At 49.0% G+C, this 64,671-nt stretch overlaps 1 protein-coding gene and 1 long non-coding RNA gene across 3 annotated transcripts; one reads left to right on the top strand and one right to left on the bottom strand.

Moving 5' to 3' along the window:
- Positions 1–27,291: 27,291 nt before the first annotated feature.
- On the top strand, positions 27,292–37,814 carry LOC142467631 (uncharacterized). The gene is made up of 2 exons (XR_012788445.1): positions 27,292–28,251; positions 37,118–37,814. It is a non-coding gene; the product is annotated as an uncharacterized LOC142467631 (long non-coding RNA).
- An 885-nt stretch (positions 37,815–38,699) lies between these two features.
- VSIG4 (V-set and immunoglobulin domain containing 4) lies at positions 38,700–60,268 on the bottom strand. Of its 2 annotated transcripts, XM_075573565.1 has the most exons (8): positions 60,104–60,265; positions 52,568–52,927; positions 51,604–51,666; positions 49,900–49,965; positions 48,735–48,905; positions 45,903–46,007; positions 44,621–44,642; positions 38,700–42,122 (listed from the first exon to the last, which is right to left on the bottom strand). In XM_075573565.1, exons 1-8 carry the CDS (start codon positions 60,156–60,158, stop codon positions 41,726–41,728), a joined length of 1,239 nt encoding a protein of 412 aa, XP_075429680.1. In that variant the 5' UTR covers positions 60,159–60,265; the 3' UTR covers positions 38,700–41,725. The 2 variants fall into 2 exon arrangements, with proteins under 2 accessions (XP_075429680.1, XP_075429681.1); XM_075573566.1 differs by lacking the exon at positions 49,900–49,965 and having other exon boundaries at positions 60,104–60,268.
- Positions 60,269–64,671: the final 4,403 nt, after the last annotated feature.

Genomic DNA, 64,671 nt, shown 5'->3' on the forward strand with positions numbered 1-64,671 from the left:
CAGAGCACCTCTGTAACCGCTCGGGGGTTTCGTCTCGAGTCCGGAGCTGGGGCCCCCGAGAAGTGCCTGGGTGGTAGTTACTCCACTGGAGCCCCACCTTATCCTACAATGAGCAGCCACGTTTGTAGAGGGAGAAAGGGGGTGGCCCGGTATTAAAGGGGTTGCACCCCATATGGCCATCCCCTGACCTCACCAGAGAGACAAGGGGTTAACTGGACTGCGGTCCAGGGATGAGGTTTGCACCTTGTTGTACCTTGAAAATGTATGTTCCCCTGTTCCCATGTTTCATTATAAGCATGTATTTTAATGTTTTAAAGTGCATTTCTGTATCTCCAGTTCTGGAGGTCGCAGAGAGTTCATATTTGGCCAATATGTGGAGGCACTGTAGGCATTAAAAACTGGCAAAGGTCGACCCACTGAGCCCACCAGAATGGAACTTATTAATATGTGTAGATATTAAAGTGTATATGTATTTTATTTTGGATCTGTTCTGAAAATGCAGACGCCATTTGCTAGGCTAATAAGTCATGAAGGGCAGACGGCTGAGTAGCTTAAGCACGGTGATCAAAAAGTAACTGCCTTGATTGTTACCCAATGTCTAGGGATTAAGTATTAGTCAATCAACAAACTCTGCCAGTCTAATTGTTACCTGAGGGCATGGGTTAGTCTGTTAGTCTGTGTCTCCACATTAGAGAGTGAATACAGATAATTGTTCACCAATAGGCTGTGTTCAATGTTAAGAATAGGGTTGCACAGGTGTATAAACTGTGTCAACCCTACAGTTTTTAGTTGTGCTGGATTGCTGGAGTTGTGCTTCTGATTCCATCTTGAATGTCACTGGACTGCTGGAGAATTGCTATTGGATACTTCTCCATCCCCCAACCCTAAGTAAGTGTTATCTTCTTGCCTGTTAATTGTACTATATTGCTGTGTTCACCTTATTTAAGGAATAAATTACATTTTATTATATCTAAGTCTCGTTCAGTTCAACCCAGATATTTGGTGTTTATTATATCTTGTCATAAGCTACCATGACAACGTTACCTTCTTTTTCAACATTGTCCCTCATTACCTCTAGAGTGTAAGCTCTCAGGACCAGGACCCTCATTACCTCTCTGTACCTGTTTGTACATGTCTGTCCTCCCCTGTATGTAACTGTTTATGCAATATACATTACTATAATCCATTATATACCCGAGGAAGTGACACAATCACAAAACGCGTAGGGTCAGAGGTCATAGCTGATCAAGAGAGACGCATGCGCAGCTCTTCAGATACTGTGAGAATAACCTCGCAGCTCTGAATGGATTCCTCCCCTGACGTCTGCTCCGGCACCTGAGCTCGGTCCATGGCGCACACAGACAGCACCGGATCGCCCACACAGACGTTCCCCTGCAGCGGAGGAGCCACCAGCAGTCACCTGCCACTAGATGTGCCTTTTAAACGCCTAATTGTTGTGAGTAGGATTCTGTTTTTTGTTAAACGGATCAGCAGCGTGACGCAGCTTAGTTTCTAGACTGACATTGTCTTTTTTTATAATAAATTAGCTTTCTTGATCTTTCCAGCAGTGTTTTGATTGTTTATTGTTTGCTGGTGTGTTGTCTTGTCCTGTCTCAGTTGTTTGTTATGTTATTTATGTAGCAGCACACACTGTGATTGTCCCTTGTTTTTTATTCCACATGTTCTGAGGATACCTCTCCGTGGACTATTCAAGTGGACCCGGATGTTCCAGATTGGACTTCTAATATAAGGTTTTCTATTACCTTGTAAGAGCATTTATTGGACTTTATTGGGTCACAGATCCTAGATCTGACACATGGATCTGTCGCCCTCGTGTGGTTACATTGTGACACTGAATCCCTCCTACTCCATAAACTTCTAGGACTTTGTACTTTTATGTTTAGTTAGAAATAGGTCTGCAATAAAAGAAAAATAAATTCTATTAGTGACAATTGGATTCACACCCTAAATCTGGTGCTGTTTCCCATCACAAATGTAAGTAAAACAATAAGCAAGGTGGCACACTCCTAAAATGGTCAAACGTAACAAGAAAGCGAAGAATGACTGAAAGATGCAATTTCCTAAAGTGATGTTCCAACTATATGAAGTTGGAGGTGTATGTTTATATGTTGCTGTGAACCCGGATTTAAATCCGATTATAAGGGACGATGTCTATGAAGGGACTGATGAAAATGTAGAGACTTTGTGGATAGAAATTAGCAGTGGAGGTAAAAGTATAAAGAAAATGTTTGTGGGAATATGCTATAAACCACCAAATATCTGTGAGATTGAGGACGCTAAAATACTTTTGCAAATGGAGAAGGCATCAAAACTGGGTCATGTTTGCATAATGGGGGATTTTAATAATCCAGACATAGACTGGGATGGGGTAACAAACTCTAGTCCTCAAACCATTGATTGAGCCACCTGTGCTGAAGCAGGGATATCCTGAGAACCTGACCTGTTAGTAGCCCTTGAGGACTGGAGTTGCCCGCCTCTGGACTGGGGCAATGAGATTACCATTACAACTAAAGGAACATGTTTGTAGGGTGAAAGACAATTACATTGCCCAAATTACTGAGGAACAAGCCAGGAGAGGGGCAGTACTGGATTTGGTCATATCAAACAATGTAGAAGTAATAAGAAATATTCAAGTCCTGGAACATTTGGGTAACAGTGATCATAACATGGTCTCATGTGAAATAATATTACATAGGTTCAACAAAGGCGTTACATTTTAGGAAGGCGGATTTTAATGAACTAATCTACAAGTAATACACTGGGATTATATTTTTGCAGGGAAAATGTAGAAGATAAACGGGCAGCCTTTAAAACTTTGTTAGAAAAGCACACTGATCAGTGTATACCCTTGGGTAATAAGTATACAAGAAACAGGTCTAAACCAATGTGGCAACAGGTAGGGGAGGAAATGGAAAAGAAGAGGCAGGCGTCCAGAGTCTAAAACTAGTATTCCGATAGAGACAGGCTGGGGCGGGTAGGAGGAGAGCGGAGGATGCTGGGAGTGCGCAGAGGATGCTGGGAGTGCGGAGCTGATCAAAGAACAGCTGGAGGGAGGAGGGTTGTCTGGCTGCTTAACCACTTCTGGGCAGCAGGTGGCGCTGCAGAGCTCTCCTTAGCTGCTCCTTCCTACATCTCCTGGTCCTTGTGTATGTTGGTAAGTGTGTGTGTGTGTGTGTGGGTGTGTGTGTGTGTGTGTATGTCTGTGTTGGTAAGTGTGTGTGTGTATGTCTGTGTTGGTAAGTGTATGTGTTTGTGCCTGTGTTGGTAAGTGTATGTGTGTGTGTCTGTGTTGGTAAGTGTATGTGTGTGTGTCTGTGTTGGTAAGTGTATGTGTGTGTGTGTGTGTCTGTGTTGGTAAGTGTGTGTGTCTGTGTTGGTAAGTGTATGTGTGTGTGTGTGTGTGTGTGTGTGTGTCTGTGTTGGTAAGTGTGTGTGTGTGTGTGTGTCTGTGTTGGTAAGTGTATGTGTGTGTGTGTGTGTGTGTGTGTGTGTGTGTGTGTCTGTGTTGGTAAGTGTATGTGTGTGTGTGTGTGTGTGTGTGTATGTGTGTGTGTGTGTGTGTGTCTGTGTTGGTAAGTGTGTGTGTGTGTGTGTGTGTGTGTGTGTGTGTGTGTGTGTGTCTGTGTTAGTAAGTGTGTGTGTGTGTGTGTCTGTGTTGGTAAGTGTATGTGTGTGTGTCTGTGTTGGTAAGTGTATGTCTGTGTCTGTGTTGGTAAGTGTATGTGTGTGTCTGTGTTGGTAAGTGTATGTATGTGTGTGTGTGTGTGTGTGTGTCTGTGTTAGTAAATGTATGTGTGTCTGTGTTGGTAAGTGTATGTGTGTGTCTGTGTTGGTAAGTGTATGTGTGTGTGTGTGTGTTTGTGTGTGTGTGTGTGTGTCTGTGTTGGTAAGTGTGTGTGTGTGTGTGTGTGTGTGTGTGTCTCTGTTGGTAGGTGTGTGTTTGTGTGTCTGTGTTGGTAAATGTGAGTGTGTGTGCTTGTAAGTGTGTGTATTTGTAATGCATGTGTGTGTTTCATGCATTATGTGCATGTATATGAATATAAATGTGTATTTGTATATGGTGTGTGTGTGTTACACTAATGTTACATGTTTGGTATGTGAGTATATGGTGTAGTGTTTGTGTGCATATATGGGAGGGGATGGAGGAGAGAGGATGGGGGGTGGGAGGAGAGAGGATGGGGGAAAAGAGGAGCGGATGGGGGGGAAAGGAGGGCAGGGAGGGGGAAGAGAGGAGAGAGGATGGAGGAAGGGAGGAGAGAGGATTGGGAAGGGGAGAGAGAGGAGGGGAGAGGATGGGGAGGAGAGAGGATGGGGGGGTGAAGATTGGGCAGGAAGGGAGGATAGGGGGAGGGAGAGAGTGAGGATGGGGGGGGAAGAGAGTGAGGATGGGGGGGGAAGAGAGTGAGGATGGGGGAGGGAGAGGGAGGAAAGCAAAAAAAAGGGGGGCGCATGTGTCTGAGTTTTTTACATTTGAAAATCTGATCACCATAAGGAGGGGGAGATCTGATGATGATAAGGAGATGAGATGGGGGAGAGATGAGGGGGATAGCTGAGGATGAGGAGGGGGGGATATGATGATGATGTGGGGGAGAGATGAGGAGATGAGATGGGGAGAGATGAGGAAGAGGATGAGGGGAAAAGAGGAGAGGAGGAGGGGCGAGGTGATGATGGGGAGGAGGGGGCGAGATGATGATGGGGAGGAGGGGGCGAGATGATGATGGGGAGGAAGGGGCGAGAGGATGGTGGGGAGGAAGGGGCAAGATGATGATGGGAAGGAGGGGGCGAGATGATGATGGGGAGGAGGGGGCGAGATGATGATGGGGAGGAGGGGGCGAGATGATGGGGAGGAGGGGGTGAGATGATGAAGAGGAGGGGGAGAGATGATGATGATGAGGAGGGATGGGGAGAGATGAGGAGGGATGATGAGATAGAAGATGGGGGATGGAGAAAAAATTGCAGTCAGCATTAATATTAATGGGGCCCTGAAAGTTTTTTGCCCGGGAGCCTGCACGTCTCGCTGCGCCACTGATATCCGAATTATAAGGAATGTAACAAAAGTTGCAAAAGGGCAATACGATTAATAAAAATTAAAACATTAAAAAGGATTGCAATAGAAAATAAAATCAACCCTAAAAGAAAATATAGGACCCTTTCAGTGTGAGATGGGTAGGCAGATTATTGGAGATAAGGAAAAAGCAGAGGTATTAAATAAATTCTTTGCCTCTGTGTTTACCAGGGAAGAATCAAATTAAATAGTAGTGCCGCAGGAGGAAGCCACAACCTCCATATTAATGACCAATTGGTTTACTGAGGAAGAAATTCATAGACGGCTTGATAAAATGTAAGTAAATAAGGCACCAGGCTCCAATGGCATACATCCAAGAGCTCTCAAGGAGTTAAACTCAGTAATAGCCAAACCATTAAATTTAATATTCAAGAACTCCATTTCCACAGGCTCAGTACCACAAGATTGGCGTAGAGCAGATGTGGTGCCTATATTTAAAAAGGGAGCTAGATCACAACCAGTGGATTACAAACCTGTAAGCCTGACATCAATAGTTGGGAAGCTACTTGAAGGTTTAAAACTGGATAATATTCAGGAATACCTAATAGATAGCAAAAGTATTAGTAATAGTTATCATGGATTTATGAAGGACAGATTGTGCCAAACTAATCTTATTAGTTTCTTAAAGGAGGTAAGTAGGAATTTAGACCAGGGTAATGCTGTTGATGTGGTCAACTTGGATTTTGCAAAGGCTTTTGATATGTTTCCACGTGAGGGTAGTGGACAAAATAAAGCAACATAAACATATTTGCAACTGGATTGAAAACTGGCCGAAGGACAGACAACAGAGGCCTGTCATAAACTGAACTTTCAGGTTGGGCTAAAGTCGTGAGTGGAGTACCTCAGGGATCGGTACTGGGACCCCTGCTTTTTAACTTGGTTTATTAATAACCTTGAGGTTGGTGTAGAGAGCAAAGTGTCCATCATTTTTGGTGATACTAAATTGTGTAAGGTAATAAAATCAGAACAAGATGTAATTTTTCTCCAGAAGGACTTGAAGAGACTGGATATTTGGGCAGATGAGCTTTAATACAGATAAATGTAAGGTTATGCATTTAATAAACAAGAATAAACAGGCGACTTACAAATTAAATGGGGATAAATTGGGGGAATCCCTGATGGAGAAGAATTTAGGAGTCCTTGTAGACAGCAGGCTTAGCAATAGTGCCCAATGTCATGCGGTAGCTGCAAAGGCAAATAAGATCTTATCTTGCATTAAACGGGCAATGGATGGAAGGGAAGTGAACATAATTATGCCCCTTTATAAAGCATTAGTAAGACCACACCTTGAATATGGAGTACAATTTTGGGCACCACTCCTTAGAAAAGACATTATGGAACTAGAGAGAGTGCAGAGAAGAGCCACCAAATTAATAAAGGGGGTGGACAATCTAACTTATGAGGAGAGGCTAGCTAAATTAGATTTATTTACATTAGAAAAGAGGCGTTTAAGAGGGGATATGATAACTATATACAAATATATTTGGGGTCAATACAAGAAGCTTTCAAAAGAACTATTAATCCCATGGGCAGTACAAAGGACTCGGGGCCATCCCTTAATGGAGCAGTCCAAACGCTGCATTTTTTGTGTGTTTTTAATTAGTTTATAGGATTGAAGCAGGAGTCAATGCGATGCCACCTCATTCTCTGTCATTTTTAAGATTTTACTATACACACTAACAATGTAAATTGCACGTGTAGACATATATTAATTGTGGTAACAATAAATGTTACGTTTTCACAGCCCCGGTGTGCACCACTAGTGGGCTCCTTGTTAGAGATCAGCCGGTTATACCAACTTTATCCCGATTTTGCAAATAGTATATAGGCTGGAAGCAGGGGTCTCCAGAGCTGAACCCCATTAATTTCAGCTCTGAGGACTCCCTGCTTCTCGGGATACTTACCTCCGAAGGGGGTTCTGGGATCTGGGCGCTGTTTAAATATCCCGATCATGCGGCAACAGGAAGTCGCAAGGGATGATGTCACGGCTTCCTATTGGCTCGTATGACGAGGGAGCTTTGAAGCCGCCATTACGACAACCCCAGCTTAATCCAACCGGAGCTGCTACCGGCACCCCCTAGGGAGGTAAGTTTCTCGGAAACCAGGGGGTTCAGCTCCGGAGACGCCCTGCTTCAATCCTAATAAAAAAACCTGGATAGCTTTTAAGTTGGAGGAAAAGAGATTTCATCAGCAATAAAGGAAAGGGTTCTTTACAGTTACATTGTTACATCGTCACATCGTCACACCGTCACACCGTCACACCGTCACACCGTCACACCGTCACACCGTCACACGTCACACCGTCACACCGTCACACCGTCACACCGTCACACCGTCACACCGTCACACCGTCACACCGTCACACGTCACACCGTCACACCGTCACACCGTCACACGTCACACCGTCACACCGTCACACCGTCACACCGCCACACCGTCACACCGTCACATCGTCACACCGTCACACCGTCACATCGTCACACCGTCACACCGTCACACATCACACCGTCACACCGTCACACCGTCACACCGTCACACCGTCACACGTCACACCGTCACACCGTCACACCGTCACATCGTCACACGTCACACCGTCACACCGCCACACCGTCACACCGTCACATCGTCACACCGTCACACATCACACCGTCACACCGTCACACCGTCACACCGTCACACCGTCACATCGTCACACCGTCACACCGTCACACCGTCACACCGTCACACCGTCACACGTCACACCGTCACACCGTCACACCGTCACATCGTCACATCGTCACACCGCCACACCGTCACACCGTCACATCGTCACACCGTCACACTGTCACACATCACACCGTCACACCGTCACACCGTCACACCGTCACACCGTCACACCGTCACACCGTCACACCGTCACACCGTCACACCGTCACACCGTAGATGAGGTTAAAAAAAGACATACGTCCATCGAGTTCAACCTATGCTAAATTAAGACGTCAGATACTTCTCCTATATTTGTTTTGACAGTATATTGATCCAGAGAGAAGCCGACAGGTGAAAGGTTAGGACAGATATGAAACCTGAGCTGGTGCAAAAACTGCCTTTTCTATGAATCACACGTATCACCCCTCATGGGGCTTTTATACTGCCCATTATTTCACCCATTCACTGCCAGATAGGACATTGTTGTGTTGCCGGCACCTCTGGCAGTGAAGAGGTTACAGCAGGGACGGCAACTCCAGTCTTCCAGGGCCACCAACAGCTCAGGTTTTCAGGATACCCCTGCTTCAGCACAGGTGGCTTAATCAGTGGCTCAGTCGAAGACTGAGAGTTATTTATCCCAGTCATAACTATCAAGAAAAGTGTCCTATTTAAAGTAGCGCGATTTCTGTGCTTCCATAAATGTGACGCGGATATTCTGGGACCAGTGACTCAGAGAAATAATTTCCATTTCTGCCATCAAACCTTGTGTCGCCCACGAGCCCCGTCCCACAATCCCACATACACGGCCTGGGAACATTCCTTACCCTGACGCCAGCCCCCTGGGGGAACGTGGTGCTCTGCAGAAACAGAGCAGAGAAGCAGTAAGCACAGACAGGCTATCTATCAGTCTCAAAAACAGCACCAGATTTAGCAGAGAAACCCCCATACTCCCCCCTCCTGCCCCCCTCCCCCCAACCACGGAATTCATAAAAAATGAAATAATTTGGTTCTTTGATAAACACTATGTAACAGCGGTTTTGCATCCCGAAGACTTGGATAAAACCCCAAATAAGTAAATCAGATTATCGCAGCTTCTTGTATGTAACGAGGGTTCCCGGATTCAGGAACTCAGGCAGAATGCAGCGTTACACCTGGCTGCAGGTGTGAAACAGGTCACACCCGGGAGCAGGAGGTAAGAGGCACGGGAATAAGATTGGAAGAAACTTTACTTAGGGGGAGTGTGTGGTCTTCCTTTCCTGTCACAGCATAACAATATTTACTTTATTTAGATATTCAACGTTTCCGTGCATTGCACACCTTGCGTCCCTGTCCGCATATTTAGGGGATCATTTAAGAGAAAGTGCGAGAGGAGGAACATTTTAGAGACCCCGAGATTCTTAGTGTGGGGCATGTACAGTAGATGAGTACATTAAATGTTCCACTTTTACCTTTCTCTTTTTACAGTAACTGCCTTAAATCTTGGTATATTAACTGAAGCTTTTGTTAAGGAAATATTGATTCGGCAACAAACCCAGTCTCCCTTTATCCTATAGATGTGCAGTGTGATAGCGTTTTGCTAGTGAAACCATCTCACTGCAGAGTTTGGAAAAGAGCAGTGTTTTCTGTACAGACAGGAGACTAAGAACTGGTTTAATAAATAATAATATATTTAATAATAATGTAACCCCCGCCCCTTTCTATGGGGTTACTAGGTAGCTGTAGGTTAATAGCAGAATAGCATAGGCTGGGTCCCACCCTGTGTTGCCACGTGGATACTGATGCTCAGCAGAGTATATAGGGTAAGAGGAAGGTTGTGTAAGATAGGTTCCTGGAGGACAAGAGGAGAGGAGTCTCGGGAAGGGTAGATAGGGATTGTGTTCATGATAGAAAAGATCAGCCACCCTTGTTTGATATGTTACAGATAGGGACAGTGCCCTTATAGTGAGGATCCCAATGAGATGGACAACGGAAACACGCGGGTACCACAGAGGGAGAGACAGAAACTCCTCAGCGGGTCACATGCAGAGGGCTCCCGGGTGTCAGCGGATCAGCTCTACAAGCGGAACCACCTACGTATCCTCCTCAATCAGTGGGGAAGTGGCAGTTCCCAATCAGGAATGGAGTATAATCGGTACCTGCTCAGAACCGGCTAGGATCCCAGTAAAGGCTCACAGTAGATGGAGTACAATGGATGTTACTCTGCAGGAGGTCCCAGTCCAATGCGAGTAATCCAACCAGGTACATGCACCTGTCTGTGAGGCTTGAGAGTGGGCCCCTAGCGAAGCCCCGTGTCAATGAGTAACTATGAGTATGCAACCTAACGTACAACGTTGTCACGTTTGTGTGGGATGTGTCCCTGGGCCTGGGGACGGGAATAAAGATCGGGTTGTACTACAAACATTCCTGGTGACCATCATTTTCACCCTTGCTATCTCATCGCCGGAGTCCGGCACCCCGGGTTGAGGTAAACTATACTGAGTGGACAAATTCTTCGCCCAATGTAATCTCCCGAGGCGCCGGGCAGGAAGGGTTATAATAATAATAATATGTTTTATACATTACAAACCTTACCAGTAAGCCAGAGGTCCCCAATCTTTTTAAACCGAGCTCCCTCCGCCCAATAAAAAATATTATTATTAATAATAATAATAATAATAATAAATATGTTGTCTCATGATGACCAAGGCTTGAGCATTGGGCCTGAGAAATCCCATTTAGGAGAATAGAAGAACCCCACATAGTGGGATATATTAATTGGACCTTCTTTTTCAATGTCACCCTCTCCCCACTCTCTCTCTCTCTCTCTCTGTCCCCTCCCTCAGTCATCTTGTCACTCTGTCCCTGTCTTTGTTCTCCCAACGTATACAGTATGTCCCAGTCCTGGGTCTCCCAGGTTGGCCAAACACTGCACTCTGCTCCTACTTCACCTGAAGGACTCAGCGCGGACTCCTGAATATCAGGGATTCCCGGACACTGAGCTCCAGATCTCCTCTGTAATGAGGAACTGAGCATCACTTGGACATTTTCAGCAGCCACCAGGCTGAGCTGTGTGTGCCCACAGTGAGGAAATCTAAAGCAACAACTTGCAGGGGGTTTTGAAACTGATCAGAGCAACTGTTTTCTGGACATTTCCCAGCAACTGCAGGAAACCCCTTCTGCGCTGGAAGGTTTCGCAGTGCATTGACGTATTACTCCTGTTACTATTTCTAATACTACTTGTACCCACACTATACTTCTATAAGCACAAACAAAATAACACCAGATTTATTACATTAAAAAACCAACGAATCCAAATTCCTGTGAGGGGTTTTGGCCTGTGCAGTGAGTGCTAAATGTACCTTTTATTGATGTCCCACTATAACACACCTTAGAATATTTCCCACAGTGAATCTATCGTTAAAGGCTCGCTCAGATTTCATTGATATTTAAAAAGATGGCGGCTGCTGAAAACGATTATATTACATTTGATTATATTAACAAATTACATTATTTTTAATAAAGTAAAACAGAGTTTTGTGATCTCCGGTGTAAAGAGGGGGGAACAATGAGTCCGTTCTATCTTTAGGGGACCAGCTCCCCAAATAAGCTGAGGACCAGTGAGCAGCAAACACTGACACCTACTGGTAAAGTCTCCTGACTGAAAAACAGGAGCCAAACCAGTTTAAAAAACAGCACCAGATTTATCAAAGAAGCAAATTTTGTTGGAAGGAACTGAAGTTTCTGCTTAGATAAATCTAGGGCATCCGTCAGGAAATATAAGACTTTGTACTCTACTGAGTCTGTACAGAAGTGCTACCATCACTGGTTCTGAATGTGTATTAAAAAAGTGAGCAGCAAATAAAATGATATGATAACTATATACAAATGATATTCAGGGACAGTACAAGGAGCATTCAAAAGAACTATTCATTCCAAGGGCAGTACAAAGGACGCGGGCCATCCCTTAAGGTTGAAGGAAAGGAGATTTCAAATTTCTCCAGATCAGGCATTTCCTCCAAACTATCTCCCAGAAATTAGATTTTCCCCCTCTCACAAGTTTTGAGATAATGTGCAGAAACAATGCATGCCAAAAGGGATTAATCACTAAAATATACGCCGGTCTAGAGTCAGCAGGTGATTGACCTGATCACGATTATACACTCAAATGGGCAGCTGATCTAAACCTAAATATAGACAGAGAGGATTGGGGGGATATTTGGGAGTTCGCGGCAAGGACCTCAATATGTACCACTACCAGAGAAAATATTTATAAGATTTTATACCGCTGGTATCTTACCCCGGTACGTCTGAGACAAATCTACCCCCTGGCTTCAGATCTTTGTTGGAGAGAATGTGGACAGAAGGGGGATATGGCCCACATTTGGGGGACATGCCCGGAAATTATGAGGTTCTGGTCCTCCATCGGGGAGCTTATCAGGGAAGTAACAGGTATTACGACCCCCATTGATCCATTAGCCTTCCTCTTAGCAAAACCTATAGAAGATATCGAGCGCCCTACTAGGACATTGATCTGATTTATCCTCACCGCCGGAAGGTGTTCACTCGCGGCTTCATGGAAAAAGATTTCCCCGCCCTTAAAACAAACGGTCGAAAGGCGTATAAACGAGGTTATGCTGATGGAGAATCTCACTGCCTTCCTGAAGCAATCATCTACTGAATTTTATAAAACTTGGGAAATGTGGCTGACCAGAAGGAATGATGTGGCTGACCAGAAGGAATGATGTGGTTGATCAGAAGGAACCCAATGAGAGGGTCAAATGCACATTTTTTAGTTTTATATATTATATATTACCCATAGAGACTATGATGGCAGATACAATAGAAGGTAAAGGTATACAGGGATATACCAAATAAGTAAACTTGGGAAGGATGTTGATCCAGGGAGTAATCCGATTGCCAATATTTGGAGTCAGGAAGGAATTTATTTTCCCCTTATGAGATATCATTGGATAATGTGTCACTGGGGTTGTGCGTTTGCCTTCCTCTGGATCCTTATACTGTAAACACGGATATAGGATAAAGTATCTGTCATTTAAACTTAGCATAGGTTGAACTTGATAGACCCATGTCTTTTTTCAACCTCATCTACTATCTAAGGCCGCGCTTATAGCGACGGTGACGTTGCCCGAAAACAAATGCATTATCGCCACCGTGTGCGCGTACAGTAAGCACGACGGCGACAAAGCGACAGGGCGACGCGATTTTCGGAAGCCGGAAAAATCATGTGACAGCCTCTGAACCAATCAATGCCCTGGTCGCCCACGACGCCGCCGCAAAGCGAAATACAACTTTCACTAGCGGCGATGGCGACGGGTGACGTCAAGCGTCGCGGTCGCGGGCACTATACGCGCGGCCTAACTGTGTAACTTATGAGCACATTCACATCTGCAAACCTGCCTTTCCACATTGTCTCTTCCACGGCAGCTAGGAATTCTGGGTAATGACATGCAAATGAGCACACAGTGTGTTACATTTGGCTTCCTACTCATTTTAACATGGATCCCTATAAGTTTATCCCTGCCGCATTGCACAGCTTTCATAGCACAGCCCGGAAAGTGCAGAGACGGGGAACATTTTCATTTAAAGGATATATTTTGAAAGTAATCTCTATTTTTGATATGGAAACCAGCAAACGTGTCAAATGTATAAAACGTGTCAAATGTATAAAACAAAATACCCAGATAGGTGAGGTTGCGCCTAAAATTAACTTTTCAAAGTCCAAAAATATTTTGGACTTATTTCTATATATTATTTTTGTGTATCTATGTAGGTAAATAATGTTAAAGGTGCAATATCTGACTTAAAAATGACCTTCTCTGCCCCTCCTTACATCTTACCCTAATATCTCATAATACCCTCCTCTGTCACTCCTTACATCTCACCCTAATATCTCATAATACACTCCTCTGTCACTCCTTACATCTCACCCTAATATCTCACTATACACTCCTCTGTCACTCCTTACATCTCACCCTAATATCTCATAATACCCTCCTCTGCCCCTCCTTACATCTCACCCTAATATCTCATAATACCCTCCTCTGTCACTCCTTACATCTCACCCTAATATCTCACTATACCCTCCTCTGCCCATCCTTACATCTCAACATAATATCTCACTATACCTTCTGCCCCTCCTTACATCTCACCCTAATATCTCACTATACACTCCTCTGCCCCTCCTTACATCTCACCCTAATATCTCATAATACCCTCCTCTGCCCCTCCTTACATCTCACCCTAATATCTCACTATACACTCCTCTGCCCCTCCTTACATCTCACCCTAATATCTCATAATACCCTCCTCTGCCCCTCCTTACATCTCACCCTAATATCTCACTATACATTCCTCTGCCCCTCCTTACATCTTACCCAAATATCTCACTATACCCTCCTCTGTCCCTCCTTACATCGCACCCTAATATCTCATAATACCCTCCTCTGCCCCTCCTTACATCTCACCCTAATATCTCACTATACCCTCCTCTGCCCCTCCTTACATCTCACCCTAATATCTCACTATACCCTCCTCTGCCCCTCCTTACATCTTACCCTAATATCTCACTATTCCCTCCTCTGCCCCTCCTTACATCTTACCCTAATATCGCACTATACACTCCTCTGCCCCTCCTTACATCTCACCCTAATATCTCACTATACCCTCCCCTGCCCCTCCTTACATCTCACCCTAATATCTCACTATACCCTCCTCTGCCCCTCCTTACATCTCACCCTAATATCTCACTATACCCTCCTCTGCCCCTCCTTACATCTCACCCTAATATCATATCTCACTATACTCTCATCTGCCCCTCCTTACATCTCACCCTGATATCTCACTATACCCTCTGCCCCTCCTTACATCTCACCCTAATATCTTACTATACAATCCTCTGCCCCTCCTTACATCTCACCCTAATATCTCACTATACACTCCTCTGCCCCTCCTTACATCTCACCCTAATATCTCACTATACACTCCTCTGCCCCTCCTTACATCTCACCCTAATATCTCACTATACTCTTCTCTGCCCCGCCTTGTATCTCACCCTAATATCTCACTATACCCTCCTCTGCCCCTCCTTACATCTCACCATAATATCTCACTATACCCTCTGCCCCTCCTTACATCTCACCCTAATATCTCACTATACCCTCCTCTGCCCCTCCTTACATCACACCCTAATCTCTCACTATACACTCCTCTGACCCTCCTTACATCTCACCCTAATTTCTCGCTATACCCTCCTCTGCTCCTCCTTACATCTCACCCTAATTTCTCGCTATACACCTGCCTGACTCTGCGTTCTGCTCAAGGATGTCTTCTCTCTACCCCCTTTGTATCTAAAGCCCTCTCCCGTCTAAAACCCTTCTCACTGACTGCCCCACACCTCTGGAATGCCCTTCTCCTCTATATCCGACTGGCACCCTCTCTCTCCACCTTTAGGACCCATCTTAAAGCCCTGATCTTTAACGAAACATATGGGTAGCTCCGTGGCTGATACTATACATATTTTATGCACTGACCGTGACCCCTTGCAGACGCACTTACCAGAACACACTCCTCCTGTCTCTGTAAATTCTCCCTATAAACCACTTAGATTGTAAGCTCTTCTGGGCAGGGACTCCTTTTCCTATTGTGTTATGTCTGAAGCGCTTATGTGTTATATTATTATGTCCTGTGTATCACCGCTGTGACACGTTATGTACATGGATGGTGCTATATAAAGATATACATACTGAACTTTCAAAAAAATAGTTTTTTTTTTTTAACTCAGATTTTTATTGATTTTTTACCATCATACAGTAACGTGTATAAGTGTCTTCCACAGAGGTAACAATGATAACTCATACCACTTGCATTGAGCAACGGGGGGGTTGAAATCCATCTGTCCTCCTCTCAGTCCTTTCCTTGTTCCTAAATTGAATAATTTTCAGATCCCGGGGCTCTGGTCTGATTCCTCTACGTGGTCCATATTTCTGTTTCTCACCCTAAATCTTATTCTAAATCTCGTGTTTCCCCTTTCTGTCCCCATTGAGTCAGCGGAGAACGTGCTTCTAATACTATCATAGCAAAATTGAAGTACCATTCACTCCTGGTATGTCCTTTTGTGCTAGCCACATGATCCAGACTTTTAGAAAGTTAGCGCCAGTATCATTAACCAAACTCGTTAATTTTCAAAAAAATAGTTTTAAGTGCAAATGATCTGCGAATCGCCCGATGACTCATTTATCAGTGTGTTCCCCAAAACCTGTTTGCACATTTAGCCTTTCGACCTTCAATGCATTGCGTGAGGATGCAGCTCTGCACTGAGGTGGGGAAACCGCATGTTCGGTTATACGTTGCTACAGACGGCGGCGAGAGCCGATGGAAATTAACTGCCAGTCTTTCACAATGCCCCGAACTTCCACTACTTCTCCATATACATGAAACTGCGATAGCTGTGTCACAACATCACGTGTATGCGTGTGTACATATATATATATATATATATATATATATATATATATATATACATACATACATGTATATATTATCATATATGTGAGTGTACATATATATATAAAAGAAAGACTTGAAAAAGCAAATATTAAAAGAATAAGTTGGGGGGTGAGACGAATGAATAAAGAAACATCTCGAGTTTTCGCCCCTTTCTTGCAGAGAGCGGTCACCTCATAGTGCTCTAACGTTGTGACAGTGGTCAGGGATTAAATGCAGTGACAGCTACTTCTATTTCAATTATCAGTTTGCAGCCTTCAGTAAAAGAACCCCCCTCTCCCCACACGCGCCCCCTCTCCCCACACTCGCACCCCTATCCCCACACTCGCCCCTCTCCCTACACGCGCCCCTCTCCCCACACGCACCCCTTCTCCCTACACGCGCCCCCACTCCCCACACGCGCCCCCACTCCCCACACTCGCCCCCTATCCCCACACTCGCCCCCCTCTCCCCACACGCGCCCCTCTCCCTACATGCGCCCCCACTCCCCACACTCGCCCCCTCTCCCCACACTCGCCCCCTATCCCCACACTCGCCCCCTCTCCCACACTCGCCCCTCTCCCACACTCGCCCCCCTCTCCCCACACTCGCCCCCTCTCCCCACACTCACCCCCTCTCCCTACACACTCGCCCCCCCTCCCCACACTCGCCCCCCCTCCCCACACTCGCCCCCCCTCCCCACACTCGCCCCCTCTCCCCACACTCGCCCCCTCTCCCCACACTCGCCCCCTCTCCCCACACTCGCCCCCTCTCCCACACTCGCCCCCTCTCCCCGCACTCGCCCCCTCTCCCACACTCGTCCCCTCTCCCCGCACTCGCCCCCTCTCCCCGCACTCGCCCCCTCTCCCCGCACTTGCCCCCTCTCCCACACTCGCCTCCTCTCCCCGCCCCCTCTCCCACACTCGCCCCCTCTCCCCACACTCGCCCCTCTCCCCACACTCACCCGATCTCTCCCCACACACTCGCCTCCTCTCCCCACACTCGCCCCTTCTCCCCACACTCGCCCCTTCTCCCACACGCGCCCCCTCCCCCGCACGCGCCCCCTATCCCCGCAAAGCGCCCCCTCTCCCCGCACTCGCCCCCTCTCCCCGCACTCGCCCCCTCTCCCCGCACTCGCCCCCTCTCCCACACTCGTCCCCTCTCCCCGCTCACTGGCCTCCTCTCCCCGCACTCGCCCCCTCTCCCACACTCGCCCCCTCTCCCCACACTCGCCCCCTCTCCCCACACACTCGCCTCCTCTCCCCACACTCGCCCCCTCTCATTACACACTCGCCCCTTCTCCCCACACGCGCCCCCTCCCCCCGCACGCGCCCCCTATCCCAGCAAGCGCCCCCCTCTCCCCGCACTCGCCCCCTCTCCCCGCACTCGCCCCCTCTCCCCGCACTCGCCCCCTCTCCCACACTCGTCCCCTCTCCCCGCACTCGCCTCCTCTCCCCGCACTCGCCCCCTCTCCCACACTCGCCCCCTCTCCCCACACTCGCCCCCTCTCCCCACACACTCGCCTCCTCTCCCCACACTCGCCCCTCTCTCATTACACACTCGCCCCCTCTCCCCACACTCGCCCCCTTCTCCCCACACTCGCCCCCTCTCCCCACACTCACCCCCTCTCCCCACACTCACCCCCTCTCCCCACACTCACCCCCTCCATATAATCACATGGGGCCAGCTACATCCGAACACAGATCTGCCGCACACATGCAGCTAAGACACGTCAGGGTGTCAGGGACACAGACTTTATAGTAACACGGCGCACACGCCCCAACTGCACATATCCAGCACATACACTACATGCTTGTGTGTCCTGTAACGAGTAAGTATAGATATAGGATAAAGTATCTGTTGTCTAAATTTAGCATAGGTTGAACTTGATGGACGTACGTCTCATCTACTATGTAACCAGCTGTACCTATAGACAGTGTATGGTTTGTGGGACACATTTAAAATGGCTGCTTAAATGTTCTTTATCTTCACTCTATCCATCACACAGTGGAATGACTGGTCCAGACTTCCAACTCATGGTTACCGTACTCCATGCACGTCGGAACATGTGGCTGGGTCAAGGAAAATAAAATTAGCAGCAAGGTGACACAGGGACCGGGGTGTGTGAGGGGGACAAGGTGACACAGGGACCGGGAGTGTGAGGGGGACACGTTGACACAGGTACAGGGGTGTGTGAGGGGGACAAGGTGACACAGGGACCGGGGTGTGTGAGGGGGACAAGGTGACACAGGGACCAGGGTGTGTGAGGGGGACAAGGTGACACAGGGACAGGGGTGTGTGAGGGGGACAAGGTGACACAGGGACAGGGGTGTGTGAGGGGGACTAGGTAACACAGGGACCGGGGTGTGTGATGGGGACAAGGTGACACAGGGACCGGGGTGTGTGAGGGGGACACAGTGACACAGGTACAGGGGTGTGTGAGTGGGACAAGGTGACACAGGGACCGGGGTGTGTGAGGGACACGGTGACACAGGGGCTGGGGTGTGTGAGAGGGACACGGTAACATAGGGACAGGGGTGTGTGAGGGGGACACGGTGACACAGGGTCTGGGATGTGTGAGAGGGACACGGTGACACAGGGACAGGGGTGTGTGAGGGGGACAAGGTGACACAGGGACCGGTGGTTGTGTGAGAGGGACACGGTGACACAGAGATTGGGGTGTGTGAGGGGGACAAGGTGACACAGGGACCGGGGTGTGTGAGGGGGACAAGGTGACACAGGGACCGGATGTGTGAGAGGGACAAGGTGACACAGGGACCGGGGTGTGTGAGGGGGACAAGGTGACACAGGGACAGGTGTGTGAGGGGGACAAGGTGACACAGGGACCGGGGTGTGTGAGGGGGACACGGTGACACAGGTACAGGGGTGTGCGAGGGAGACAAAGTGACACAGGGACCGGGTGTGTGAGAGGGACAAGGTGACACAGGGACCAGGGTGTGTGAGGGGGACACGGTGACACAGGTACAGGGGTGTATGAGGGGGACACCGTGACACAGGGACCGGGTGTGTGAGAGGGACAAGGTGACACAGGGACCGGGGGGGTGTGAGGAGGACAAGGTGACAAAGGGACCGGGGTGTGTGAGGGGACACAGTGACACAGGGACCGGGGTGTGTGACAGGGACACGGTGACACAGGGACAGGGGTGTGTGAGGGGGACAAGGTGACACAGGGACCGGGGTGTGTGAGGGGACAAGGTGACACAGGGACAGGTGTGTGTGAGGGGGATAAGGTAACACAGGGACAGGGGTGTGTGAGGGGGACATGGTGACACAGGTACAGGGGTGTGTGAGGGGGACAAGGTGACACAGGGACAGTGGTGTGTGAGAGGGAAACAGTGACACAGGGACCGGGGTGTGTGAGGGGGACAAGGTGACACAGGGGACGGGTGTGTGAGGGAGACAAGGTGACACAGAGACAGGGGTGTGTGAGGGGAACAAGGTGACACAGGGACAGGGGTGTGTGAGGGGGACAAGGTGACACAGGGACCGGGGTGTGTGAGGGGACACAGTGACACAGGGACCGGGGTGTGTGACAGGGACACGGTGACACAGGGACAGGGGTGTGTGAGGGGGACAAGGTGACACAGGGACCGGGGTGTGTGAGGGGACAAGGTGACACAGGGACAGGTGTGTGTGAGGGGGATAAGGTAACACAGGGACAGGGGTGTGTGAGGGGGACATGGTGACACAGGTACAGGGGTGTGTGAGGGGGACAAGGTGACACAGGGACAGTGGTGTGTGAGAGGGAAACAGTGACACAGGGACCGGGGTGTGTGAGGGGGACAAGGTGACACAGGGGACGGGTGTGTGAGGGAGACAAGGTGACACAGAGACAGGGGTGTGTGAGGGGAACAAGGTGACACAGGGACAGGGGTGTGTGAGGGGGACAAGGTAACACAGGGACCGGGGTGTGTGAGGGGGACAAGGTGACACAGGGGACCGGGGTGTGTGAGGGAGACAAGGTGGCACAGGGACCGGGGTGTGTGAGGGGGACAAGGTGACATAGGGACCAGGGTGTGTGAGGGGGACAAGGTGACACAGGGGTGTGTGAAGGGGACAAGGTGACACAGGGACCGGGGTGTGTGAGGGGGACAAGGTGACACAGGGACAGGGGTGTGTGAGGGGGACAAAGTGACACAGGGACAGGGGTGTGTGAGGGGGACAAGGTGACACAGGGACAGGGGTGTGTGAGGGGGACAAGGTGACACAGGGGACAGGTGTGTGAGGGAGACAAGGTGACACAGGGACAGGGGTGTGTGAGGGGGACAAGGTGACACAGGGGACGGGTGTGTGAGGGAGACAAGGTGACACAGAGACAGGGGTGTGTGAGGGGGACAAGGTGACACAGGGACAGGGGTGTGTGAGGGGGACAAAGTGACACAGGGGCAGGGGTGTGTGAGGGGGACAAGGTGACACAGGGACAGGGGTGTGTGAGGGGGACAAGGTGACACTGGGACAGGGGTGTGTGAGGGGGACAAGGTGACACAGGGACCGGGGTGTGTGAGGGGGACAAGGTGACACAGGGACAGGGGTGTGTGAAGGGGACAAGGTGACACAGGGACCGGGGTGTGTGAGGGGGACAAGGTGACACAGGGACAGCGGTGTGTGAGGGGGACAAGGTGACACAGAGACCGGGGTGTGTGAGGGGGACAATGTGACACAGGGACAGGGGTGTTTGAGGGGGACAATGTGACACGGTTGTGTGAGAGGGACAGGGTGACACTAGGATGTGTGAGGGGGACAGGGTGGCACCAGGATGTGTGAGAGGGGCAGGGTGACACTAGGATGTGTGAGGGGGACAAGGTTACACTAGGGTGTGTGAGGCGGCAGTGTGACACTAGGATGTGTGAGGGGACAGTGTGACACTAGGATGTGTGAGGGGGCAGTGTGATACTAGGATGTGTGAGGGGGGCAGTGTGACACTAGGATGTGTGAGGGGGCAGCGTGACACTAGGATGTGTGAGGGGGCAGTGTGACACTAGGATGTGTGAGGGGGCAGTGTGACACTAGGATGTGTGAGTGGGGCAGTGTGACACTAGGATGTGTGAGGGGGCAGTGTGACACTAGGATGTGTGAGGGGGCAGTGTGACACTAGGATGTGTGAGGGGGGCAGTGTGACACTAGGATGTGTGAGGGGGCAGTGTGACACTAGGATGTGTGAGGAGGCAGTGTGACACTAGGATGTGTGAGGGGGCAGTGTGACACTAGGATGTGTGAGGGGGCAGGGTGACACTAGGATGTGTGAGGGGGCAGTGTGACACTAGGATGTGGGAGGGGGCAGTGTGACACTAGGATGTGTGAGGGGACAGTGTGACACTAGGATGTGTGAGGGGGCAGTGTGACACTAGGATGTGTGAGGGGGGCAGTGTGACACTAGGATGTGTGAGGGGGCAGTGTGACACTAGGATGTGTGAGGGGGCAGTGTGACACTAGGATGTGTGAGGGGGGCAGTGTGACACTAGGATGTGTGAGGGGGCAGTGTGACACTAGGATGTGTGAGGGGGGCAGTGTGACTCTAGGATGTGTGAGGGGGCAGGGTGACACTAGGATGTGTGAGGGGGCAGTGTGACACTAGGATGTGTGAGGGGGCAGGGTGACACTAGGATGTGTGAGGGGGGCAGTGTGACACTAGGATGTGTGAGGGGGACAGTGTGACACTAGGATGTGTGAGGGGGCAGTGTGACACTAGGATGTGTGAGGGGGGCAGTGTGACACTAGGATGTGTGAGGGGGGCAGTGTGACTCTAGGATGTGTGAGGGGGCAGTGTGACACTAGGATGTGTGAGGGGGCAGGGTGATACTAGGATGCGTGAGGGGGGCAGGATGACACTAGAATGTGTGAGGGGGGCAGTGTGACACTAGGATGTGTGAGGGGGCAGTGTGACACTAGGATGTGTGAGGGGAGCAGTGTGACACTAGGATGTGTGAGGGGGCAGGGTGACACTAGGATGTGTGAGGGGGCAGTGTGACACTAGGATGTGTGAGGGGGCAGGGTGACACTAGGATGTGTGAGGGGGCAGTGTGACACTAGGATGTGTGAGGGGGCAGGGTGATACTAGGATGCGTGAGGGGGGCAGGATGACACTAGAATGTGTGAGGGGGGCAGTGTGACACTAGGATGTGGGAGGGGGCAGTGTGACACTAGGATGTGTGAGGGGGCAGTTTGACACTAGGATGTGGGAGGGGGCAGTGTGACACTAGGATGTGTGAGGGGGCAGTGTGACACTAGGATGTGGGAGGGGGCAGTGTGACACTAGGATGTGTGAGGGGACAGTGTGACACTAGGATGTGTGAGGGGGCAGTGTGACACTAGGATGTGTGAGGGGGGCAGTGTGACACTAGGATGTGTGAGGGGGCAGTGTGACACTAGGATGTGTGAGGGGGCAGTGTGACTCTAGGATGTGTGAGGGGGCAGGGTGACACTAGGATGTGTGAGGGGGCAGTGTGACACTAGGATGTGGGAGGGGGCAGGGTGACACTAGGATGTGTGAGGGGGGCAGTGTGACACTAGGATGTGTGAGGGGGACAGTGTGACACTAGGATGTGTGAGGGGGCAGTGTGACACTAGGATGTGTGAGGGGGGCAGTGTGACACTAGGATGTGTGAGGGGGGCAGTGTGACTCTAGGATGTGTGAGGGGGCAGTGTGACACTAGGATGTGTGAGGGGGCAGGGTGATACTAGGATGCGTGAGGGGGGCAGGATGACACTAGAATGTGTGAGGGGGGCAGTGTGACTCTAGGATGTGTGAGGGGGCAGTGTGACACTAGGATGTGTGAGGGGGCAGTGTGACACTAGGATGTGTGAGGGGGCAGGGTGACACTAGGATGTGTGAGGGGGCAGTGTGACACTAGGATGTGTGAGGGGGCAGGGTGATACTAGGATGCGTGAGGGGGGCAGGATGACACTAGGATGTGTGAGGGGGCAGGGTAACACTAGGATGTGTGAGGGGGCAGGGTGACACTAGGATGTGTGAGGGGGGCAGTGTGACTCTAGGATGTGTGAGGGGGCAGTGTGACACTAGGATGTGTGAGGGGGCAGTGTGACACTAGGATGTGTGAGGGGGCAGGGTGACACTAGGATGTGTGAGGGGGGCAGTGTGACACTAGGATGTGTGAGGGGGCAGGGTGACACTAGGATGTGTGAGGGGGCAGTGTGACACTAGGATGTGTGAGGGGGCAGTGTGACACTAGGATGTGTGAGGGGGCAGTGTGACACTAGGGTGTGTGAGAGGGCAGGGTGACACTAGGATGTGTGAGGGGGGCAGTGTGACACTAGGATGTGTGAGGGGGCAGGGTGATACTAGGATGCGTGAGGGGGGCAGGATGACACTAGAATGTGTGAGGGGGGCAGGGTGACACTAGGATGTGTGAGGGGGCAGTGTGACACTAGGATGTGTGAGGGGGCAGGGTGACACTAGGATGTGTGAGGGGGCAGTGTGACACTAGGATGTGTGAGGGGGCAGTGTGACACTAGGATGTGTGAGGGGGCAGGGTGATACTAGGATGTGTGAGGGGGGCAGGGTGACACTAGGATGTGTGAGGGGGCAGTGTGACACTAGGATGTGTGAGGGGGCAGGGTGACACTAGGGTGTGTGAGGCGGCAGTGTGACACTAGGATGTGTGAGGGGGACAGTGTGACACTAGGATGTGTGAGGGGGCAGTGTGACACTAGGATGTGTGAGGGGGCAGTGTGACACTAGGATGTGTGAGGGGGCAGTGTGACACTAGGATGTGTGAGGGGGCAGGGTGACACTAGGATGTGTGAGAGGGCAGTGTGACACTAGGATGTGTGAGGGGGCAGGGTGACACTAGGATGTGTGAGGGGGCAGTTTGACACTAGGATGTGTGAGGGGGCAGGGTGACACTAGGATGTGTGAGGGGGGCAGTGTGACACTAGGATGTGTGAGGGGGCAGGGTGATACTAGGATGCGTGAGGGGGGCAGGATGACACTAGAATGTGTGAGGGGGGCAGGGTGACACTAGGATGTGTGAGGGGGCAGTGTGACACTAGGATGTGTGAGGGGGCAGGGTGACACTAGGATGTGTGAGGGGGCAGTGTGACACTAGGATGTGTGAGGGGGCAGTGTGACACTAGGATGTGTGAGGGGGCAGGGTGATACTAGGATGTGTGAGGGGGGCAGGGTGACACTAGGATGTGTGAGGGGGCAGTGTGACACTAGGATGTGTGAGGGGGCAGGGTGACACTAGGGTGTGTGAGGCGGCAGTGTGACACTAGGATGTGTGAGGGGGACAGTGTGACACTAGGATGTGTGAGGGGGCAGTGTGACACTAGGATGTGTGAGGGGGACAGTGTGACACTAGGATGTGTGAGGGGGCAGTGTGACACTAGGATGTGTGAGGGGGCAGGGTGACACTAGGATGTGTGAGAGGGCAGTGTGACACTAGGATGTGTGAGGGGGCAGGGTGACACTAGGATGTGTGATGGGGCAGTTTGACACTAGGATGTGTGAGGGGGCAGGGTGACACTAGGATGTGTGAGGGGGACAGTGTGACACTAGGATGTGTGAGGGGGCAGTGTGACACTAGGATGTGTGAGGGGGCAGGGTGACACTAGGATGTGGGAGGGGGCAGTGTGACACTAGGATGTGTGAGGGGGCAGTGTGACACTAGGATGTGTGAGGGGGCAGGGTGACACTAGGATGTGTGAGGGGGACAGTGTGACACTAGGATGTGGGAGGGGGCAGTGTGACACTAGGATGTGTGAGGGGGCAGTGTGACACTAGGATGTGTGAGGGGGCAGGGTGATACTAGGATGTGTGAGGGGGCAGTGTGACACTAGGATGTGTGAGGGGGCAGGGTGACACTAGGATGTGTGAGGGGGCAGTGTGACACTAGAATGTGTGAGGGGGGCAGGGTGACACTAGGATGTGTGAGGGGGCAGTGTGACACTAGGATGTGTGAGGGGGCAGGGTGACACTAGGATGTGTGAGGGGGCAGGGTGACACTAGGATGTGTGAGGGGGACAGTGTGACACTAGGATGTGTGAGGGGGCAGTGTGACACTAGGATGTGTGAGGGGGCAGGGTGACACTAGGATGTGTGAGGGGGACAGTGTGACACTAGGATGTGTGAGGGGGCAGTGTGACACTAGGATGTGTGAGGGGGCAGTGTGACACTAGGATGTGTGAGGGGGCAGTGTGACACTAGGATGTGTGAGGGGGCAGGGTGACACTAGGATGTGTGAGGGGGACAGTGTGACACTAGGATGTGTGAGGGGGCAGTGTGACACTAGGATGTGTGAGGGGGCAGTGTGACACTAGGATGTGTGAGGGGGCAGTGTGACACTAGGATGTGTGAGGGGGCAGTGTGACACTAGGATGTGTGAGGGGGCAGTGTGACACTAGGATGTGTGAGGGGGCAGTGTGACACTAGGATGTGTGAGGGGGCAGTGTGACACTAGGATGTGTGAGGGGGAAGTATGAAACTAGGATGTGTGAGGGGGCAGTGTGACACTAGGATGTGTGAGGGGGCAGTGTGACACTAGGATGTGTGAGGGGGCAGTGTGACACTAGGATGTGTGAGGGGGCAGTGTGACACTAGGATGTGTGAGGGGGCAGTGTGACACTAGGATGTGTGAGGGGGCAGGGTGACACTAGGATGTGTGAGGGGGCAGTGTGAAACTAGGATATGTTTGGGTGACAAGGTGAAACATTGGTGTTTAAGGGGTATAAGGTGACACAATGGCTTGTGATATTGGTCAGTGACACACGGTGGGATGCGGATGACACGGGTTGTGTGTGGTGGTGCACGCGTGTATTAAATCAGCACATGATCACATTGTTTCTTTCGCAGTGCAGTGCTGGTCACTACATAGGATTTAGCAGTTTCAATAACCCTGCCCCACAGAGCTTACAATCTAATTTCTAGCCCCTGAGGCAGGGGAAGATTGTGGACCATACCTACTAAGCAAAGTGAATGGGCAGTGGGGTGTCTCTTAGATGAACACGGCTTAGTAAATATAGCCTGAAGCAGGAACCTGTGCTGAAGCAGGGATATCCTAAAAACCTGACCTGTTGGGGGGCTTGAGGACTAGAGTTGAGCGCCCTGCTCTATAAGACTGTTTGTACCCAGCACCTCCCTGTATTAACATCTTTAAACGCCTGTTTTCCCCGTTGGGTCTCCTCTCTCCTGTAGGAGTCTCCCCTCTCCTGTAGGAGTCTCCCCTCTCCTGGCGGAGTCTCCTCTCTCCTGGCGGAGTCTCCTCTCTCCTGGCGGAGTCTCCTCTCTCCTGGCGGAGTCTCCTCTCTCCTGGCGGAGTCTCCCCTCTCCTGGCGGAGTCTCTTCTCTCCTGGCGGAGTCTCCTCTCTCCTGGCGGAGTCTCCTCTCTCCTGGCGGAGTCTCCTCTCTCCTGTAGGAGTCTCCCCTCTCCTGGCGGAGTCTCCTCTCTCCTGTAGGAGTCTCCCCTCTCCTGGCGGAGTCTCCCCTCTCCTGGCGGAGTCTCCCCTCTCCTGGCGGAGTCTCCTCTCTCCTGTAGGAGTCTCCCCTCTCCTGGCGGAGTCTCCTCTCTCCTGGCGGAGTCTCCCCTCTCCTGGCGGAGTCTCCTCTCTCCTGTGGGAGTCTGCGGGATCTCTGTGTATTCGGCACCAGAGGTTTCTGCGGATTTGTGCTCCCGCTGCTTTTTATTTATGTTGCATTCTTGGAAAGATTGGAAAACTATCTTTCCTTTTTGGGTTTTTTGAGCGGCATCTTGTCTGCTTATACACTATCATTTATAATGAGTATATTATTTTAGTCATATTTTCACTCGCTTTATTTAAGACCTCATTGGTCTCTTTCACAATATTTTAAGAGCATCTTATTTTTTCTTGTGACCATATACTGTTCTATACTGTACGTGCCTAAACGCGGCCCCTCGATTCGCATAATACGGCTGGTCCCCCGAGAGCTGCTGGTTTGTGCGTTTCACAATTCACTTGCTATTTTGTCACTTCACATCCAGATATTTCCTGCCGGCAAACCTCAAACTTATCTTCCCCATTCTCCGCTTCCTCTTCAAGAGCTGCCGCTCCCTTCTTAATGAGACCGTCCTGTTCCAGACTCACTCATGTCCTGCACGGGGCCGGGCAGCTGCCTCGTGTCATATGCACCTGAGACCTGGATTTACTGCCCCCCGAGCCTGAGACCAGAGTGACCCACACCCGAGCCTGAGACCAGAGTGACCCACACCCGAGCCTGAGACCAGAGTGACCTGCGTCCCGAGCCTGACACCTGAGTGACCCACACCCAAGCCGGACACCTGAGTGACCTGCACCCTGAGCCTGACACCTGAGTGACCCACACCCCGAGCCTGAGACCAGAGTGACCCGCGTCCCGAGCATGACACCTGAGTGACCTGCATTACATGCCTGAGTGACCCTTAAATCGAGCCTGACATCTGCGTGACCCGCTTTCTGAGCCTGAGACCAGAGTGACCCGCGTCCCGAGCATGACACCTGAGTGACCTGCATTACATGCCTGAGTGACCCTTAAATCGAGCCTGACATCTGCGTGACCCGCATTCTGAGCCGGACACCTGAGTGACCCGCATCCTGAGACTGACACCTTAGTGACCCGCATCCTGAGCTTGACATCTGAGTGACCCTTACACCTGAGTGACACCTGAATGACCCGCATCCTGAGCCTGACACCTGAGTGACCCGCATCCTGAGACTGACACCTGAGTGACCCGCATCCTGAGCCTGACATCTGAGTGACCCTTACACCTGAGTGACACCTGAATGACCCGCATCCTAAGACTGACATCTGAGTGACCCTTACACCTGAGTGACACCTGAATGACCCGCATCCTGAGACTGACACCTGAGTGACCCGCATCCTGAGCCTGACACCTGAGTGACCCGCATCCTGAGCCTGACACCTGAGTGACCAGCGTCCTGAGCCTGACACCTGTGTGACCAGCGTCCTGAGCCTGACACCTGTGACCCGCTGGCGGACTCTTTGACATGCATCTCTGACAGATGTAAATATCACCTCTCCTGCAACTTTCTGACCCCTAACTCAGTTCCCTCTTTCCCCTTTCTGCCCCTGATCCTTCCTGCAGCCTTATGTCCCTACTTCTGTAGGTCTTTGCCCTCTGCCCTCTGCCCTTTGCCCTCTGCCCTCGCTGGAAACTCTGTCTTCTTATCTCCGATTTTTATCTGACCACTGAGTTGTTCACAGTTCTAGAAGCCGTATTGGTTCTGGACAAGAGCAGATTCCATGTAGGTTGTGATACCTTTTAGTGAACCAACAGAGTTCTTCATAAATGACATTTTGGCGAACAAAGCTTTAAAAAACCTCACAGGTTCCTCCTTCAAGTACACTTGGAGAATTAACCTACTGTATGGGGTTTGGAAGTCTTTGCACACTATAATTTCATCCGTGAAGAAGTCTAATGTGCATTTACTAAAAGGTGTTATAACTTACTGTACAATGAATCAGCTAATAACTGACATCTACTACAGGTCTCTGTCCCCTCCCACATCTCCCTGTCCTCTCGCCCGTCCTCTATATCTGTGCCCCTCCTGCATATCTCTGCCCCTCCTGTATATCTGTGCCCCTCCTGTATATCTGTGCCCCTCCTCTATATCTGTGCCCCTACTGTATATCTGTGCCCCTCCTGTATATGTCTGCCCCTCCTGTATATCTCTGCCCCTCCTGTATATCTCTGCCCCTCCTGTATATCTCTGCCCCTCCTGTATATCTGTGCCCATCCTGTATATCTGTGCCCCTCCTCTATATCTGTGCCCCTCCTGTATATCTCTGCCCCTCCTGTATATCTCTGCCCCTCCTGTATATCTCTGCCCATCCTGTATATCTGTGCCCCTCCTGTATATCGGTGCCCCTCTTGTATATATGTGCCCCTCCTGTATATCTCTGCCCCTCCTGTATATCTGTGCCCCTCCTGTATATCTGTGCCCCTCCTGTATATCTGTGCCCCTCCTGTATGTCTGTGCCCCTCCTGTATATCTCTGCCCATCCTGTATATCTGTGCTCCTCTTGTATATCTGTGCCCCTCCTGTATATCTGTGCCGCTCCTGTATATCTGTGCCCCTCCTGTATATCTGTGCCCCTCCTGTATATCTGTGCCCCTCCTGTATATCTGTGCCCCACCTGTATATCTCTGCCCCTCCTGTATATTTCTGCCCCTCTTGTATATCTCTGCCCCTCTTGTATATCTCTGCCCCTCTTGTATATCTCTGCCCCTCCTGTATATCTGTGCCCCTCCTGTATATCTTTGCCCCTCCTGTATATCTCTGTCTCTCTTGTATATCTCTGCCCCTCCTGTATATCTCTGCCCCTCCTGTATATCTCTGCCCCTCCTGTATATCTCTGTCTCTCTTGTATATCTCTGCCCCTCCTGTATATCTCTGTCTCTCTTGTATATCTCTGCCCCTCCTGTATATCTCTGTCTCTCTTGTATATCTGTGCCCATCCTGTATATCTCTGCCCCTCCTGTATATCTCTGCCCCTCCTGTATATCTCTGCCCCTCCTGTATATCTCTGCCCCTCCTGTATATCTCTGCCCCTCCTGTATATCTCTGTCTCTCTTGTATATCTGTGCCCATCCTGTATATCTCTGCCCCTCCTGTATATCTCTGCCCCTCCTGTATATCTCTGCCCCTCCTGTATATCTCTGCCCCTCCTGTATATCTCTGCCCCTCCTGTATATCTCTGCCCCTCCTGTATATCTCTGCCCCCCCTGCTCTCCTGTCCCAGACCCTCTCTCATTACAGGAAGGTAAGTTATGAGCCGTGCCCAGGAGGTAAGTGCTAATGAGAGTTCTGGACATGAGGCATAGACACAGGGAGTGACGCGAGAGAATAGAATACCGCAAAGCGTAGTGATAGGACACACATGCATGTTACACACACATGCGTGTTACACACATGCATGTTATACACGGGCATGTTACACACAGGCGACAACTTCATTTATCATTAAGAAACAGAAGGTCCACCTGAGGCTCGGAAATAAACATGTAACATGCTGGGGTTATTTACTGCAAACCTGGGACAGTGTCCGTGCCAAAGAACTGCCCGAGATTTAGCAAAGGAGAAACTCACGTTGCTTTCAATGGGATCCCTTTCTTTGGTGAATATGGCTTTGTATTTTGCACGGGCTTTGCACTACTTTTGCAGCCGGGAGACTTTAATCCCCATACAGAAGGGCTAACTCCAGTCCCCAAGGGCCACTAACAGATCAGGTTTTCAGGATATCCCTGCTTCAGCACAGGTGGTTCAATTAGTGACTACGTCAAAGACTGAGCCACTGACATATACATAGCCGAACTAACATATGGCTAATATATGAGGGGTTTAATTCTCTCTTTGCATATGTTTTATGCTAAAATGGTTTAACCGATGTGTGATAAAGCCAAATACTTGCATATAATTGGATTAATACCACCGTTTGCCTGCTTCCGTTTGCCTGTTACTTTCGGCGTGCTGTGTACCGCGTGCTGCGCCTAACTGGCTGACGTCATCAGTCAAAACGGAGGCAGGCAAACGGTTGTATTAATCCAATTATATGCAAATATTTGGCTTTATCACACATCGGTTAAACCATTTTAGCATAAAACATATGCAAAGAGAGAATTAAACCCCTCATATATTAGCCATAGCCATATGTTAGTTCGGCTATGTGTATTTAGGATGGTTATACCTGTGCATACTAGTACTACATGTACAATATAAGAACTTATTTTGGCTGATACTTACCTTGATTTGCTAGCGACAGGACATCATTTGGATGAATATTGTGTCCTCAAGCAACCAATATATGTGTGATTATTCTTACCTTGTTATATTAAGCCATATGTTCGGGTACATTTCTTCTGCTTCCTAAGTCAGGCATATGTATATGCTAACGATTACAATTTGATATTGGTGACTTAACTAGCCATAGCATATGCGGTATCCGATTAATATTTGACTGGTGTATACTGTGTATCTAATGAGGCATGCTAGAGGTTTTAATAACATTTTTATTTGTGTGTATATAGTTTTTCATATAGAAGACTTTAAATAAAATGTTATTATTTTTGTATTTACCTCCCTGGTGTTTGCATTGTATATGCAGGATTTTGATACTATAGTATCTAATTATGACTACTAGGCTGAGTGCAATTAAATGGGAATCTCTTTTGTGATCATCTCCTGATCATCTTGTTAATAGACTCTCATAGAAACCCTGACAGCCCGTACTACTGACAGCCCGAACCACGTACTACTGACAGCCCGAACCACGTACCACTGACAGCCCGAACCACGTACCACTGACAGCACGTACTAATGACAGCCCGAACCATGTACCACTGACAGCCCATACCACTGACAGCCCGAACCATGTACCATTGACAGCCCAGACCACTGAAAATTACCAAAAGGTGTTAAAAATGTTAATTCCATTTATTTAGATTACATTTTTTAAAGATTTGCATAGAAAAATTAACAAAGCATGTTAGATTATTATTATGATGCTTTTCTTAAATGCATTTTTCTTTAATTCCTTACAAAATGTAATTTTAAGATAAATTAAAGCAGCAATACACCCCTCCTTTTTTTCTTTTTTCTTATTTGAATATATAAAGCGTGTGACAATGTATAATACTACATTCTTACCTAATCTGGCAATTGTTTGGTGCTCCTGATATAAAGCAGTAAAAGTCTTGATTGTGTGACTAACATAATAGCTGCCTTTAAATTTCAATCAATCTTTCAGTCAGTGTAACTCAGCAGCTACAATGTATCCTGATATTACTAAGGTAGCATTATCTATTGTTACAGTTTGTAGCTCAAACTGCTATGAACATTGTCCACAAATGATCACAAACAGGAAAGTGTTACATTGCTCTTGCACTGCTGGGGCGGTGGGCAATGGCGAATTTAGAAAACTGCCGCCCTTAGGCACTTACCTGCTGCCACGCTCCTCCTTCAGCGCCAAATGTCGCTGTGACATCTCATGGCGTCTCATTGCCATGGCAACATCACGTAGCGGTGTCATTTGATGCCATACAACGCAACGTCATGTGATTTTGCAGCGTAATTTGGCGCTGAAGGAGGAGCATGGCACGAAGGTAAGAATGGTACAGAAGCCCCGCACTCTCCCCGGGCAATAAGCGGGGAAGAGAGTGGGGCCTCTGTATATGGGGGGAAATGGGGACATTTGCAGCACAAAAATGTTGCCACCCTAATGGGAAGTCTGCCTTAAAACTCACTAAGAATGGCACTAAATTGAATTAAAAACAAAAAAAAACCACAGTCGCTATTTAATGCTACAGAACTGATTAAAAAAAACAAAAAAAACCCATAAGATTTCACAAGTTTTGCTGCTTTAATTTAGATTTTTAAGATAATTAGCACTTTTCTGTGCAGAGGCTGTAATGGGAAATATTTCTGCTCCATCTGGTCTTGAGCTCTGCCCTTATTTGGGTGTGTGGCCCCTGATATAAAGTCAGCCGGGAGCAGCTTCCGAAGTGTGTTTTTAACTTGAGATACTACAGTGGAAATGACCCCCAGGCCCCAGTCACAGTCACACTGATCTCCTGCATTGCGCCTGTCACAGTCACACTGATCTCCTGCAGTGCGCCAGTCACAGTCACACTGATCTCCTGCATTGTGCCAGTCACAGTCACACTGATCTCATGCAGTGCGCCAGTCACAGTCACACTGATCTCCTGCACTGTGCCAGTCACAATCACACTGATCTCCTGCAGTGCGCCAGTCACAGTCACACTGATCTCCTGCAGTGCGCCTGTCACAGTCACACTGATCTCCTGCACTGTGCCAGTCACAGTCACACTGATCTCCTGCAGTGCGCCTGTCACAGTCCCACTGATCTCCTGCATTGCGCCAGTCACAGTCACACTGATCTCCTGCATTGCGCCAGTCACAGTCACACTGATCTCCTGCATTGCGCCAGTCACAGTCACACTGATCTCCTGCATTGCGCCAGTCACAGTCACACTGATCTCCTGCATTGCGCCTGTCACAGTCACACTGATCTCCTGCAGTGCGCCAGTCACAGTCACACTGATCTCCTGCAGTGCGCCAGTCACAGTCACACTGATCTCCTGCAGTGCGTCTGTCACAGTCACACTGATCTCCTGCATTGCGCCAGTCACAGTCACACTGATCTCCTGCATTGTGCCAGTCACAGTCACACTGATCTCCTGCAGTGCGCCAGTCACAGTCACACTGATCTTCTGCATTGCGCCTGTCACAGTCACACTGATCTCCTGCACTGTGCCAGTCACAGTCACACTGATCTCCTGCAGTGCGCCAGTCACAGTCACACTGATCTCCTGCAGTGCGCCTGTCACAGTCACACTGATCTCCTGCACTGTGCCAGTCACAGTCACACTGATCTCCTGCAGTGCGCCTGTCACAGTCCCACTGATCTCCTGCATTGCGCCAGTCACAGTCCCACTGATCTCCTGCAGTGTGCCTGTCACAGTCACACTGATCTCCTGCAGTGCGCCAGTCACAGTCACACTGATCTCCTGCATTGCGCCAGTCACAGTCACACTGATCTCCTGCAGTGCGCCAGTCACAGTCACATTGATCTCCTGCAGTGCGCCAGTCACAGTCACACTGATCTCCTGCAGTGCGCCAGTCACAGTCACATTGATCTCCTGCAGTGCGCCAGTCACAGTCACACTGATCTCCTGCATTGCGCCAGTCACACTGATCTCCTGCAGTGCGCCAGTCACACTGATCTCCTGCAGTGCGCCTGTCACATGGGTGTGGATTTAAGCCGCCCACTGCCAGCTGTACATATAGCAGCAATGAGTAATGTGCTGCCGGCCACACTGGCAGATAAGGGATTACACATGTAAGCATGAGATACCCACATGGTGCTGGCGGTTCACGGGGTTTCCTCTTCGGACACAGCTGTTTCCAAGCGACACTTTTTAACCCTGTAACTCCTGGAAAGACCCTCAGCACAGTGACCAACTGCCCAGGAAACAATTAGTGAGCTTTTGGGTTCCTGGATCAATTTGTGCCAGTAAAACATGATTACAGTCTGTGTGATCCACATTCCCACCATCAGCGACACTCGGAGAAGAGATCAGGGAGTGGACCAGTCTGCTGACCATGTGAATGCTGGTTCCGTCCCAGTCTCAGTGAGTGGTTCCGTCCCAGTCTCAGTGAGTGGTTCTGTCTCAGTCTCAGTGAGTGGTTCCGTCCCAGTCTCAGTGAGTGGTTCCGTCCCAGTCTCAGTGAGTGGTTCCGTCCCAGTCTCAGTGAGTGGTTCCGTCCCAGTCTCAGTGAGTGGTTCCGTCCCAGTCTCAGTGAGTGGTTCCGTCCCAGTCTCAGTGAGTGGTTCCGTCCCAGTCTCAGTGAGCGGTTCCGTCCCAGTCTCAGTGAGTGGTTCCGTCCCAGTCTCAGTGAGTGGTTCCGTCCCAGTCTCAGTGAGTGGTTCCGTCCCAGTCTCAGTGAGTGGTTCCGTCTCAGTCTCAGTGAGTGGTTCCGTCTCAGTCTCAGTGAGTGGTTCCGTCCCAGTCTCAGTGAGTGGTTCCGTCCCAGTCTCAGTGAGTGGTTCCGTCCCAGTCTCAGTGAGTGGTTCCGTCCCAGTCTCAGTGAGTGGTTCCGTCCCAGTCTCAGTGAGTGGTTCCGTCCCAGTCTCAGTGAGTGGTTCCGTCCCAGTCTCAGTGAGTGGTTCCGTCCCAGTCTCAGTGAGTGGTTCCGTCCCAGTCTCAGTGAGTGGTTCCGTCCCAGTCTCAGTGAGTGGTTCCGTCCCAGTCTCAGTGAGTGGTTCCGTCCCAGTCTCAGTGAGTGGTTCCGTCCCAGTCTCAGTGAGTGGTTCCGTCCCAGTCTCAGTGAGTGGTTCCGTCCCAGTCTCTGTGAGTGGTTCCGTCCCAGTCTCTGTGAGTGGTTCCGTCCCAGTTTCAGTGAGTGGTTCCGTCCCAGTCTCTGTGAGTGGTTCCGTCCCAGTCTCTGTGAGTGGTTCCGTCCCAGTCTCTGTGAGTGGTTCCGTCCCAGTCTCTGTGAGTGGTTCCGTCCCAGTCTCAGTGAGTGGTTCCGTCCCAGTCTCAGTGAGTGGTTCCGTCCCAGTCTCAGTGAGTGGTTCCGTCCCAGTCTCAGTGAGTGGTTCCGTCCCAGTCTCAGTGAGTGGTTCCGTCCCAGTCTCAGTGAGTGGTTCCGTCCCAGTCTCAGTGAGTGGTTCCGTCCCAGTATCAGTGAGTGGTTCCGTCCCAGTCTCAGTGAGTGGTTCCGTCCCAGTCTCAGTGAGTGGTTCCGTCCCAGTCTCAGTGAGTGGTTCCGTCCCAGTCTCAGTGAGTGGTTCCGTCCCAGTCTCAGTGAGTGGTTCCGTCCCAGTCTCAGTGAGTGGTTCCGTCCCAGTCTCAGTGAGTGGTTCCGTCCCAGTCTCAGTGAGTGGTTCCGTCCCAGTTTCAGTGAGTGGTTCCGTCCCAGTTTCAGTGAGTGGTTCCGTCCCAGTCTCAGTGAGTGGTTCCGTCCCAGTTTCAGTGAGTGGTTCCGTCCCAGTCTCAGTGAGTGGTTCCGTCCCAGTCTCAGTGAGTGGTTCCGTCCCAGTCTCAGTGAGTGGTTCCGTCCCAGTTTCAGTGAGTGGTTCCGTCCCAGTCTCAGTGAGTGGTTCCGTCCCAGTCTCAGTGAGTGGTTCCGTCCCAGTCTCAGTGAGTGGTTCCGTCCCAGTCTCAGTGAGTGGTTCCGTCCCAGTCTCAGTGAGTGATTCCGTCCCAGTCTCAGTGAGTGGTTCCGTCCCAGTCTCAGTGAGTGGTTCCGTCCCAGTCTCAGTGAGTGGTTCCGTCCCAGTCTCAGTGAGTGGTTCCGTCCCAGTCTCAGTGAGTGGTTCCGTCCCAGTCTCAGTGAGTGGTTCCGTCCCAGTCTCAGTGAGTGGTTCCGTCCCAGTCTCAGTGAGTGGTTCCGTCACAGTCTCAGTGAGTGGTTCCGTCCCAGTCTCAGTGAGTGGTTCCGTCCCAGTCTCAGTGAGTGGTTCCGTCACAGTCTCAGTGAGTGGTTCCGTCCCAGTTTCAGTGAGTGGTTCCGTCCCAGTCTCAGTGAGTGGTTCCATCCCAGTCTCAGTGAGTGGTTCCGTCCCAGTCTCAGTGAGTGGTTCCGTCCCAGTCTCAGTGAGTGGTTCCGTCCCAGTCTCAGTTAGTGGTTCCATCCCAGTATCAGTGAGTGGTTCCATCCCAGTCTCAGTGAGTGGTTCCGTCCCAGTCTCAGTGAGTGGTTCCGTCCCAGTCTCAGTGAGTGGTTCCGTCCCAGTTTCAGTGAGTGGTTCCGTCCCAGTCTCAGTGAGTGGTTCCGTCCCAGTCTCAGTGAGTGGTTCCGTCCCAGTCTCAGTGAGTGGTTCCGTCCCAGTCTCAGTGAGCTTCTCCAGGTTGTTCATTCAAACAGGTGGGAAAGTGTCACTGCATCAGACAGGATTTTATTTTTAGGGTGGGCTTATTTATCAGGGGTTCGACTTCCCCATGGCTTAGTAACTATAATGTAACAAACTAAGCTTGTGGGGTACTTCCATATGTGACTTAATGAGGATGTGGGGTTTACAGCAGACAAAGGGGACACGTAACCCACAGAGTCTGTTCTTTCTGTATGTCAGTAACTATTCCCCCACCAAATTAGATTGTAAGCTCTGCAGGAGAGGGCGCCATGATACTTACATTCTTCTCCTATTTACAAAACACTTTACCCTTGCAGCATTATATAAAAGCCATGTCCCATTACAGTTTGTTAGAACAGACTTTCCCAGAATATACTGAATGCATTGCAGTTAATTGTCGGCTTTAGTGAATATGACGTTTTCTGCGTCGAACATGAGGAGAAACCCAAAACGTTCATGCAAAGTCACTTCTATCTGCTTGTATTTTCCCTCAGGAACCTGCGACCTCTGGAAGACGCCAGATCCCAAAGTGTGGCAGATCCCAAAGTGTGGCAGATCCCAAAGTGTGACGCTCCGTGTATTTGACAAGCTGAGTTTGACACTCAGTTTCACACAGTGTCAGTTTGTCAAATACCCCAAGTGACGCTCTGACGCTCAGCCAGATCTCATCTTCATGGCAGGAATCCCCCGTGGGGCCACACCTCTCCTCCCCCACCATCAGTGCCAGGTGTATACGCAGTCATGCTATTAAATGGAACGGATTCCCCTAATTATTTAACCCCTTTAGTGCAGAGCAATGCATTGTGGGCCGCACTGACCAAGAAAATAAACTTCCACAAATGTTAATTTCTATTTTAATTAAAATCTGTCTGTCACTTGCTAACATGTATTTGGGGTACAATGATATGGAAACACTTAACCATTTAATACATGATGTGCTATTATTAAGGATTGCTTCATGATTTGATATGTTTATCAGCTATAATAACCGCTAAAAGCCCAACCAATATTTGCTTATATTTCCTGTCTTGCTGTATTTTACCATATCCTCCTATTAATCTGTCATCTATGTATCGATCATCATCTATTCTCTCTCCCTCTCCCCCTTATCATCTGTGTATTATTGTCTATTTTCTATTGTGTCCAATACAGTTTGCTGTCAATTCTAGAGAATAAAGTGTTGTTATAATAGTTATATTTAGTGATTTTTTGATAATGCATTTTTCTGCCGGCCTCAATACAAAGCGAATATTGACTTTAATCCCAGGAGGAAATTGAACGTACATATACCTTATATCTAACAGCTTGCAGCAATTTCATGCAGAAAGAGGTAACAATGTGTTGCTGTTCCTCTGATGGCAAAGGGTCCAATGCTATAACTCCATCTTATTCTTCTTTATTGCTCATTGCGATTTTGTTGGATAGTAAGGAAATATGTTTATGACAATGAACGTCTGACATTTAAAACCCTGGAGGCGGTGAGTTTGGCCATTGGCTGCATAAGGACACCCCACGTTTCTATAAACAAAAGGATTTTTCAATGGACACCTGGCCTGACCAGTATTACTCTGCTATGTACTGCGTGTATGTGTCTTTATTTATATACAATGTTACTTTTACAGTATGTCTGATGCGCTTCTCCCCTTTGTGTTATTTATAGTATTTGTTATTTATATGATTCTCATATATATTACTGCTGTGACGCGCTATGTACAATAATGCCGCTATATAAATAAAGACACACATACATACGTGTCCGAATGCTGTAATGAATGTCCAACGTGACAAATTCCATATATAATGTTTAAACAGAGAGAGATATGTGTCTAGTGGTGTCCACCTGACAACCACAACATAAGACACACTATTTTCCTCCCAATCCGGTATATAGATAAGATATTCACTTATATAGCAAGGTAATATAGGGAACTATAGCCCATTACCTGTCAGCTGAGTCAGAGGACAGTCCAGATAATCCAGGGCGTGCAATCCGTAATGCAGAAAATCCAGAGGTAGCAGGTAAATGCAGAGCACGGAAAAAAATAGATCAAAACAGAAAATCCAGGACAACTAAAAAATGTGTATCAATTTATTGCAAGCTCAACAAGATGAAACGCACCTGGGAGAGGGCTTTAGATACAAAAGGAAACAGGACATCCTTGAGCAGAACACAAGAGTCGGGCAGGTGTATAGTGAGATATTAGGGTGAGATGTAAGGAGGGGCAGAGGAGGGTATAGTGAGAAATTAGGGCTGAGATATAAGGAGGGGCAGAGGAGTGTATACTGTAGCTTTAAAAGAGAGGAGAATTTAGTAAGTGATATGGAGTTTAATAGGAAGCCAGGAGATGGATTTCATGAGGGGAGACGCTGAGACAGATCTCGGAAAGAGTAGAGTAATTCTGGCAGCAGCGTTTAGGATAGATTGTAGGGGAGACAGGTGAGAGGCAGGAAGGCCGGACAGCAGGAGGTTACAAAGGTTGAGACGGGAGAGAATGAGGGCCTGAGTCAGAGTTTTAGCAGTAGTGTGACAGAGTAAATCACAGCACATGTATCATCTTCAGAAATATATATTTTCTTATTATAATTTTTTCTTATTGGTGCATCCAGAGGAACACAAAAAAGGATGCATTACAGAAAGCACACAGTATTAACTGCAACAAAAGAAACTGCACTGAAATATAATAGGTCTTATTAATGTGAAAATGGAATACAGCACCCACTCCATCTATAGAATACACGGCCAGGCGATGGGTGACTGATGGGTGCTAACGGGTGACTGATGGGTGCTAACGGGTGACTGATGGATTCGCACCATTCACCGGTTCAAGCCCAGCTTTTTGATCTCCTGTTTTACTTCAGCCGACTCGCAAATATCGGCCTGGCTTTTAAAAACTACTCCTTTTAAAATGTCGTCATATTTTCTGTTTAACAAAATTCTCTGCTGCAAACCAGCAACTTTACACGGTGAATCCCACTATACCGCAGCCAGTCTCCGTGCATTGGGGAGATTCTCCGCCTGCTTTTACAGCACTTTGCTCACCATCGTATACTCGCTTCTTTGCCATGTATTATCTGACATTAATAGCACCCCCGCAGTGCCTTATTGCTATGCATTGCTCACCCATCTTTGATATCACTAAATAGTTTGAAACCTGCAGGTATGAGACCAGATCACAGACATAATGCTGGCACAGTTAATGACTTCACCTAATTAGTGAGCTCAGTAAGAACAGGATATGACCGGATAAGGCTGGCATTGTTCAGCCGGTGGGAAGTGTAAAATGGCCCCTATTCTAACTCCCTGATAGCACGCGGGTGGTGCAGCGATAGTATTGGTGCAACAGGTAAGACCACACCTTGAATATGGAGTACAATTCTGGGCACCAATCCTAAGAAAAGACATTATGGAACTAGAGAGAGTGCAGAGAAGAGCCACCAAATTAATAAAGGGGATGGACAATCTAACTTATGAGGAGAGGCTAGCTAAATTAGATTTATTTACATTAGAAAAGAGGCGTCTAAGAGGGGATATGATAACTATATACAAATATATTCAGGGACAGTACAGGGAGCTTTCAAAAGAACTATTCATCCCACGGGCAGTACAAAGGACTCGGGGCCATCCCTTAAGGTTGGAGGAAAGGAGATTTAACCAGCAACAAAGGAAAGGGTTCTTTACAGTAAGGGCAGTTACAGTGTGGAATTCATTACCCATGGAGACTGTGATGGCAGATACAATAGATTTGTTCAAAAAAAAAGGTTGGACATCTTTTTAGATGGGAAAGGTTTACAGGGTTATACCAAATAAGTATACACGGGAAGGATGTTGATCCAGGGAGTAATCTGATTGCCAATTCTTGGAGTCAGGAAGGAATTAATTTTTCCCCTTAATGGGTTTTTTTGTTTGCCTTCCTCTGGATCAATAAGTATAGATATAGGATAAAGTATCTGTTGTCTAAATTTAGCATAGGTTGAACTTGACGGACCTACGTCTTTTTTCAACCTCATCTACTATGTAACAGGTGAACATCAACATCTAACCAAAACTAGACCTGTGGGCCAACCTGTTTGCTAATAACATAACTCACGCTAAACCCCATGACGAGGACAAGCTGGGGCAGTGAGGATGGTACACAGACACCTGGAGTGCAGGAGACTTTTCTGTGGTGGCTTTGTGTCACATGGAAGAGCTGATTGGATCTCCTCGCAGTAACCGTTCCTCCCTAAATCACCAGAGAAACCGGCTTCTTATTTTATGGGAGAAGCAATAGGCAATGTGATACATTGTAAGGGACTAACAGATAGCTGATAAGTTACCCGCAGGTAGAGATGGGCAAAGCCGGACAAAATCTGTTTCCGGGATAATTGTCGCATTTTCCCCCCCAAATTTGTTTTGCGGTGTAAAATCCGCCAATGGATTCGGTTGGGTTATATCCGCGCAGATTCATCAAAAATTCTCATTCGATACAATCCATGGATGGATTTGTAAAATCGAATCCGTTGGCGGATTCTCAGGAATTGTAACCCAAAAACCCACCCCCGGATTGCGGAAGCCGCGGAGTGTATTGGCAATAATAATAAAAAATCAGCAAAACGCGTACTGCCCTTTTTAAGATTGATCCGCTGAAATCCACGGACCAAAGGAATCAGACGATCCGCTGCGGATCAAAAAAATCGCCCCCAAAATTTGCCTCGCTCTATTCACAGGGTTTTTTTTTGGATGCGCCACACTTTTAAAAAAATTTGGGGAGGAAATCTGCAAAAGAACAAACAATACATTGCTGGCCTCTCTGGCAGGGAATGTGTTAACTGCCCCGAGGGGAGATAACCTGGTTTCTTTTTACGTCTCACATGGGAAGGGGCAGATCTCATTACAATGCATTAGATAAGATTGTCCCCCAGATGCCAGCGCTGTTCCTTCTGTCCCTGTAAGCTGGGTTACGCTGCTTCTACAGCAAGGCGGGGTAACAATTTATCACAGGCTTTAAATGACTGCTGCTGAACCCCGGTGACGGTTTGCTGGTCTACTTGGCATTGTCGGGGTTAAGCATTGCCTTATTGCCTTTAGCACTGCTCTCCAGCGCAGGGAGTTCATCGGGTGCCTAGATGCTGCCTCCTCTCTCCGGCACCAGTAACTCATATTCATTATCGTCCCAGGCTTTCAGCGGCTGGTACTCATTCTCTGGCTGCTCCTTACACGGCTGGTACTCATTCTCTGGCTGCTCCTTACACGGCTGGTACTCATTCTCTGGCTGCTCCTTACACGGCTGGTACTCATTCTCTGGCTGCTCCTTACACGGCTGGTACTCATTCTCTGGCTGCTCCTTACATGGCTGGTACTCATTCTCTGGCTGCTCCTTACACGGCTGGTACTCATTCTCTGGCTGCTCCTTACATGGCTGGTAAATGTTCTCAGCTCTTGGGCTCTGACTGGCACAGGGTTGGCACCCGCCGCTGGATACAGGAGCTCCATCCAACATCACAGCTAGCTGGCGCATCCTGGGAACAAGAAACACACCCTAAAGCAGCCAGACCCTGGATAACATTCACCCACACCCCCCGCAGAGGGGAACCCCACACAGAGGATCTCGCCCTCCCACCTCCCATCCGGTCCCAGAGATAGTTTGTTGTTGATTTTTTTTTTTTTTTAAAGAAAATAGCTTTTTCTCACTTACAAAATCACTCTCAGAAGCTTCCTGCTGGCGGACATATTTGTGCATCCCGGCAGTACAAAATCACTTGTGACTGTACCCCACTCCCACTAAATCTATATTGCAGGGCCCTTAGCAACTGAAAGGGTTAATCAGTGTCGTTTCTGCATGTCCCCACCCCATGCTATCCCGGCAAATGAAGACCTAGGTCAGTGTGGCCAACTCCAGTCCTCAAGGGCCCCCAACAGGCCAGGTATTAGGGAAATCCCTGCTTCAGCACAGGGGGCTCAATCAAAGACTGCACCACCTGCGCTGAAGCAGGGATATCCTGAAAACCTGACCTTTTGGTGGTCCTGGAGTTGGCCACCCTGATCTAGGTGCACCATGTCAATGTTACAGTTAGGTCCGGAAATAATTGGACACTGACACCATTTTCATAATTTTGGCTCTGTACGCAACCACAATGGATTTGAAATGAAACAACCGAAATGCAATAGAAGTGCCGACTTTCAGCTTTAATTCAAGGGGTTGATCAAAAATATCGTATTAAACGTTTAGGAATTGCAACCATTTTCATACACAGTCCCCTTATTTCAGGGGCTCAAATGTAATTGGACAAATGAACACAATCATAAATAAAATGTTCATTTTTAATACTTTGTCGAGAATCCTTTGCAGGCAATGACTGCTTCAAGTCTGGAACACATGGATATCACCAAACGCTGAGTTTCCTCCTTTGTGATGCTTTGCCAGGCCTTTACTGCAGCTGTCTTCAGTTGTAGTTTGTTCGTGGGTCTTTCTGCCTTAAGTTTTGTCTTCAGCAAGTGAAATGCAAACTTGATCGGGTTGAGATCAGGTGATTGACTCAGCCATTGCAGAAAATTCCACTTCTTTGCCTTAAAAAACTCCTGGGTTGCTTTCGCAGTATGTTTTGGGTCATTGTCCATCTGTAAAGTGAAGCGCCGTCCAATCAACTTCGCTGAATTTGACTGAATCTGAGCAGATAATATATCCCTATACACTTCAGAATTCATCCGGCTGCTTCTGTCTTCTGTCACATCATCAATAAACACTAGTGACCCAGTGCCATTGTAAGCCATGCATGCCCATGCCATTACACTGCCTCCACCATGTTTTACAGATGATGTGGTATGCTTCGGATCATGAGCCGTTTCAAGTCTTCTCCATACTTTTTTCTTCCCATCATTCTGGTACAGGTTGATCTTAGTTTCATCTGTCCAAATAATGCTGTTCCAGAACTGGGCTGGCTTTTTTAGATATTGTTTGGCAAAGTCTAATTTGGCCTTTATATTCTTGAGGCTTATGAATGGTTTGCACCTTGTGTTGAATCCTCTGTATTTGCTCACATGAAGTCTTCTCTTTATGGTAGACTTGGATAATGATATGCCAATGTCCTGGAGAGTGTTCTTCACTTGGCTGGATGTTGTGAAGGGGTTTTTCTTTATCATGGACAGGATTCTACGATCATCCACCACTGTTGTCTTCCGTGGATGTCCAGGCCTTTCTGTGTTGCAGAGCTCACCAGTGCGTTCTTTTTTTCTCAGAATGTACCAAACTGTTGATTTGGCCGCTCCTAATGTTCCTGCTATCTCTCTGATGGATTATCTTTTTTTTGCAGCCTAAGGATGCCCTGTTTCACTTGCATTGAGAGCTCCTTTGGCCGCATGTTTTGGGTTCACAGCAACAGCTTCCAAATGCGAATGCCACACCTGGAATCAACTCCAGACCTTTTACCTGCTTAATTGATGATGAAATAACGAAGGAATAGCCCACACCTGTCCATGAAACAGCTTTTGAGTCAATTGTCCAATTACTTTTGGTCCCTTGAAAAAGAGGGGGCTACATATTAAAGACATGTAATTCCTAAACCCTTCCTCCAATTTGGATGTGAATACCCTCACATTAAAGCTGATAGACGGCACTTTAAGTCCATATTCAGTATTTAACTGTAACTTGAATTTATTTTGGTACACAGCCAAAATAACAAAACTTGTATCAGTGTCCAATTATTTCCGGACCCAACTGTATATTAATATGTTTCAGATACATTGTGTTCAGCAAAGACCAATGTGTTATCCATACTGTATCTCTACACTGTACAGCACCCAACATTAAAGTATAAGAGTATTCCCAATAGCACAGCAGTGCGCCTCTGCGCTCGGAACGTTCTGATGAAGCTCTGGCTGGACTAAAACGCTGCTCTTTTCTGGCTGCTGTTTCTGTTACTCTTGGTAGGAATAATACTCGGGTATTACACCAGGAGGCTGCAAAGCGCTGAATTCCGGAAATGTGGTGCTAGAGGAGGGAGGTTTGGGCAAAACTTACGTGGGAACGCCATAACTCTGATCTAAAAAAAAAAAGAAGCAAAAACAGAATATGAGGACCAGCTTCCTATTGGCTCATGGGACGTGGGAGCGTTAAACTTGCAGGAGATACCGGCACCCCCTGAATCTCCGGAAGCAGGGGTTCCCCGGAGCTGAGATTAATGGGGTTCTGGTCCGGAGACCCCCTGCTTCAATCCTATGTAGAACAAACACTGCTTGGATTGCTCCTTAAACACCTTACAGGCGGACACTTTATTACTAGTATGTGCATCACATGTAACACACGTGTTTGCATGTTTGGCAGTTTGTTAGACACAAACGACTAATCCAGGGAGAGGAGGCAGAGAGAGAGGAGGCAGAGAGAGAGGAGGCAGAGAGAGAGGAGGGAGAGAGGAGGGAGAGGAGGGAGAGGAGGCAGAGAGAGAGGAGGGAGAGAGAGAGGAGGGAGAGGAGGCAGAGAGAGAGGAAAGAGAGACGAGGCAGAGAGAGAGGAGAGAGAGGAGGCAGAGAGAGAGGAGGCAGATAGAGGAGAAAAACGAGGCAGAGAGAGAGAGGAGGGGAGGAGAATGGAGGGAGACTAGGCAGAGAGAGAGGAGAGAGGAGGGAGACTAGGCAGAGAAAGAGGAGGCAGAGAGAGACGAGGCAGAGAGAGAAGAGGCAGAGAGAGGGGAGAGAGAGGAAAGAGACGAGGCAGAGAGAGAGGAGAGAGAGGAGGCAGAGAGAGAGGAGGCAGCGAGAGGAGAAAGACGAGGCAGAGAGAGAGAGGAGGGAGAGGAGAGAGAGGAGGGGGACTAGGCAGAGAGAGAGGCGGCAGAGAGAGAGGAGAGAGAAGAGACAGAGAGAGAGGAGACAGACGAGGCAGAGAGAGAGGAGGCAGAGACAGAGGAGGCAGAAAAAGAGGAGGAAGAGGAGGCAAAGGGAGGAGGCAGAGAGAGAGGAGGAAGAGGAGAGAGAGGAGGCAGAGAGAGGAGAGAGAAGAGGCAGAGAGAGAGAGGAGGGAGAGGAGAGAGACAAGCCAGAGAGAGATTGCAGCCTCTCAGTCTCCATATAGCGCGGGGCGAACCAGCAGAGCAGCGAGAGACTGTTTCCTTGGCAGAGGGTAAGTGCGTGTAAGAAACTTTGCGTTACTTGTAACGATGTGTCCCTTACTGACAGAAGGAGAGGAAAGTGCAGAATTCATTGTTGTCAAGAGACAAGTATTATCTGATTAATAATACAATAATCAGCCGCACAATATGTTGAACACACATTCAGAGAATGTCAGCCCTTAGTGATTAACATACCACGCTTCCTCTTCCTTCGGGTAACAAGGACAAGCGCTAAGGTGAGAACGGAAAGAGCGAAGATCACCCCAATCAGGATTAGGATGTAGTGGGGCACACCCGGATCTGCACAGAGACACAGGACAGTTAGAAGGCAATAAGGCACCCAGCCTACTGTTTATAATGCAACAATACACGGCAGTAATAAAACCCATATAAATAAATCTGGGGGATTTATGTATTCCATAAATATGAGGCACTAAGGCAGTGGTATCCAACCTTTGTTTTGTTAAGGAACTATATGTGAAATTGTAAGGAACCCCAACCCTCTCTAATAGCGCGTCTGAGATCAGATGCATTGTAAGGAACCCCAACCCTCTCTAATAGCGCGTCTGAGATCAGATGCATTGTAAATTCTTCTTTATTTGGTACAATTTTAAATGACCTGAAAATTACAGAGAAATTACAGAGAACCCTTTAGGGGTGCCTGGGGAACCCAGGAATTCTTAGGAACCCTGGTTGAAAAACACTGCACTAAGGGTTAAGGTTCATTTAACCCTTTGCGGTCCTGTGTCGCAATATATCCGACAAAATATTTTACCGATGGTGGTCCAATGTTGGATTTCCTAGTGACCGCTAGATGTCGCTATTGTACAAAAAATGGCGTGCCAAAAGTTTTATTCTGAGGAAGAATTAGCCAGTATATTAGAACAGAGTTAAATTAAATTAGACCTGCTGGCGCACTTAGTGAAAATGTATTGGACCGCAAAGAGTTAAAGTGACTTGAGCTTCTTATGGGAACAAACTTAATAAGGGGCTTTCAGTAAACCAGCTACACCTTATTTTAGGGGTTACATAGTCACATAGAAGATGAGGTTGAAAAAAGACGTACGTTCATCAAGTTCAACCTGTGCTACATTTACACAACAGATACTTATCCTATATCTATACTTACTTATTGATCCAGAGGAAGGCAAACAAAAAACCCCAGAGTCATATCATCCAATGATATCTCATAAGGGGAAAAATAAATTCCTTCCTGACGCCAAGAATTGGCAATCGGATTACTCTCTGGATCAGCGTCCCTCCCATGTTTACTTATTTGGTATGTTCCTGTATACCTTTCCTATTTAAAAAGATGTTCAAAATGATGTTCTATGATCAACTCCAGTCCTCAAGTCCCCCCAACAGGTCAGGGTATCAGGATATCCAAGCTTCAGCATAGGTGGCTTGTGATTAAGCCAACTGTGCTGAAGCAGGGACTGATTGAGCCACCTGACCTGAAGCTGGGATATCCTGAAACCCTGACCTTCTGGGGGGGGGGGGGGAGGGGGGTTGAGGACTGGATTTGAGCGCCCCTGATTTATTTCACGACGAGGTCCCCAGTGGTCAGTCCTAATCCTGGCTGCTTTCCTCAGACTGGTGATTTGTCCGGAGGAGGCGTACAAAGTGTAACTATTTACAGGAAGGCCCATGGTAATATGTCCTTTCTGTAGTCAGTGTTGGAGGATGACTATATTTTTATTTACAAACCTGGGTACTTTTTACAGACAGTAACACCTTGCAGTCGGCCGCTAGTCCTGCATAAGTCTTGATTTGTTGTAGGTTGTGATATCTCTTATGTGATCTTCACAGATGGAATTATATAGTGCCCAGAGATATACTATTCTAGGAACAACACCCATGTTGGTGCCCTAAAGCAGGGGGGCTACTCCTGTCCTCAAGGGCCACCAACAGGCCAGTTATTATGGATACCCCTGCTTCAGCACAGGTGGCTCTATCAGTGGCTCAGTCATTGAGCCTCCTGTGCTGAAGCAGGGATATCCTGAAAGCCACTCCTACCCTAAAGGATATCACAACTTAAAACCATTTCTCTTTGAAAGGAAAGTGTAGATTTGTTGCATTTCAGGGAGAATCCCTCTTTTTATATTTATAGGATAAATCTTTCTAAGATAAGGAATTTGCGCCATTATTTAACACGCTTAAACCTTTCGAAACCAGCCACCGGAACACTATTTCTAAGTATCTCCCATCACTGTATTAGATGTGTGTAATGAACTGTCCAGGACTTAGGGCGGCCAGGTGTCCAGTATTGAACCGGACTGTCTTGTATTTGGGCACTGTCCAGTAAAAAATTACAGGTAATACTGGACGTGTATGTGTATACCAGTATTACCTCTCTGGGTGTGTATGTGTATACCGGTATTACCTCTCTGGGCGTGTATGTGTATACCAGTATTACCTCTCTGGGTGTGTATGTGTATACCGGTATTACCTCTCTGGGCGTGTATGTGTATACCGGTATTACCTCTCTGGGTGTGTGTGTGTATGTGTATACCGGTATTACCTCTCTGGGTGTGTATGTGTATACCGGTATTACCTCTCTGGACATGTATGTGTCCGGTATTACCACTCTGGATATGTATGTGTCCGGTATTACCTCTCTGGACATGTATGTGTCCGATATTACCTCTCTGGACATGTATGTGTCCGATATTACCTCTCTGGACATGTATGTGTCCGATATTACCTCTCTGGACATGTATGTGTCTAGTATTACCTCTCTGGACATAGTGACCTGACTGGCTTGGGGGAGCAGAGGGATTTCTCTAAGCAGGGAGAGAGCAGGGCTGTTGTTAGGGAGCTGGGCAGCTTCCTCCATCCTGATTGGCTGCTGCTGCGTAATGCAGCCAATCAGGAAGAGCCTGGGGGAGGGGCCAAGAACAGGAGGAAACAACATGGAGCAGGGAGAGGGTGTGTGTGTCTTGACTACATCGCACCTTTCACCATTGTGTCCAGTATTTTTGGAGAAGCGGCTGTGTATAATATAACGTACGCCTCCTGGGACGTTACCTGCTGCTGCACCCAACCCATCAGGCCTGGCATGGTGTGCAGTGGTATGGGTGCTCAGGGTGCTCTCGGCACCTGTTCTGTGCTGTTTATTGCTGGTCTCTTGAGTGGGTTGGCTGCTCTTCATGGCGCCGCTTTTCCTGACTGTAGGCACTGCTGCATTCTGGGAGGTTCCTGTAACAAAACCAGCCATACGTTAACAGTACAAAGTGCCCATTTCTTGGCTGTATATTTGGGGCATTTTGTGACATTTGAGCATTTATTGGAGAGAAACATTACTTTTGTACCTTGTTCTTACAAATGAGAAGCCGAGACAGAAATGTTCCTGCTTCCTTATTGCAGATCAGAAGCTAATACAGGTAGTCCTCGCTTTTCCGACACAATGCGTCCCGCAAACCCGCGTCGGAGATGAGACAGTTGGAAAGCGGGACCCATGTTAACACGCGTCGGTTTCCGTCGGATGCGCGAAAACCGCCGCGGATAATGAGTTTTAGACTGCATTATGCGCCGTCGAAAAACGCATCTGACGTAAATCGAAACATGGTAAAGCGCGGACTACCTGCAGGGGTATTCCCCTATATAGAGATGGCCATTTCCCCGGACCAAAATCAGAGATCTGGAGACGCCAATAAAATGCCATTTTAATGGGAATTTAATGGGAGTATTATTTTTATCACGGAGGCCCCACTGCCGCCTGTCCAAAATCCGGGACATATCTGCTTATATCATATACTAAACCTGGCCCATCACAGGCAAAATCAGGCTTGCAATCATTAATATATCATGACTGACTGTGATCCAGATACCAGCCGTGACATCAGCATTTGATCTACAAAAGATATACACATTATCCGCATGTGTTGTGTTCAGGGGAAGCTCAGACCATGGGCTGCGTAGGTAAAAGAAAAGATTGGAACTATTTCCCAACAACTACTGTATGTGCTATACTGTAGCAGTGACCATCTCACCCCCTCATACTGCCCCCAGCCCTGCATAAGATGTCCAGCTCAGGACAGTTACTCTCTGTACCCTCTTGTTACTGATAATTGGGGTGGCTGTATTTGTGTATCTTTCAGTAGCTGTATTAATTAAAGGATAATTAGCACACTGGTTTGTGGGGATAGATATTAGCCAAATTGCGTAAGAAAGGGGGGGGGGGAGTTATTACCTGTTTTAGTAGCAGGTGCCTTAGTATTAACGACCCTCACATCAGGTTTCTTAGTAATAGGATTTCCTAAAAAAAAAAATCCTGTCATGTTACTGTCACTCATTCCAATATCCCCTCCTCCAAAATGTGAGGGATTATCACAACTGTGGATTGTGACGGTGAAGGGGTTAACCAGGCTCACTAATAAAGGTCAAGCCCACTTGGTTACCCTGATCCGTGTTTTGAGGTCCTAGAGTGTCAGCTCTTGGACCTGACTGTCGTATATGCATTGCTGTGACTGTGTGCAAATTATGCGACAATAAAGATTTTTTTATGTTTGTTCCTTTCCCAAGGTGCTAGGACCAGGAGATTTCTAGGCTGTAAATTTCAGGGTGGGTTTGTCAGAGAAAGTCTTTGCAGAATGTGGCTATGTATCAGGGGTCTCCAGAGTTATAGGATACCCCAAAAACCTATCCACGAATCAAGTGAGATTCTCGGGTAAGTTAAAGCACATTGCTCCGGTCAAACTCTTATCCTGGGAACGTTATTGCGGCTCACCACCAGGGTTCCTGCTTCAGCACAGACGGGACAGGTAAATTGGACATGAGGGGTTAATGTATCCCTGCAACCTACACGGGGTCTCTAGTATAAAGGAGGGTTACCCAGGTAGATGCGCAGCTCAGTTATAAAGCTATAAGGGGTTAGTATTGTGTGTAAAACATTAAAGTTAGTTTCTCTAGTGTGGCCAGGTATAAGGTTAATAGGATGAGGGAATATATTCATCTTATTCTATCCCTGACACCAGAGAGAGAAACTTATACCGTTTTACACAAAACATCAGACACAGGGGAAAGTATATTTTATTAAAGGTTTACATTAATACGTATATATGCTGTAACCTGTGAATGAACTGTGGGGTAAATATGAAAGTCCCCAAGGTGTATATTTTTATTAAAGTAATGTTCAGAGGGGGTCATCCAGTATGGATAAAAATCCATTTGCATGGGAGACAGAGTGGCTGCTCCGCTCTCTAAGCTTCAAAAGCAATCCAGGATATGGAGGTGCTAAACCATTTGTTAGCAAGGAGGGGAAAGGAAACAACTTCAAAAAGCCATCCTGGCACGTTGTCACCTGCCCCAGACTTTGTGGCACTGAGCCGGCTGGAGGCCTTGCATGACAAGTGGGTGAAGCTGGCGTTTGTCGCACATGCCCAGTTGCTATGCTGAAGCTCCCAGTGCCAGGCTACACAGTACTGGCAAGCATGTGAGTGGCTCAGCCTGGTTGCTAGGGAGATTGCTCAGGCATTTTGATTGGCCTGCAGGTTTTCTGGGAATTAACCCCAGAGGTATTATAAATCCTGACACAGCTCAGATAGTCAGATTCAATGTGTGGTCCAAGATTTCCACGTTCTGAGTAAGTCTAAGACTCTCAGAGGCTAAGTCTCCAGCAGGAAGAGGCTGCTTGAAGGAAAAGCTGCCTGGATTATTTTGCCATTTGTTTTGCAACTAGGAAAGGTAGTGTGTTACCCCAGATCCCCAAAGTAAGTGTGTATTTCCTCTGTATTTTGTGTAATATTGTGTGTTTGCCTATTTAAGTGAATAAATGACACTTGGTTTCATCACTCGTTTTGCTCAATGAAATGATCCTGGTAAAAGGGTGTATTTTGCCTGGTCTCCCGTGACATGGATGTCTGGGTTAACACACTGAATATATAACATAGCATACTTGTTTTAATGGTAGATGTGCTGGTGGTGACTTCCACATCAGGCTTCTGAGTAACAGGGTTTTCTGTAGTAACAAAACATACATCATTTTGCTCTTATCTGTGCAGTGCAACTTATAGTAACCCATCCCAGAGGAAATTACACAACAAAGCAAAACACCCGATAATAACCCAGCACTCAGCTATCTGCGATAAAGTATCACTTCTCTTATTTATCGATATGCAGTCTGGATACATTGCATTAATGTTGGTAACGTCACTGCTTCTTCCGCTCAGCAAATACAAACACCCCTAGTGGGCACATTCACATGTCTCGGGTAGGTCTGTATTTCACCATGTGAGTAGGGTTACCAGCTATGCACTCCTGTACCCCGGCTGTGCTGTAAAAGCTGTGTAATGTGGCAGGTATCAACTTCTAGGGGTCCCATGTTAAAATGGACAAGAAGTAAAGTGTGAGACGCACTGTGGGCTCATTTGCATGTCATTTCCCAGAATCCCTGGCTGGAAGAATTGGGAAAAGCAGGTTTGCAGGCCTGTCTGACACACGTGTGTGTGTGTTCACGTGGGATTTATATCTGTAGTCTAAAATAACAACAATGACAAGAAAGTTTAATATATTTTGTTGCTTGTGTAATAAACAAGCAAATGGTTATTTAGCAAAACAATCGTTTCCTCTGATTCTAAACAGTTTTTTTTCTTTTTAACAGCCTGAGAAAAAACTCGAAATAACTATAAAAAAAAAATATTCCTGGAGTGCTACAGATTAAAAGAAACAATAAAAGCAGAAAGCATAAACAATCCTTGCAGAAAGCATTAAAGAAACGTTTTTAAAGGGGACACGAATAAATATTTGTTCATTATACATACAGTATTCATTGCCTTGCTGCAATCTGTTAGTGATGGGTTTGTATGCGAGTTTACTGAAAGTCTATTGGCCAGTGGCTACCCTGTGGTGGCTGCACTCACCTCTCAGCACATTGAGGCTAATGGACCCTTCCTTGGTGACCCGTGTCCCATCCGTCTTTGCCCTCCATTTGACCTTGCACATGAATCTCCCACGGTCCATGATCTCCAGGTTGCTGAGGGTCAGGGACACGTCCCCTGGGCGAGAATTCGACACTGTGACCCTGTCTCTGTATCTGGTCAACACGACGTGGTCCTCAGAGTCATACCGATGGAAGAAGAGAGAGCTACTGTAGTACCAGCTCACCTCACTCTGTGTGTACTCTGAGGAGGGGGAGTAGGTGCAGGGTATGACCACCGAGCCCCTTCTTACCCCACTCACTGTATGTGGCACGTCCAGAGAGAGGTCAGCAGCGCCAAGAGCTGTGGACATAACACAGACATTTGGGGTGATCAGGAGGAATCCAGTGAGGGAGGAGGGTGCTGAACATGTACAGGTATAACAGGGTAACACAGTGACCCACTCAGGTGCCACCCAATAAAATGACCCTGCACCTCAATCCACAGAACCAATGCCACCTAGAGATGGGCGGATCCGGCCCAAATCCGTTTCCCGGATTGTCTCGCATTTTCTGCCCAAAATCCGTTTCGCGGTGTGAAATCCGCAGATAGATTTGGTCGGGTTTTAATCCGCGCGCCTTCATGAAAAACCGCCATAAGATACAACCCGGGGACGGATCTGTAGAATCCAATCCGCGGATTCAGCGATCCGTCAGCGGATTCTAAAGAATTGCTGAATCCGCGGAGTGTACGGGTAATAATAATAAAAAAAAATCTGCAAAACGGGAATCGCCCTTTTTGAGATTGATCCGCTGAAACCCGTGGGCCAAAGTACTGACCGATCCGCCGAAACCCGCGGCCAAAGGAACTGACCGATCTGCTGCGGATCCAAAGTCTCTAATGTGCGCCCGTCTCTAATGTGCGCCCGTCTCTAATGCGCGCCAGTCTCTAATGCGCGCCCGTCTCTAATGCGCGCCCGTCTCTAATGCGCGCCCGTCTCTAATGCGCGCCCGTCTCTACTGCGCACCCGTCTCTAATGTGCGCCCGTCTCTAATGACTCCAACTCTTTCTTTGTGTGACCATGGGATGTTATGTGGCGATGGGACATAGCGCAGACTCTCAGCCGTGTGACCCTGACACTTTTATTGAACCAACGGTTTCACTTCGATCCTAAATCTGAAATGCAGCGTCCGCCCTGCGTTACCCGGCCCTCCCTCTCAGAACTGTAGGGTTAATGCTGCAGTGATGTCATGCCCAATGCACCGTGCTCAATAACAGCCCTAAAGACACGGTTTGGGGAGGCTGTGGATATGGGTAAGTTTTTCGTTCACATTCTCTCTATATATATTTACATTTACAGTGTATGTAGTGCTGTACCTAATATTTTGCAGGCACGCGTCCCTGTCCTGCAGAGCTTACAATCTAATTGTGATGCTTGTGGCACAGGCAGAGAAAGAGACTTGCCCAAAATCATAAGGATCTGACACTGGGTTTAGAACCAGTTTCTCTCGTGTCGTAGGGCAGGCAGTGATATTTAGCACGGAACAAATCCTTCAGCAAACACATCCCCTTCTCTACAAGGGGGGCTGCTTGTGCCATCCTCGGGCTGCACGGTTATTATTATTTCCCAACATCTCCTGGTGGCAAAACTGCAACAAAAAACATGCACCAAACTTATCAAGGAAAGGCCCCGATAAGAAGGAATGTGGCTCTGATACATTTTGCAGCTGGGAGAATGTAGTAAATAAGATGTGTTCACTTGTAACAAATCTTCTACCTGCTGCACTTGGCATCCACTTCGAACCCTTCTTACATTATTCCAAATACTGGGACCCCATCTCTGGGGCACGATCCACTAAGTAATGGACAGGAAATAATGGGGCTCTTTACCAGTCCTTATCGTTTGGGATGTTCTGGGTCATGAAACACAAACGTTTCAATAAGCTTGAAGAAAAGCTGCTGACAGGAAAGAATAGAGGAGCTGAGCAGTGTCAGTAAAGCACTAACACAGGAAATCCCCACAGATCAGACAGTCAGTTCGTATAAAACACAAATGAAGATAACAAAGGAACTGAATACAAAGCAGCATGTGTTCTTCATTCTGCTTCTCTAATCAGAATAATCCAAATTTAAAAACATCCTGTTGATTCATTTTTATTTGTGACTAGCTGAGAGACCCGGCGTTGCCCGGGATGTAAATGCGTAATAGGTAGTATTATTTATAAATGGTGGAACAATAGGTGAGTATTTGTTGTAAAGGTTGGATAATAATGTTGAAAAGAAAGATGGAATAAAATGTAATACGATGTTGTATAAAAATGGTTTATTGTAAACACACCACAGTACAATGTATATTTTGGTGACATAACAGATGTAAAAATGTGAGGCGTGTGTCCTGCTAGGGTGTGAGGCGGCAGGTGGCGCGTGGGTTGTGAGTGCTGTCTGTGAGTGGGTGTCCTGCTAGGGTGTGAGGCGGCAGGTGGCGCGTGGGTTGTGAGTGCGGGGGGGGGGGGAGAAAGGGGAGCGAGGGGGGGAGAAAGGGGAGCGGGGGGGGGGGGGAGAAAGGGGAGCGGGGGGGGGGAGAAAGGGGAGCGGGGGGGGGAGAAAGGGCAGCGGGGGGGGGAGAAAGGGGAGCGGAGAAAGGGGAGCGGGGGGGGGAGAAATGGGAGCGGGGGGGGGGGAGAAAGGGGAGCGAGGGGGGGGAGAAAGGGGAGCGGGGGGGGGAAAGGGGAGCGGGGGGGGGGAGAAAGGGGAGCAGGGGGGGAGAAAGGGGAGCGGGGGGGGAGAAAGGGGAGCGGGGGGGGAGAAAGGGGAGCGGGGGGGGGGAGAAAGGGGAGCAGGGGGGGGAGAAAGGGGAGCGGGGGGGGAGAAAGGGGAGCGGGGGAGAAAGGGGAGCGGGGGAGAAAGGGGAGGCGGGGGGGGGGAGAAAGGGGGGGGGGGGGAGAAAGGGGGGGGGGGGAGAAAGGGGAGCGGGGGGGGAGAAAGGGGAGCGGGGGGGGGGAGAAAGGGGAGCGGGGGGGGGAGAAAGGGGAGCGGGGGGGGGAGAAAGGGGAGCGGGGGGGGGAGAAAGGGGAGCGGGGGGGGGGGGGCAGAAAGGGGGAGCGGGGGGGGGAGAAAGGGGAGCGGGGGGGGGAGAAATGGGAGCGGGGGGGGAAGAAAGGGGAGCGGGGGGGGAGAAAGGGGAGCGGGGGAAGAGAAAGGGGAGCGGGGGGGGAGAGAAAGGGGAGCGGGGGGGGAGAAAGGGGAGCGGGGGGGAGAAAGGGGAGCGGGGGGGGAGAAAGGGGAGCGGGGGGGGAGAAAGGGGAGCGGGGGGGGAGAAAGGGGAGCGGGGGGGAGAAAGGGGAGCGGGGGGGGGAGAAAGGGGAGCGGGGGGGGGAGAAAGGGGAGCGGGGGGGAGAAAGGGGAGCAGGGGGGGGGAGAAAGGGGAGCGGGGGGGGGAGAAAGGGGGAGCGGGGGGGGGAGAAAGGGGAGCGGGGGGGGGAGAAAGGGGAGCGGGGGGGAGAAAGGGGAGCGGGGGGGGGAGAAAGGGGAGCGGGGGGGGAGAAAGGGGAGCTGGGGGGAGAAAGGGGAGCGGGGGGGGGAGAAAGGGGAGCGGGGGGGGAGAAAGGGGAGCGGGGGGGGGGGAGAGCCGGCGTTGGCCGTGAGTTACATTTAGCGCTAGGAAAAGGGGGGGGGAGAGGGGGGGAAAAGGGGGGGGAGAGGGGGGGAAAAGGGGGGGGGGGAGAGGGGGGAAAAGGGGGGGGAAGAGGGGGGGAAAAAGGGGGGGGGAGAGGGGGGGAAAAGGGGGGGGGAGGGGGGGGGGAAAAGGAGGGGAGGAGGACGGGGGAAAAGGAGGGGAGGGGGGACGGGGGAAAAGGAGGGGAGGGGGACGGGGGAAAAGGAGGGGAGGGGGACGGGGGAAAAGGAGGGGAGGGGGACGGGGGAAAAGGAGGGGGAGGGGGACGGGGGAAAAGGAGGGTGGGGACAGTGGACAGGAGGGGGGGACAGTGGACAGGAGGGGGGGACAGTGGACAGGAGGGGGTGGGGACAGTGGACAGGAGGGGGGGGACAGTGGCCGGGGGGAGGGGGGGGCAGTGGGCGGGTGGGGGGGGGACAGTGGAAATGACAGTGGACAGAAGGGGATGGGAGGGGGGGAGTGGACAGGGGGGGGGACAGGTGAAAGGACAGTGGACCGGAGGGGGGGGGGAGAGTGGACAGGAGGGGGGGGAGAGTGGACAGGAGGGGGGGGGAGAGTGGACAGGAGGGGGGGAGAGTGGACAGGAGGGGGGGTGACAGTGGACAGGAGGGGGGGGTGACAGTGGACAGGAGGGGGGGGGCAGTGGACAGGAGGGGGGGGGGCAGTGGACAGGAGGGGGGTTGGTTTGCTTTAAATTGACGGGTCCCTCCTCTCCACTCCCCCTATATCTTTCTCCGCTCCTGACCCCCCCACCCCCTCCCCCCCCATGTGTAGCTCCGGTCCCCACTCTACAGTGTCTGAGACACAGTGTAACACACACACACAACACACACACACACACACACACACACACACACACACACACACACACACACACACACACACACACACACACACACTCTCACTCACTCACTCACTCACACACACACTCACCTCTCCTTCTGGCCGCCGCCATGTTAGTTAGTCCGCGAGGGAGGTAGGGGGTCCTTATCCGCCGCCATCTTAGGTGCCGCGTGGCAGCGGTAGGCTGCCCTGGCCAATGCCTGTCCCCGCGCCAGGGAGGTGAGGGGAGGTGAGCGGAGGGAGCGGGAGGTGAGGGGGAGGTGAGCGGGAGGTGAGTGGAGGCAGCGGCAGGCTGCCCTGCCCACTGCCTGTCCCCGCGGCAGGGAGGTGAACGGGAGGGAGGTGAGCGGGAGGTGAGCGGGAGGTGAGCGGCAGGCTTCCCTGCCCACTGCCTGTCCCCGCGCCGGGGAGGGAGTTGAGCGGGAGGGAGGTGAGTGGAGAGGGAGGTGAGTGGAGAGGGAGGTGAGTGTGATGGGGGGGAGAGGACAGAGAGAGAGAGGTGTGTGTGTGTGTGTGTGTGTCCTTTGGCCCGTCACTCCGCCTCAGGCCAATGAGAGGTGTGCGGGGGCGGGCGGGCCAAGGGACCAATGAGATTGCCGCTAGGGACGCAGACATACAGTGATTTCAGAAATATATAGTAGATATTATTTTATTCATTGCAGTTAAAGTTAAAATACTTAAGGGGTTCCTGCTCTTATAAAACAAATAAAGCATGTACATTATAACATGGTTAAAAGGAGTGAGAAGGAGTGGCTCAGTGAGTAAAAGACACTGACGCTGGCACTGAGTGTGAAGCAGGAGAAGGAGCGGCTCAGTGAGTAAAAGACATTGATGCACTGAGTGTGAAGCAGGGGAAGGAGCGGGCTCAGTGAGTAAAAGACACTGACGCTGGCACTGAGTGTGAAGCAGGAGAAGGAGCGGCTCAGTGAGTAAAAGACATTGACGCTGGCACTGAGTGTGAAGTAGAGGAAGGAGCGGCTCAGTGAGTAAAAGACATTGATGCTGGCACTGAGTGTGAAGCAGGAGAAGGAGCGGCTCAGTGAGTAAAGGCACTGACTGGCACTGAGTGTGAGGCAGGAGAAGGAGCAGCTCAGTGAGTAAAAGACACTGACGCTGGCACTGAGTGTGAAGCAGGGGAAGGAGCGGCTCAGTGAGTAAAAGACATTGACGCACTGAGTGTGAACCTGGCTCAATTCCTGGTGTCGGCTACTTCTGACCTTGGGCATCACTTTATCTCCCTGTGCCTCTGGCACACAAACAAAAACAGATTGTAAGCGCTACGGAGCAGGGACTGTGTCTGCAAAAATATCTCTGTGCAGCGCTATACAAGAACAAATAATTGTTATTAATTAAAAGGCATCAGATCACCTCACATTAAGCACAGTACCACGATGTACAAGCAGTCATTAATATTCCCTAGATTTCTAATATTCCCATATCCTCAGAATAGAGTAAAATGTTTGGATCAGTGCCAGATATGACATATATTGTAAGCACAGAGTTATGAAAGGAGAGAGAGAGGAGAGAGTTATGAGAGGAGAGAGAGAGCAGAGAGGAGAGAGAGAAGAGAGAGAGAAGAGAGAGGAGAAAGTTATGAGAGGAGAGAGAGGAGAAAGTTATGAGAGGAGAGAGAGAGAGGACAGAGAGAGAGGACAGAGATCAAGATCTTTGGCTGCAAGCTCCAGTTGGGACTCTACCATTTAACAGGGAAGTACTACATTTTTTTTTAAATATGTAGGGAATGGGCAAGAAGGAAAGGGTTAGTACCCTAAAACATCGGTGTTGCCCCTCTTATTTTCCTGACTTTGATTTTTATTTTTTCTACTTTTTATTTTCTTTTTGCCTTTTTTCTTGTTTATTTTCTTCTCTTTTTTTTTTGTGTTTTTGCACCATTTTTGTATTATGTCTGGTTATTCTGGTTTGATGCATTTTGAATATGTTGTCCTCATTAGTAGAAATATAACTTTGGACCATTTTTTGTATCTTATTTGAGTGCGGGGTAGGCCCCTTCTGGTTCACTTAATTCCCTTATGGTGAGGATTCCCTGTCTCCCCAGCACCATTTCTATATTTTATTTTAAGAGATTCGTATTTTGTACATAGGTGGTGCGGTCTGTCCACTGTGATACACCTTCTATATTTTAATGGGGGTTTTTTTTAATGCAGAAATATAGTCTTTAAAATATTCAACACTTTCTTTTCATTCTTCACTAAAGTCACTTGATGGATTTATTTTCTATAATGAAGATGGCATTTTTTTTCATATGCCCTGGATTAAAGGGAAAGAGAAGTATCACCTGCAGAAAACACAAAAGTGTTATTTTTTTTTTTTTTAAATAGCGAGGATCACAGATTACAACTTTAAACCTCGGTCAAGTTTACCTACATGTTGAATTTAGTGAAAGTGCAGAAGCATATATAATGTCCTAATACTTTCTAATATTTATTTTCATATACCGGTAAATGTTTAATAGCTTTTCCAATTAAGGCTCAAAATTCTGAATTCAACAAGAATTTGTCAAATTCCACATATTATACAATATGTGGGAACATGGAATGTGACAGCCGATAAGAACGACCCTGCCCATGCTCCTCTGTGCTGCAAAACCTCCGACCTCCATCCCTGACCTTCTCATATTAATTTTGTTCAAAGCTGTTTAAAGGATCAGAATCCAAAGAGGTAAAATTGCTACATTAATGCCAAATGTTTCCATCATTTGGCATGTCTCATTCCAGTCCACTCCAGCAGCCATATTTAAGTACGCCCCCCACAAATAATGTTACATTAATATTTTTCTGTGATTAAATTGCTGGAAGTTTAGTGCAGTGTCTTTAGGGTGAAAAAGCGAATTAACAGCAAATTGTAAAAGATAAATATTTTTGTAACAAATGAGACAGAGGCTTTGCTATGGCACAGTTTATAAGATTAAATATGAGTTGAGTAGGGTATATTTATATTTAGGGTAGTAGTATGTCATATGTAGGATATTATGTATATTTAATAAATATGAGATTACTCACCATTTCCGCCCCTGAGTATCATCAAGGAGAGTATGAGCCACTCCATCTCTGCCATGCTGCAGGTATCTGCTGCACTTTCTGTCTGAGAATCAGATGCGGTTATAAGAGGAGCACGGAGAAACTTCCTTTTTTCTCTCTCCTATCCCTACATCCTCTGGAAGGTCAGTCCTGACGCTGACTTCCTTCTCTTTTCAGAAGCACATTCTTACTACAGGGCACAAAGCTCGAAAATGGGTCCCGGGACATTTTGGTGACTACCTTCTGAAAAAGTGACACAATATCCCTTGTCCCTCACTCCCTAACCAGCTTTTGTTTCAGTGCAGATTATATGTATTTGGGGGATGGGGTTATATGTATTTGGGGGGTACGAGGGGGACAGTGAAAGGAGAGAGGGGGTGAGGGAGTGAGGAAAAGGGAGTACGAGTGAGACGCACGGGAGAGAAATACATGCGAGGCACGGAGGGATCAAGTGAGAGTGGGGTAATTGATAGAGGGGAGAGAGAGAGAGAGAGGGGGGTGAGTGAGGAAGAGAGGGAGTGAGACGGAGTGGAGAGAAATACATGGGAAGAAGGGAGGGGAAATAGAGGGGACTCGCGAGGGTGTGACATGGGGGGCTTGAAAGACCACCAACACGGGGGGGGGGGGGGTGGTTGTAACTCTAGTCCCTGGGCCTTCAGAAAGCTGTCTGCAGTCCTGATTGTGGGGAGCAGGGCCACCAACACGGGGCATAGCAGGTACTAGAGTCTCGAGTCCCCTGCACGACTGTACCCCTTGACAAATCCTGTCGCCTGGTCACCACCGGGCGACAGGAGTTTGCACACGCCCTCTCTACAAAAAAAAAAAAAACCCTCGCTGATTGGCTGCCCGTGCTTGCGCTCCCCCACTCCCCCCTCCTGATTGGCTGCTCGTGCTGGCGCACTGCTCCTGATTGGCTGCCCGTGCTGGCGAGCTGCCAGGATTATTTTTTTTGGCCGCACCAAGCTCTATACAGCGAGGCCTGCCTTTTCCTCATGGATCCTGCATTGAGCAAGTAAGGTAAGTACTGCTCCATGCCTGCCGCTTACACCCCATGCCCCCTGCTCAGTTTGACAGTTTGACCCTACCCTGCTCTAATTGCCCCCCCTTCTCAGATTGCCCCCTGCCCTGCTCAGATTGCCCCCCCGCTCAGATTGCCCCCCCCGCTGCTCAGATTGCCCCCCCCTGCTCAGATTGCCCCCCCTGCTCAGATTGCCCCCCCTGCTCGATTGCCCCCCCTGCTCCGTTGGCCCCCCGTGTCTCCGTGTCAGAGTGCGTGTGTGCGAGTATCAGTGTCAGAGTGTGTGTGTCAGTCTGTGAGTCTGACTATCAGAGTCTCTGAGTCTGCGAGTGTGTGTGTCAGAGTCTGTGTGTGAATTAATACAGACACCTACCCGTCAGTCATAGTCAAGTCAGTCACCAACCCAGGAACCTGACTAAGCATCACTGCGAAATGCGTAGTTCCCTGCCGGAGCCCATTGACTGAAGGACCCAGCCAGCCTGCTGACATCCGGTAAGCCCTCCTCTTCCGGGTCCCACCATCGGACGCGATCACGGGAGGCACACTGGTGAGAGGAGTAAGACCGGACGATCGGGCTGATGCTGGGCTGTTGCCTAAGCTGTATCAGCGAAATCCCGTGCGCTGACCAACCCTCCATCTCCACTGCAACTACAAGAAGATTCCGGGCTTTATCTTCTCTACTGGTCCAGCTGCAGAAAACAACGAGGGCAAGTATACACTACCCTTCATTTGGTTATACATCACAACATAGGCAGCATCACAAGCCTAAAAAAACAAGGGAGCGCCCCAGCCTCTTTTCTTTTTGTCACCAACCCAAGAGTCAGTCACCCACCCCCTCACCCCCCACCCCTCACCTCCTACCCCCTCTCCCCCCTCTCACTCTTTGTCTCTCTCTTTCTGTCAAATCCTCCTGACCGGGCCCTAACAAAGTTGATCATCCAACTCCCCGCCCCCCGCCCCCCCCCCGCCCCCCCCGCTCCCCTCCCCGCCCTGCCCGGCTACCCCCCCCCACTCCCCAGGCCCATACTGAATCCCCCCCAGGCCTTTTGTCACATAGGATGTAGCATTGGGGTATCCTTGTCTTTTGTTGAAAATATTAAAATAAACCGATTGCATTGAAATGTTTTTTTTCCTGTATTAACAAGAAAACAGTTACGTTTTTTCCGCAGGAGGTGCGCTATGGGCTGGGGGGGGGGGGGAGGCTGCTCCTTTCATTTGTCCTGGGCCCCTTGATTTCTGTTGGTGCCCCTGTTTGGAAGCACCTACTGTGACAGTGACACCCCCCACTCTAAGGCGCAGTTTGGGGCCTTACTACGTTCCCAGTGCCCAAACGGTCTCAGGACCCCCACTATACTGCCCGGGAGTCGCCAGTACAGATTTTTGGAGGCAAACACCTTGAAGACACCTCACGCCCCCCTTGTTGGGAATCACTGGGCTACCTGCCCATCGTATTCCTGTACTCGGCTCCCTTATTGTGCTCTGTTATCAGCTGTCGTGAATAAGAAGCTGTGTATATAGGGACTAAAACACCAAGTGATAACTCAGTTCTCCTTTTCTTATCAGGGGATTTGTTCTCCTTCCTTATTTTAGCTCACAATCACTCATTTAATTTAACATTAGAAACACATGGGGCTATTTATAAGAATCCAAACGGTGAATCACTGCGTACAAGGCACACACTTTTTGTTGCTATAGAATTGAATTTTTGGCACAGTAAGTCCCTGCTCTGAAGAGCTTACAGTCTTCGGTGTCAGAGGCACAGGGAAATTGTGAGTTGACCCAATGTCACAAGTAGAGCTGACACTGGGACCACAAGTGAAACAGTATATGTGAGGCGCTCTCCTCTAAGAGGTGTATGCTAAGATCAATTAAATTAAAGTGAACAATTCAACCAATATGTGAAAGTGCTCAATGTGTATAAGTGACAACAATATAATATACAAAGTGTATAAAGTAAACGTCGCAGCTCAACCCTAGGAAGAGAAGGTCCAAGTTCTCCTGGAATGGATAGTACGAAGTAGCTTTTGGGGAGCGCAGATGTCACCATATGTGGAAAATATATATATATATTGTAGTAATTCCAATAAAAACGACAACTAGGTATTCACAGAAATGAAGACTCACACTTTCCCAATTGGGTAACAGCAATAGGTGAGTCAATGTGGTCTAGGTTCTTCCCATTGATAGAAGGCAACTGGTCTCAGCGGAATTTCGCTCAATATCACAGAGATGACACGTTTAGTGCAACATTGTTTGTTCAATTGATGTGTATATTTAAACAGCAAATATCGCACTTACACTTACACAATGTGCATAGACACATAAGCCTATAGATGTGTGGCTCGTTTGTCTGCCGTCAGCCCCTGCTGCTGTGATGCGTCACTTCCGGTTGGCGATCGGTCTCGGTTTGGAACGACTGGCACAGGGCAATAACAGGAGCTCGTCCAGCCTACTGCAACTTGACTCTACACCTTTCGCTTATCAAAAAGCTTCATCAGGAGTTTTACGTAGCGTTTTACAGAGATATTTTGCAGGCACAGGTCCCTGCCCCGTGAAGCTTACAATCTATGTTTTTGGTGCCTGAGGCACAGGGAGATAAAGTGACTTACCCAAGGTCACAGAAAGCAGACACCGGATTTGAACCAGGTTTCCCTGCTTCAAACTCTCATTGCCAGTCAGTGTCGTTACTCACTGAGCCACTCCCTCTCCAAGACATTGAATTGGGAAGAAAAAGGAATCAAAATCACCGGTGAATACAGGGTAATAATAAATAAAAAAGGGTGTGTGGCGAGCACGCAGTTTTAAGTGAAACTTCTTTCTGTTGTGTCACTGAACTTGTAAATATACTCTCAAACGTCTTTCATTCAATCAAAACCAAAAAAAAAAACAACAAACAATTTCAGTGACAAAACACAAAGAAGTTTTATTTAGAACGCACATGCTCGGCACACACACACACACACACACACACACACACACACACACACACACACACACACACACACACACACACACACACACACACACACACACACACACACACACACACACACACCGCGCTTGCTGAGCACACTCACCCTTTTTGGTTGTTGGATGGGTCAACAATGGGTTAATAGTTCAGCCTGACATAACTAATCCTGATTACTCTTTATGGTATATATGTGTGTATATATGTGTGTGTATATATGTATATAGAGACACACACACACAAACACACGTATTTATGTATGTATTGTATATACACATATATATTATATATAGTGTGTGCGTGTTGTCCAACAAATGTGTCACCTCTGCAAAGATTGAAATTAATGGACTAGAACGAGAAGAAGTCAGACACTGGGGCCTATTCTCGTAACTTCGACGTGTGACAATCTGCTCCTAAAGTGTCCTTTCTATTCGGATTGGCGCGCTTTGCTATTCTCTTAGCCCTTCTCGCATGTCCAAACTGTGCGGCAAAGACTTTCTTATTTGGAGGTAGGTTTGAGGGGACATACTGTATATACAATTGGAGAAACAACTAAATTGGAGG

The sequence above is a fragment of the Ascaphus truei genome, chromosome 16 (genome assembly GCF_040206685.1).
Source record: "Ascaphus truei isolate aAscTru1 chromosome 16, aAscTru1.hap1, whole genome shotgun sequence".
Classification (NCBI taxonomy): Eukaryota; Metazoa; Chordata; class Amphibia; order Anura; family Ascaphidae; genus Ascaphus; species Ascaphus truei.

Coding starts and splice junctions, on each gene's coding strand:
- VSIG4 (XM_075573565.1), bottom strand. CDS start 60,158: ATGGCAGAGATGGAGTGGCTCATACTCTCCTTGATGATACTCAGGGGC. Junction 52,928..60,103: donor GATACTCAGGGGCGGAAATG/GTGAGTAATCTC, acceptor TTATGTCCACAG/CTCTTGGCGCTGCTGACCTC. Junction 42,123..44,620: donor CAGAGTTATGGCGTTCCCAC/GTAAGTTTTGCC, acceptor TCTTGTTCCCAG/GATGCGCCAGCTAGCTGTGA.